Source organism: Cupressus sempervirens, chromosome 7 (genome assembly GCF_028749045.1).
Source record: "Cupressus sempervirens isolate cs-2001-9-10 chromosome 7, ASM2874904v1, whole genome shotgun sequence".
Classification (NCBI taxonomy): Eukaryota; Viridiplantae; Streptophyta; class Pinopsida; order Cupressales; family Cupressaceae; genus Cupressus; species Cupressus sempervirens.
The window spans coordinates 30,790,520-30,862,608 of NC_143124.1; the positions used below are offsets into that span (position 1 = coordinate 30,790,520).

Here is a 72,089-nt window from a genome sequence, read left to right on the forward strand (position 1 = left end):
AGAGGCAGTGCCTTGATGAGCTTGTTCAAGATTTTGAGAGGCAGTGCAGGATCAAGAAAGCAGCCAGAGAGAAAGCTAATATCGTCGGCATTTTTGGTATGGGCGGGGTTGGGAAGAGAACTCTATCCTTGGAGCTATTCAACAAAAATAAATCAAAATACACAAGGGCAAGTTTTCTTTATCATGTTCGGGAAGCCTATAAGAGGGATAATTTACCCATATTGCAACGTCAGCTCCTCAAAGATGTCTTTTTTGATAGTATACAAAATTTCTCAACTGATAAAGTAGGGACAAACCATCTAAGGGATATCTTCTGAAGAAGCAGTTCTTTGAGTTTCCGAATTGTTTTAGATGACGTTGATCACGTGGAACAGTTATATGCTCTGTTACCCATGAGCATTTTAAATGAACACAGTAATAATAATCATCTGATAATCATTACAACCCGAGATGTAGGGGTTCTTGCAAGTGCAGGGATTGACATTGCTTATAACCTAGGAGGACTGGATACAAAATATGGGAGGGAGTTGTTTTGCTGGAACGCTTTCAAACGACCCCAACCAGATAAAGGGTACGAGGATCTAGTTGAGGACTTCGTTAACATGTGTGGAAGCCTACCCCTCTCTCTTATAGTTCTAGGCCGGCATGTTTCTCGCAGATCCGACATGTTGTATTGGCAGGAGGAGTTGGAAAAACTCAGAAAGGCGCTGCCAGGAGATGTAAAGAAGAGACTGAAGATAAGCTTTGATTCATTAGAGAATGAAGAAAAACATATTTTCGTGGACATAGCTTGCTTCTTTGTTGGAAAGCCTATCACCAAAGCCATGTCCATATGGAGGGTATCTGGATGGACAGCTAGGCATTCTTTAGAAACATTGAAAGATAAATGTCTCGTCGAGGAGTTCGAAGTAGAGGATACAGATTGGTTAGACAAGTCTGCTTTCAAAATGCATGATCATCTTCGGGACTTGGGTAGAGAAATGGCCGAGGAAGTGAAACAACCTAGCTGTCGTGTTTGGCATCCTGAACACCTTAAATCTTTGGTATGTTTGTCTTTATATCATATATTCATCTCTTATTGATATTTACATTGTGAAATTTCTACTACTGCACAGATTGTAAGCTTCATTCTGTGTACGCAGGAATCAAAGGGTTTCCCAAACATCCTGGAACAAACCGAAGGGAGGTGTTTCCATTCCATTGTGGCCAAATCTATCGGTTCTCAAATTACGTACTTTTTAGAGGGACCTGATACTCCTTCTCTGATATGGCTTCAGATCGAATACCCGCGCTACCAGCCAGTTAACCGGAAACCAGATGAAAACTCAAACATTTTTTCCCGCATCCCTCTTCAAAGCTTGCAGTATTTAAAATCAGCAATGTGTGTTTCCAGAAATTGTGGCAGAGTGAAGTGCAGGTATGTTGCTTCTCTTCGTTAGTGCTATGCTAGATGCACTTTCTACATGACAGTAGTTTCCTCAATATTGTTCATACCTGAATATTTTAATTAAGTATTTTTTTGAAATGTCAGGCACCTCCCAATTTGAAAGAGCTACATATTACCAGCTGTAAAAATCTCACAAGATTGCAAGCAACACCTGATCTTTGCAAACTTGTACAATTAAAGATTAGTGAATGTTAGCAGCTTGAGGAGCTAAGGTTTGCACATATGAGTTGCTTGAAAAACATTTCTATTGAAAACTGTGATTGGTTGAAAAGTGTGTCAGGAATTAGCAAACTTGCAAGGCTTGTAGAGCTGAGAATTTCTGGTTGTACAATGCTCGAGTTTGAGAGCATATGTCTTAGTAATATGAAGCATCTGGAGAGGATCGCATTTGATGTATATGTGAAGATGACGTATTTTGAGTTGAATGGCTGTGTAGTTTTGAAAACGGTAGATTTTGATTTTAAAAGTGTTGTAAATCTAAGCATTCGTCATTGTGCGAAGCTTGAGCAGTTACCAGATTTAAGCGGCCCAAGTTGCTTGGAGAGGATTATAATTGATGGATGTGTGAATTTGAAATATCTTAGAGTGAATCGCCTTGAAAATTTGAAAAGTGTGTCAGGCAACTTGGAGCCTAAAGAGTTGCACATTATTCAGTGTCCTGAGCTTGAGGAGTTGCAATGTTTTGGTAAAGTGAGATGCTTGGGGCAAATTAAGATTGAATCTTGTGAAAAGCTACGAAACATTATGCTGCCAAAAACACTCGTGATGTTGGATGTACAAAGTTGCAGAGATTTGCAAAGAGTAGCTGTGGCCGGCGATCTAACAAAGATCGAGGAGCTGATTATTAGAAAGTGTCCTGCGCTTAAGGAGTTGCCAAATTTTGCCAGTGTGAATAACTTTAAAAATATTTTGATTGACGACTGTGAAAAGCTGCAGAACATCACGCTGCGAACAACCCTCATCAGTTTGGATGTACGATGTTGCCGAGATTTGCAAAGAATAGCTGGAGCTAATGACCTTACATCGATGACAATTAAACAGCGCCCTGCGCTTCAGGAGTTGCCAATTTTTGTCAGAGGGAGTTGCTTAGAGAATATTAAGATTCACACTTGTCAGAGCCTGAAGAACATTATGCTGCCAACAACACTTCTCAAGTTGGACGTACAAAGCTGCAGAGATTTACAGAGAATATAAGGAGGGAGTAATCTTACAAATGTTACACAGTTGTTTGTTAAACAGTGCCCTGAGCTTGAGGAGTTGCCCTGTTTTGACAAAGTGGGAAGCTTGGAGCAAATTAAGATTCACACTTGTGAAAAGCTACATAATATTATGCTTCCAACAACTCTTATCAAGTTGGATATAAAAAGTTGCAGGGGTTTGCAAAGAATAGCGGGTGCCAGAGATTTTACGAAGGTTACATGGATGACAATTGAACAGTGCCCTGCCCTTGAGGAGTTGCCAATTTTTGCCGGATTTTGGTGAGCAACTCAGAGAACATTAGGGTTCACTCTTGTGAGAAGCTACAAAACATTTCGCTGGCAACGAAAGTCTCCTATTTCGAAGTACAAAGGTGCAGAGATTTGCGAAGAATAGCAGGGGAGTATGCTCCTACAAGTTTGTCTGTTAAACAGTGCCCTGAGATTGAGGAGTTGCCATGTTTTGGCAGAATGGCGTGCCTGGAGGAAATTGAGATTCACTTTTGTGATAAGCTAAGGAAAATGAAGTTGCCAACAACTCTCTTCAAGCTAGATGTACAAAATTGCAGAGATTTGCAAAGGATAGCAGTGGCCGGCGATCTTACAAACCTCTGGAGGCTGGTTATTAGAGAGTGCCCTGCGCTGGAGCATTTGCCCAGTCTTGCCAGATTGACCAACTTGAAGTCCGTTACAATTACACATTGCCAGAAGATAACGGGTATTGAAGATTTGCATTCATTAAACCGTCTGAACTGGCTAGAAATTTGTTATTGCACCAATGCAGTAATACGGAATTTCATTCATAAGTTCAAGGTAATGATTTCAATATTCTTTCTAAACTGGCAATCATAAATTGAGCTATTAACGCAAAAAAAAAAAAAAATCCTTATTGACTACTGTTCTCACAAAGTCGATATTTTCGTAGTAATGTTTTGAAGTGAACTGTAAATCAAAAGGATTTAACGTGGATGAATTGAGAGGATCTTGTATGTTGTTTCAGTGTGCATCGTGGGATTCCATCTTTTTGATCGGAAAAGCAGTGGACGGAGCGGAGTCAGGTTTAAATGAAACTCTGTTTTCTGACGCTCATGTTGGCGTTGCTGAGGCCACTGAAATTAATCCCTCGTGGGAACGGCGTCACGGATTGAGTGCAATGATTGTATGCTTCGTGGTTGTGGTCCATAGCTCTACTTCGGGAGATGATATAAATGAACTTTCAAAATCTGGTGTTGAACTGCAGGAAGGAGAATGGATAGTTACAATGGCAGAAAGATATCTTCTAAGAGCGACGAATTTTGAACAACATTTGATGAAAAATAGAATAGTGAAGAAAGGGCTCCGGGTACACGTGAAAGAAGGTGAAGAATAGAAAACTGAGGGCATCATAGGTAAAATCGTTGATATGTTATATTGTTTTTTAATAGAATTTGCAGTTCTCATATTTGAAAAATATTAGATGTACCCCGTATACTTGTGGTTTGATTTTGTAGGATCAAAAGAAGTTGGGGTCATTTATAAATGTTTTTTTTGGAGTAGAATAAGTATATAGAAATCATTATTCTGTAAGAGTAAATATAATTTATGTATTTCAAAAATAAAATGTTTTCTTTTTAATGAGGGGATTTTTAAATTTTTTTTAATAGAAATGATATGAAGGTTTATGTATTTCAAAAATAAAATGTTTGATTTATGTTATGATAATAGATAAATCTATTTTCAAATTTAAGTTAAATATTTTTTAATTAATGAAAAGTTTTACAACATTCAAAATTATTTAGAGAAAAAATTGTAATTAAGAAATGGCTTGATAAATTCTAACATAAAAGTCTTATCGTGTATGTATGTATGTGTGTGTATGTGTATGCATACATGTATATCTGTGTATATATATACATAGATATACATATGTATATCTGTGTGTGTACATTCATGCATGTGCTTTCTACCAAAGTAATTAGTTCATGATCAATGATTAGATCTACAATACTAGCAAATTCAATTAAGAAATATTGTGAAGAAAGGAAAAAAATTCAAATTAACATTGGTGATTATTGTAGAACATTCTACATCCTAGGTTTTTGTGAATTTGAAGTCTTCATCATTTACAATTCACTTAGGGTCCGTTTGGTTCTTGGAAGATGATAGGAATTGGCTTTTTTGAAAATTTGGTTTTGAAATTTCTTTTGTTTGTTTCAAAATTGGCAAAATGGAATTAGCATACCAAACTTCCAATTTTGCCTCAAAACTAGGTTTTCCAACTTCCTAGTAGCAAGTAGGAATTGAAAATCAAAACTTGGTTATGTTTTCTTGTGAGTGTAAAGACAATAGATTGGACTACTTTTTGAAATTTTCCTTCAACTCCAAGCTTACACATAAAAATGTGTCTTCACACGCATTTTCTGAGTGAAACAAATTGTTCAAGTAAAATTCCAAAAATTAGAATTAAGATTTACAAAACCTTGATTTGGCTAAACCAAGGATTGTAGAATTTTGAGTTTTTAAAATTCCACTAACCAAATGGACCCTTATCATTTATGGATCCAAGCGGTATATAATGTAATTTATTCTTTATTTAAAACATATTTGCATCTTTATCCGAATGTTTGGAAATTTAATATTATATTTCTTTCTATTAATTAGTCTATATTAATTATACTTGGTTATATGCATTTTGTTGGGTAGTCTATTTTGATTACATTGTTTAATTTTTATACTCACCCTACACATCATATTGTTTTCCTTGATTTAATTAGTCTAACACATTTTGAATCTAATCATGCATCTATATTTAGAGCTACAATAATTTAGAAAATCACTCTTTGTGTTACTTAATACATCAAATTAGTCACACACTCTTAATTTTGTCATTCAATACCAAGCACCTCAAGATTAATCTTGAGTTTCACAAGATTCGGGCTAGGAAAGTGTTTGCAATATTGCTATAAGTCAATGAATGAACATTTTTATTCTTGTGAGGAGGTTGGGGTGATGACAAGAATCAAGTCATTCAAATTCAAATTTCAAATGTTTATGTTTATTATGATGTGGAATTACAATTTGATATGGGTTGTAGAATTATCAATAATGTTTATCAACATACGAGTTAAGTCTAATATGAATGGTATGAATCACCTCAAATCGCACAAATATGACATTGTTGTGCTTGCCACTAATCTTATTAAGATTTGTTGTGATAGCAATGCTTTACAAATATTTATTTTAAAAGATGGTTATTTTGGCGATGTCTTTTCACATGCATGAGGAAAATTATTATGGTCACTTTTTTTTGTCCTTGTCATTGCCAAGTGCATCTACATAATTATTACTCTTGTAAGGATTCATTATCGCCCTATTCAATTTCTACCCTACAAAATTCTTAGGGTTGATAGTGTGGGGAAAAAAGCTACGAGAGGTTCTTTGAAACAATTCGAGCTAAAGAATTGTGAAAGGTTAAGACAAAAAACATATAGTGGGAATGATTCTATTTTTCTCAGTATGAAAGGTTACAATAAGTCACTTTAAACAAAATTTTGTAATTTATAGCTGCATGGCTTGATCTCTAGTGGTACATCAACTTTAAAATTACTCTTGAGCTCATACAAGAGGTTGCTAGTCTTAAATGCAAGGGATTGAAGTTTAAAAGGAAAAGTTGAGGCAACTTGAAGGAGTTTATCATAAAGCTCTTCAAAAAGGGAAAAGGGTTGACAATGATTCAAAATGCTTATGATAGATCAGTGGACCACTTTGTTGAAAACAGATTGATACAAGTATGAAAGTGTGTTTCAATCATTGTTTTGTTAGTGATGTCAAACCAATATTTGTTGGTAAGACAATTGCTTAGATGATTAGAGTACTATCATTTGTTTGATTGATGAAGATGATTTGATCAAATGAGATAACAAGAGAACCTAGAGGAAAGGTTGAGTTACGGTAAAGAAAAGAAGTACAAATATTAGTTAAAATAATGATACTATAGTGCATTGAATATCTACTTAAGGTTGCAAAGGTTGGATACATTGACCAAGTCTAGAAGAAAAAGAAAGAAGAATCAAGTCTACCAAGCTTGACCAGGTGGATAGTAGCTACCAAGCAAAGTTAGTGCAAGCTAAGTAGAAAATTAGTTGGAGCCTAGAAAAGTTAAATTTCAATGTTTGCTGAGTGAAATCATGTATGCTAAGTAAAGTTTTGTTGATGCCGAGCACTAGTAAACTTTAGTTGATGTCGAGTTATCTAGTGTGTAACGAGTGAAAGAAAAATATGAAAGTTGAGTGACAACATTATGATGTCGAGTGCCAGTATTCATTCTAAATTGAAGATTTGATGAATTTGAGCCAACTATTTTATTTTCTTGAATTTTGTGAAGCATGTGGAATATAGTAATAGAATTCATGGTAAAACATTTTGAGGCATATTGAAAGTGAATTCAAAAGGAAGTTTCTAGAGGACTAAAATAAAAAGGAGGGTAGATTCATTGTATCCTATCTAACCCTAAAATGGATGATGGAGGATGAACAACAAAACATCTAAATTTTCTTTATAAAGGGATACAAGGCATGAAACAATAGTTGGCATACAGAAGAACCCAAGAAAGACAAGGAGTCTAGGGTGTTGTTTCATATTGTGGCCAAACTATAGAGTCTACAATTGGCATGCAAAGGAAGAAGACTTAAGAAGATGAATGCTTGAAGGGTGAACAAGCTATTAGAGCTTAAGTGAATGAAGCCAAATAGAATGGAGGACTAAATAGAGATCTATAATTTGCAAAGTGAGTTGTATTTTTTGTTATCAGATCAAGCCTTACTACTACTTTCTAATAATTGTATTAGTTTAGGTAAATCCTTTAGATTAAGGTTGACCTAATAGTCATTTGTAAATCCTTTAACCGGGTGACATTCCAAGTGAATGATCTAAAGTCCTCTAACAAGGCTCACTCCTAGCAAGGTGATTGAAATCCTTTAACTAGGTCACATTTAATAGTGTGCATTGTAACCTTTAACAAGGTTGCCACTTCAGAATAGTGAGAAATAGTAGCATGTTATTGATGGTTTTTCGAAAATTGGGTTTGCACGTAAAATCATTATGTCAAATGTGTTGTTTTAGATTAAGGTAAAAGCAGGTTTTGAAGGGGCCCCGAAATTGTTTACATCAAAAAGAAAGGTAAACCATTAAGCACAACCAGGTTTTAAAAGGACCTGAAACTAGCTAAACAACTAAACTAGGTTTTACAAGGATGTGAGACCAACATATGTGACCAAAAAAATTAACCATAAAAAGATTGGAACCTGGAAAGACAACAAACTAGAGCAAAGCAACCTAAAAAGCCTCCCAAACAAGTATCCAACAAACCAGTAATGCAACTAGTTCACCAACATAGAAAAACTAGTTAACATAAGGGAACATAAGATTTTCCTTTTGATTTGAAGTTTCCCTTACGCAACCAAAGGGTCATATCTAAAGGGGGAGTGGAAGACTTAGTCTTCTTCCTTTTAACCGCAATCCAACCATCCTCAATCTTCACTGCCTTAGCCACCCAAGCCTTAGAGGACAAAGACTAGTGAAACTTAGGGGATGCAGAAGCCATAACAAACTCCCTGTGAGAATTAGATGACGTCTGGCCCTTAGGAGGATCATACGAAGCAAGGGAAGAGACCAAAGCATCCTCTTTGACCACCAGCTCAGAATGATCACTATCCTCAGCCATAAAATCCACAAGAGCATCCAAGGAATGATTCACCAAAGCAACCTCCGCAACCACCGGCTCAGAATGATCACTAGCCTCAACCTTAGAATTCGTAAGAGTTTCCAAGGATTGTTTCACCGTGTATTGCTCAGAGGAGGCCCCTAACCACCAAGAAGGTGAGCGCCTAGATTTGGATTTCCTAGCAACACAATGAGGTGCAATGTGACCAGGCAAGTGGCATTTCCTGCAACAAAAAGGGATACCCTCGAAATCCAACATTTGTGTCCAAGAACCCCTTGGGGAATCCAAGAAAATTGCCTCAGGAGGGCCCTTAGAAACATCCAAGTCAACAAGGAAGCATGCACAGGTCGAGTGGAGAATATCCAAAGTGTTAGCATCCACATATAAGAAATCCCCAATAGCATTCCCAATAGTTTCAAAAATTGAATCATGCCAAAGATGTATTAGAAGATTAGGGAGCCGGACCCAGATAGGGAACTTATTAAAGGATTCCGAGAGTGGATTAAAATCCATATGTCATGGTTTGGCCATAAGTGGATATTTGCCCTGCCAAGAGAAATTATTATGACATGAAATAATCTTCTTGTCATTAGTACTTTGAAACTTAGCTATAAAAAAACCTTTTGCACACGGGAAGATGTGGACATTATTTTCTATCAATGGCATCCAATTCTTGGAGATCTAGTCATGTAGATCAGCAAGAGAGGGCCAATAGCCACAGAAGCAAAAAATTGCAGTAAAAGAAGAAAGATCTTCTACCATATGGAAAATGTCTTCAACTGATTCTAGATCAAGAGAAACCCTAATAGGCTTTAAAGCACTTTTAGGAAAAACTTGAGAGGGCCTAGATAAGATGGCTTGAGGGAAAGTACCATGTAACCTGGCTTCAAAGGTAGCCACATCAGCAAAAGTTCTTCCCCTGGAACCAAGAGAGCCTAATATAGGAGCAAGAGATCTAGAAGCCGAACGAGGGGTAGATGGAACCCTACCCCCACCTACAGTAGAAGATGAGTGAGGGTCAGATAGAACCCTACCCCCACTTGTAGATGGAGCCGAGAGAACGGGAGCATCTCCAGAAGCCACCAGATGAATGCTAGAACATGAAGGAAAATGGGGAGATGCAAAAGAACCATTGTAGGTGCCTTCCACCATGGTCATAGATGCAAACAACACATTTTGAAAATGTGCCTGGGCAGGAGAGCGGGCATAAGCCATCAAAAAATTAAAGATGTTACATTATGTCAAATGTGTTGTTGAATCTATTATGTTTCATATTTACATTTCTGCAAAGTTGATTTGATAGTAACCTATAAGTTTTAGAGTTGCATGATCTAATATCAATGCATGCACAATTAATATGTTTTATAGATAAGGGTTGACTAAGTTGTGAAAAATGAACTTGCATAACTAATTCACTAGGGTAGGTATCATGCCCCTACTATCTATAGGGGCCGGCCAGATTGGTTCTATCCTTCCTGTTGATCAAGTCGTGATGCAGCCGGAAGGAATGTAAACTTCACCAACTGGGATGCTAACCGGATTCTGCCTTGCCTTGCCTTAAAATAGTTATTCTAATGAATTCCAACAATTGGTATCAGAGCCATCTACCTAAGAAAACTAGTTTGAGGGTACAAGAAGCAAAAAGATCAAGATGTCAAAGAGAGAGGTACCTAAGCTCAACAAGGACAACTTCTCTGCATGGAAAATTTTGATAAGCTACATTTAGGATGTCTTGGAGACCATGCCCAATCTACCATCACCATTGAAAATTTTGATCCTACTAGAGTCCTAACTATTGAAGATCTAAAAAAGAAGAAAGAACGCAATTAGGCAATGTGGGAGATTATCTCTACCCTAAGCTATGTCAATTTTGATGACATCAAGAGTTGTGACACTACAAAGAGGATGTGGGATTCTCTTCACACCATTTATGGAGGAGATACAAATGTGTTAAGAGCCAAATCTAAAAGTCTCAGAGGTAAGTTTCATGATATGAGAATGCAAGAAGGTGATAATATTGCTCTAGGATAAAAGATGTTGTAAATGCTATAAGAGGAGCCAATGGAAAGATACATGATGATACCATGCTAAGAAAAATATTGAGAATATTGTTGTCCATTTATGCTATTAGAGTTTCTACCATACAAGAACTAAGATGTATACCAAATTCCAATTTGACTCTTGAAGGTCTAGTAGGTAGAATCACTGCTTTTGAGTTATCAAATTTTGACAACTTCAAATCTAATAATGTGGAATCTACTTTTAAAGCTAATCTATCATTGAAGGAATCTAATGAGAAGAAGAAGTAAAAGGTAAAATATGTTTCCAGTGACAGTAATATAGATGAAGAAGATGTAGAACATCTTGAAGCACTACTTGCAAGGAGATTTCACAGTAGTAAAGGATAATTCAAAGGTAAGCTACCCATTATGTGTTTTAATTGCAATGAGGTTGGTCATATTGCTACTAGATGTCTAGAGAAGAAGAACTATAAAAGTGGAGACACATACAGAAGTAAGAGAGATGAGGATAATAAAGATTACAAAGGCAAAGGCAAGAAGTCTTGCTACATTGCAAAAGAAGAAACCAAAGATGGATTAGATGAACATGATGATGAAGTGGTATATGTTGCAATGAAGGATGAATCTGATGAGGATGAGGCAAATGGACTAGCATCTTGTGTGAAAAAAATTATAGATGGATCATTGACAGTGGGTGTTTAGATCACATAATTGGTGACAAAGGTAAGTTCATTACCTTGAATTATTATGATGGAAATAGTGTAAGGTTTGGTAATGATGCACCATGTATGATAAAAGGAAAGGGTTCTATCAAACTCATGAAAAAGATTTCATGTGACAATGCTTATTATGTTGAAGGACTTAACTATAATTTTTTAAGTGTATCACAATTGAATAGTCTAGGCTGCAAGGTTGAATCTGAAAACAAGATTGGTAAGATATATGAAACTGATGGAAAGATAATTGGGAAAGGTGATCAAACTAGAGGTAATCTATTCTATCTTGATATGAATGATGCTACTTATCTAATTGTTGAATATGATGATGTGTGGCTATGACACAAGAGGTTATGTCATGTGTTAATTTTGATAACTTGTGGCTATGGCACAAGAGGTTATGTCATGTGTTAATTTTAAAAACTTGGTTAGTATCAGTAACATGAAAAGAGTGAGAGGTTTGCCTAAGTTAAATAAATCTAACAATATAACTTGCAAACAATGTTAGTTAGGTAAAATGACAAAATCTAATTTTAACAATAAGACTCACACATCTAAAAGAATTTTGGAGATTGTTCATACTAACTTATGTGGACCAATTTAAGTGTAGAGCTATAAAGGTGATAATTATATTATGGTATTTGTTGATGATTATTATAGGATGATGACTATCACATTTTTGAAACAAAAATGTGATGCATTTCAAATGTTCAAGTGGTACTTGGCAAGAGTTGAGAAAGAAACAAGTAGAAGTCTAAAATGTTTGAGATCAGACAGAGGAGGAAAATTTACATCAAATGGGTTTGAAATGTTTTGTAATGATAGAGGAATAAAAAAAAAAATCTACACCTAGGACCCCTCCACAAAATGGAATTTTTGAAAGGAGGAATAGATATGTAATGGACTATGCTAGGACACTCATAATGGAGAAGAATGTTGCTTTGAAATAATAGAAAGAAGTTGTAAGTGCAGATATCTATACCTTGAATTGTGTGCAAGTCAAGAAAGGTACTCATTCAATACCTTTTGAACTATGGTATGGATAGGAGTTCACCCAATGTAAAATATTTTAAGATTTTTGGAAGCAAATGCTATATTCTGAAAGATTGTAGGAATGGAAAATTTGATGCAAAAAGTGAAGAAGGTATATTCCTTGGCTATTCCTTAAGAAGTAAAGCTTATAAGTATTTAAATACTAACACTAACAAAATTGTGGAAAGTGCAAATGTGAAATTTGATGAATATATAGATGTACATGAGGTTGAACCTATGAAGGAACCAAAGGAATACAAATCTTTTGTATACTTTTATAAAGGCATACTTGCTGATGAAGATGTTGTAAATCAAATTGCAAATCAATAGCAAGTTTCAGTAACTACGAGTCAAATACTATGAATGTTGAGTTTCATTTAGGAACTAAGATACAATCAAGTGTCAAGTTGTAGAATGAAGCTAATGCACATTCTGATTCTGAGATTTATGTACATGAAATAGATACTAAACTACCTAAAAATGAATTACATAGTGACTCATAAGTTGATAGACTAGATGAAGAAAGTAGAGTTGCACCAAGATTGTCAAAGCATGTCAAGAGACATCACCCTACAGAATAAAATATTGGAGACAAAAATGCCTAACCTATGGCAAGAAATAAGTTGAGAAGTGATACATGTTTGCTCAGCATGCATGAACCAAAGATAGTAAAAGATGCCTTAGAGAATGGGGATTAGAGTAAAGCCATTAAAGAAGATATTAGATTGTCAAAGTATGTCAAGAGACATCACCCTATAGAACCAATTATTGGAGATAGAAATGTTAAACCTATGACAAGAAACAAGTTGAAAAGTGATATAGGTTTGCTTAGATGCATGAACCAAAGACAGTAAAATATGCCTTAGAGAACGAGGACTAGAGTAAAGCCATGGAAGAAGAGATTGACTAGATTGAGAAGAATAAGACATGGACTCTAATTCCTAGACTAGAAGACAAAAATTTGTTTGGCATTAAGTGGGTTTTCAAAAATAAGCTAAATGAAAATGGTGAAGTCATAATGAATAAAGAAAAATTAGTTTGCAAATGATATGCACAAGAAGAAGGGATAGACTATGGTGAAATATTTTCCCCTATTGCAACATTAGAAGGAGTAAGAACACTACTTGCTTACTCTATATACAAAGGTTTTGAAGTTTATCAAATGGATGTCAATTCACATTCCTGAATGGTATATTAGAAGAAGAGGTTTACATAGAAGAACCAGGAGGATTTGTTGATCTTGACAACAAGAACATGATATGTAGACTACACAAAGATTTATATGGATTAAAGAAAGCACCAAAAGCATGGTATGAGAGGCTTCACAATTATCTTGTAAAAATTGGATTTGAAAGGATTGATGATAACAACAATTTGTATTTGAAGACAAAACAAGTCAAAGGTATTTTATTATCTAAAATTATTGTTGATGATAATATTTGGAGGTCAAGATGCTTTATGTAAAGCTTTTGAAAATGAAATGAATAAATAATTTGAGATGTCTATGTTTGGAGAGATCAAGTTCTTTGTGGGATTGTAAGTACATCAAATGAAATATGATATATACATTACTCAGTCTAAATATGTGAAAGAGATATTGAAAACTTTTGGATTGGAAAATTCTAAGCCACTAAGTACACCTATGGTGATAGGACATAAATTATCAAAAAATATGACTCAGCTAAGGTGAATCAAACATTGTACATGTCTATGATTGACAAATTGCAATATGTAGTGTAGATCAAACCTGATATTGCATTATCTATTGGGATAGTTGTAAGATTCTCTATTGATTACTATTAAAAGGATAGTGAGATATCTAAAAGGAAAAGAGGATTATGGTCTATACTACAATAAAAATGAGAAGTTTGAATTGAAAGCCTACACTAATGTTGATTGGATTGGAAAAATTGATGATAGAAAGAGCACTAGTGGAGGATCATTTTTCTTAAGAAAAGGTTAGTTACTTGGACCAACAAGAAACAAAACTATATATCTCAATCTACTACTAAAGCTGAATATGTTGTTATTGCAATAAATTGTACAAACATTGTGTGGATCAAATAGCTACTCAAAGGTATGAAAGAGGAAATCACTAAACCTGTGATACTTTATTGTGATAATACAAGTGCTATCAATATATCAAAGAACCCTATGATACATAAAAAGACTAAGCATATTGCAATCAAGTATCATTACTTGAGAGAGTTAGTTCAAGACAAAGAGGTGAAGATGGAATATGTCAATACAAATGAGAAAATTGTTGATATCTTCATGAAAGCATTACCTAAGGATTGTCATGAGTATCTAAGAGATAAACTAGGGGTGGTACCCCTATCCAAAGCTAATTAAGAAGCATTAGAAGTGCCCTACAGAAAATGGAGTTGAATGTTGTATCTTACAACTTGATGTAATGGATCCTACTTTAGTAGCTTTGTAAAGCAATCAAAGAGCTGAAACAGTAAATCAGTCACAAGCTAGATGATAGAGGAAGTAACTATAAATTTTTTATATCTGCATATTAAGATGCCAAGTCTTTGGCACTATTGTCAAAGAGGGAGAATTAAAGATACCAAATAGAGGAAGTATATTGAGACTTATAACACTAAGGGAGATGAAAAAGAAAGAGAATTGGATATCTACTTAGAGGGAGAATTAGAGGATACCATAAGGAGGACTATTATGTATACCTAATGTTTACAAAGGGAGAAAACACTAGAAGTTATATCTACCTAGTAAGAGAGAGATAGTGTTGAGGGAAATATAAGACCAGAGTGATCAACACTACCAGAAAACTACAAGATGATGATTGATGCAGGGATTCATAAGGAAAAATTAATTGTTTGATGATTAGAACAAAGTTTTTTAACCTATACAAAAGTTGATGATAGAAGGAGAGATTCAATACAATAAATTATTTTCATTTTGGTATTGTTGTTGGTATGATTTACCATAAATGTGAAAGAGGGAGATTGTTGAAAGCAGATTGATACAAGTATGAAAGTGTGTTTCAATCATTGTTCTGTCACTGATGTCAAACAAATTTTCATTGGTAAGATAGTTTCTTAAATGATTAGAGTACTATCATTTTCTTGATTGATGAAGAGGATTTGATCAAATGAGATAACAAGAGCACCTAGAGGGAAGGTTGAGTTATGGTAAAGAAAAGAAGTACAAAGATCAATTAAGATAGTGAAACTATAATGCATTGAACAACTACTTACGGTGGCAAAGGTTGGATACACTAACCAAGTCTAGAAGAACAAGAAATAAGAATTAAGTCTACCAAGCTTGATTGAGTGGATAGTAGGTGTCAAGAAAAGTTAGTGCAAGCCAAGCATAAAATTAGTTGGAATTGAGAAAAGCTAAATTTTAGTATATGTCAAGTGAAATAGTGTACGTCGAGTTATCCAATGGATGATGAGTGGAAGAACAATATTGAAGTCGAGTGACAATATTTTGATGTTAAGTGCTAGTATTCATTCTAAATTGAAGATTTGATGAATCTGAGTTGACTATTTTGTTTTCTTGAATTTTGTGAAGCATGTAGAATATAACTATGATTAGTTGCTGGCACAAATTTCATGGTAAACCTTTTTGAGGTGAAGTCAACATGAATTCAAGGGACTAAAATGAAAAGCACAATGGATTTATTGAATTCTACCTAATCCTACCTAACCCTAAAATGGACAATGGAGGATGAAAGATAAAAGATCTAATTTCTCTTTATAAGGGGATGTTAGAAACAATAGTCCACCAAGATAACTAAGAGGGGGGGGGGGGGGGGGGGGGGTAGGGTAAATCAATTATCCAAAAATTAAAACATATATCTTCTTTAACCAAACTTAACCATTCAACCAAAGTAAACAAAAACCATAATAAAATGCACATAGATAATTACACCAGATATGTTAACTAGGAAAACCTTTGATCAGAGGGAAAACTACAATGGGAATGATGCCCATAAGATGATGTATTAATATAAATATTCCTTGTTAGATGAAGGACCCTATTAGGAGTCTATTACATTATTTAGTACAGTAAGTTCCTGTTAGGAGACTTTCAATCCCTACTAGGAGATTCCAACCTTGTTAGGAGTTCTAGTACAATGTATGCAAAGAAGAGCCCATTGTGCACACATGCAATTTCAACTACAAGAAGAGTTCATAGCTCAAACATGCAATTTACTATTATGTTCTCCTTTCCTCTCTTTTTTTCACCTAAACCAATCACTATCACACCTTGTAGACTAGATCATGAACCTTAGATCCAAATATCAACCATTGGATCACTCAACAAAATCTCGGCAATGAAGTTTCCTTCACTTCTGCATTGCTATGTTGAACTTTGCATTCTGTTGTACATTCATACATCCATACATCTTCTCTATTTTTGCATATATTATGATAAAGGAAAATGTCCTTCCTTTATACTAAGTCCATAAAATAATTCCCTAATTCGGTTGTTAGACCTTTTGAATTAATCATTATTGGACCACATTAACAACACATTACACTTAGCCATAACATTAATCTTCCATCTTGCAACTTGAATATCTTTCTATACATGTGATATTATGATGAGTGAGCTTAACCATGCCATCATCAACATGTATTCTACATATCCTAAACCTTGATGCTCAGAATAACAATCCTACTAAGAGATATAACAAGTTTACCAAAACATGCCTCTGTAAACTCTATCTCAGAACAAACATCACCAAAATTTACATAACTTCTTCCAGACTTATCATTTCTTCATCCAACATTAGCTATATCTCTCATAACTTTAGATAGTGTAAATACTCAACTAGCCATCCATACCAACTTGATCTTTCTATTTTTCTTGTGTCAGATGTCACAAAAAACTGCTATGTTGACACCAATGATAAACTTAGTTATGAATGTAACATATCATCATAGTAACATATCTACAATACTCCCCCATAGGAATATCATTAGCTTGCATGCTTGCAAAAATCTTCCAACAATCTTCACCTTTGGCATTGATGGCAACATAGATGAAAAATATCTAGTGCCAAGAATAGCAGCAAAAGACTGTTCATCATTCTTTTCAAATCCTCTTCATCAATCATTCTTCTCCATTGATTCATACTCTCCCCCATTGGTATACCTCAATGTGCTCTATCAAACTATCATTACATGTTGTACTTGTTCCTCATGATCTTCTCATGATGTTTTTCATGCCAAAATTCTCCCCCATTGACATCAATGTCAAAGGTTTTAGTAACCAACATTTCTCCATCAAACTCTTCAACAACTGATTCTTACTAACTCAAGTGTCCAAAGACATTGTTTCAAAAACAACATCCAACAAGAGTCCTAGATGACTTTGTCCATCATAGATACTCCCCCATATAGGGAGCATCAACATTCAGTCAAGACAAATAATGGTGCTCTATTGCACTGGACTGATGTATCCTTGCATCTTCCACTCTAATGTAGGGAGGGGCATAACCCCTAGCATACCTCACAAATACTCAAAAGTTTCTTTGGGAAGAGACTTAGTGAATATATCTATAATCTGGGTATGTGCATGATCATGGTGTACCAAAAAGTGGCAATCTAAAAAATATGTAGTTTTGAAATGCTTCAAACCATTTCAAAATCTATTCTAGCTTTTTTCCCACCCACCCTGATACTAAATGAAAACAATAACTATCTTTATAAGGTCTACTATATCTTTTGATACCAACCCTATATGGTCAACTTAAAAAAAATCCTTAAAATGTGTTTTTGGCCTATTTTTATGTGATTTTTACTTCACAGATGTAGCTGACAACTTTTTTTTCACCAAAATTTGATGAAATGAAAAGTGTTTCTTAAGAATGGTCTTATCTTTCCATAAATGTAAGATTTGTCAAATTATGAGTTTAGTAAGTAATTATTACTTATTTTCTAATGGAGTTACATATAAATGATAACTGACACACTACCTAAAAGCCAACTATAACTTTCAAATGGTAAAACATTTTCTAAATCTGAAAGATGCATCACATTCTATGTTTCTTCCACTATAAGGAAAAGAAAAATGAAAAATTAAATTTTGCAAAGTTTTGAATTAGTTAAGGTGGTCAAACACGAGATTTTTTAATTCCAAAAATATTAAAGTCAAAAATTGATTATTAATTATTTATTTAGAATAAAAATACTCAAAAATATGTTTCACATCTATGCATGAGTCTGCTACTTATATATAGAATATTATTAAAAAATATTATCATTTGATTTTGATTAAGGTGGTTAGACATATGTCTACTTATTTTTGTTCTGAAATTTTGGTAATAATGCATTAAAATTCAAATTTTTGACCAATCAATTTTTATTTTTTTGAGATAAGTCCTAGTTGTTTAGAAACTAGATTCAATTTTCTAGAAGTTCTTTTCTCTCAACTTTTTGATATAAAATTAATAACAAGTAGAAAATTGCACTTCAAGTTGACATAACCCTAATTTTTTTATTTTTTATTGCCACTTAAGAGCATAGTTTGGTTGACCATGATCTTGAACATACCCATCTACTCTTTTGTACTTACATACTGCAATCTGATTTCCTTTTCTACAACTTTCTCTCTAAACATGTGATACTTGATAGAAATGTGCTAGTCTTTGAATGAAACATTGGATTCTTAGACATATTTACTATGCTTGTGTTGTCACAATGTATGACAATAGACTCACTAATTTCTATCCTTAAATCCTTCAGCATCTACTTCATCTAAACAACTTGATTGCAATTTTTTGATGTTGTTACATATTCTACTTCTACTATACTTTGAGATGTACAATCTTGTTTCTTTCTCATCCAAGAAACTAATCTTCCTCCAAGAATGAAGGCTCCACCATTGGTGCTTTTTATGTCATCCATATTGCCTGCCCAATCAATATTAGTATAAGCACTTAGAGTAAAATCATTAGATCTATTGTACCATAATCTAAACTCGGATGTTTCTTTTAGATATTTAAATATCCTTTTACTACTACATAATGTGCTTCTTTGGGATCAGTGTGGAATCTTGCAACAATTCCAACTACATTTTCTATATCTAGCCTTGTGTGAATTAGATATTGCAAACCTCTAATCTTTTTTTACTAAATAGTAGGTGTCTCATCCTTGATAGATAACTTATGTCAAGTTACCATAAGTGTTCCAATGGGTTTACATGTTTCCAAACCAACCCTTTTCAGTAAATCCTTCAAGTACTTAGTCTGACACATAAAGATTCCTTCTTTATTCTATACAAATTGCAATCTTAGAATATATTTCATTTCTCCTATCATACTCATTTCAAATTCTCTCTTCATTTCTTTTGAAAAATTCTCACTTTCCTCATCATTTCCTCCAAATATGATATCATCAACAAATATTATCAAAATCATCAAATCATCATCAATTTCTTTCCAATATAGATTATTGTCCGCCATACCTTTGCTATATCCAAAATTTATCAAATGCTTGTCCAACCTTACATAACAGGTTTTAGGTACTTGCTTCAAGCCATACAATGCTTTCTTTAATCTGCATACTATGTCCTTATCATCTGTTAAAGGAAAACCTTGAGGCTATTCAATGTATACCTCTTCTTCAAGTTCTCCATTTATAAATTTTGACTTGACATCCATCTAATATACTTTGAATTTCTTTTGTGCTAAATAGGCTAAGAATAACCTTACTACTTCTATTCTAGCCACTGGAGCATAGGTCTCATCATAGTCTATTCCTTCTTGTTGCGAGTAACCTTTACATACCAATCTTGCCTTGTTCCATATAACTTCTCCTTGTTCATTCATCTTATTCCTAAATAACCATTTATTTTGTATCACATTCTTATCTGCTAGTCTAGGAACCAATTCCCATGTCTCATTTTTTACTATCTGATCGAATTCCTCTTTCATATCTTGTTTCCAATAATCATCTATGCATGCTTCATCTACATTCTTAGGTTCAACTTGAGATATCAAACATAGTTATTTATTGAGTCTGCATCTTGTCATCTCACCTTTATCCTTGCTTCTAATGATCTTCTCAGATAGGTTATTCTTTATCATACTCTTTCCTAAAGTAGGAGTTGCTACCTCAAATCTTGGCTCTAATAAAGGTTCTGAGCTTTGTTCCTAACTTAAATCTCCTTCATTCTACAAATCATTATTAGTATCAAGAAATAATTCATCATTCCTTGGTTTAGTAACAACATCATCATCTAAGTTGTAATCAACTATTCTCTCTTATATTCTGAATTTCTTCTCATTTATCACATTTACACTTTCCATAATAGTCTCAGTTCTTAGATTATAACATCTATAAGCCTTTATTTTCAATGAATAACCAAGAAGCATACCTTCTTCACTTCTAGCATCAAACTTACCAATATCATCATCTCTTTTGATATAACACTTACTACCAAAAATTTTGTAATACTTAATTATAGGTGAGTGACCAAACCACAATTCAGAAGGGGTCTTGTTTGTGTCTTTCTTGACTAGCACTCTGTTCATAGTGTAGATTGTTGTATTCACAACTTCTCTCCAAAACATCTTAGATACATCATTCTTAGCTAACATAGCTCTTTCTACTTCTATTACTGACCAATTGCTTCTCTCTGCAATGTCATTCTGTTTAGGGGTTCTCAAAGCTAATAACTATCTTTTAATATTTATACAAAATTTATTCTCAACTCTATTCTTGAATGTCTTGAACTTATCAAATGCCTCAAATTTCTCATTAAGAAATGAAACCCACATCATTCTAGAAAAGTCATCAACTAGAATCATAAAATATCTTTTACCATAGAATCCTTTAGTCTTCATAGGACTGCTAAGATCTATGTGTACAATCTCCAATTTTGTTGTAGTAGTAAACTTCTTCTAGGGAAAAGAAGTTTGGTTATGCTTTGCTAACACATACTCCTTGCAAATTATGTTAGTAGGTTTTACAATCTTAGGCAAATCTCTAACTGTAAACATACTATTAGTCTTCACAATACTATTAAAGTTTATATGAAAAAAATTCTTATGTCATAACCAACTGTCATCTACCTTTGCAACCAAACATGTCATTTCAGTAGAATTCAACTGAAATACATTACCTCTAGATTTGGTTCCTATTCCAATTACCTTTCCATCTTTTTCTCTAATCATGCATGTCTTATCTGTGAACTATAACTAATAACCTTTGTCCACTAGTTGTCCAACACTTAAAATATTGTGCTTCAAAGCATCAACAAAATATACATCCTTAGTGTTAGTTTTACCATCAAGAGTTATAGATCCAATACCTTTAACTTGGCATGCTACATTGTTTCCAACTTTGGCAATGCCTCCATCCTAAATTTTGAAGTCAAAAAACTTGTTCATATCACCAGTCATATGATGTGAACAACCATTGTTAATTGTCCAATTAGATTTCTTTTCAACCTATGACACCAAAGCTACTTTCTTTGGACTTTTTTCTTTAATTTCCACAAATCCTATCTCATCATCACTAGCACTTACTTCTTGTTCATCAGAATAATTTTCTTCATTTGCATACAAGCACTCTGTATCTCTTCTATGTTTGTAATTTCCTTTATACTTTTTCTCTCTTTTAGGACACTTAGATGCATAATAACAATATTCATTACAAGTCCAACATTTAAATATTTTCTTATCATCTTTTCCTCTTCTTACTAGAAGGGATGCTCCTCCTTCAATCTTTCTATCCTCATTAGATCTACTGCTACTAGCAAAATCTCCTCTAGCACTTGTGCTCCTTGATAAAATAGGTTGAATGTTTAAGGCACTAAAAGATATTTCAGTTTTGGTCAATTCTCCAGACTATCTAAGCTCATTCTCAACTTCTTCAAGTCTTCCAAGCAATGTGTTCTTTGTGAAATCTTTGGTACAAGATATCAAAAACTCTATCATTTGAACTGCTGACTTAAATAGTGGTGTTAAAGTCTTCAATATCTTCTATATAACTTCATCATATTCTTTGGTTCCTCCTTGAGATTGAATACCTATGGTAATTTCTGATATTGTACCTATATATGTTCTTAGAGATTCATGTTCCATCATTTTACCATCTTGAAATGTACAAATCCAACTTTGCAACCTTAACTTCTTAGAATGTGCATCACCTTCAAAACTATTTTCCAAAGCTTTCCAAGTCAAACTTGAAGTAATAAGTGATTTTACCTAATTGTATTCAATTTCAGGAAGTGTAGTAAATAGAGCTTCTCTAGCTCTCATGTCACACATAAAAAGATCTCTTTCATCCTTGGTATAATTTTCTAATTCCTTTTTAGCAATGGTTGTCTTCATTGATTTTGTCAAGATCCAATATCCTTGACCCATACACAACAGATATGTCTTCATCTTTTCCTTCCAGTTGTCATAATTTGTTCCATAAAACTTTAGACTATCTTTCCTAAACATGCTTGCCAATGATCTCCCAAAGTTGTTAAACTTTTCTTCAAGGACCTAACACTCTGATACCAATTGCTAGAAACAATAGTCCACCAAGATAACTGAGAGGGGGGTGGGGTGAATAAGTTATCCAAAAATTAAAACATATATCTTTTTTAACCAAACTTAACCATTGAACCAAAGTAAACAACCATAATAAGATGCACATAGACAATTACACTAGATATGCTAACTAGGGAAACCTTAGATTGGAGAGAAAACCCTAGTGGGAATGATGCCCATAAGATGATGTATTAATATAAATATTCTTTGTTAGAGGATGGACCTTATTAGGAGTCTATTACAACATTAGGTACACTGAATCCCTATTAGGAGACTTTGAATCTCTATTAGGAGATTCCAATCCTATTAGGAGTTGTGCCAACCCTGTTAGGAGTTGTAGTAAAATGTTTGCAAGAAGAGCCCACTACTCAAATATGCAATTTCAACTACAAGAAGAGCTCACTACTCAAACATGCAATTTACTATTATGTTCTCCTTTCCTTTGTTCTATCAACCAAAAAAATCACTATTAGACCTTCTAGACTAGGTCACAAACCTTGGATCCAAATATCGAACCTCGGATCACTCAACAAAACCTTGGCAATGAAGTTTCCTTCACTTTTGCACTGCTTTGCTCAACTTTGCATTCTACACTGCATTTATACATTTGTACATCTTCTCTTGCTCCACATATATTATGATAGAGACAAATGCCCTTCCTTTATACTGAGTCTATAAAACAATTCGCTAAGTTAGGTGTTAGACCTTCTCAATTAATCATTATAGGACCACATTAAGAACATGTTACACTTAGTTATAACATTAATCTTCCATCTTGCAACTTGAATATCTTTGCATACACAAGATATCATGACAAGAAAGCTTAACCATGTCATCATCAACATGTCTTCTACACATCCTCAACCTTGATTCTCAAAATAACAATTCTACTAAGAGATATAATAAGTTTACTAGAACATGCCTCTGTAAACTCTATCTTAGAAAAAACATCACCAAAAATTACACAACTTCTTCTAGACTTATTATTTCTTCACCTGGCATTAGCTGCATATACTAGACACTCATAAGTATCTCCCATAACTTCAAATAGTATAAATACTCAACTAATGATCTGTACCAACTTGATGTTTCTATTGTTCTTCTATTAGGTACCATAGGAAACTGCTACGTTGACATCAATGACAAGGAGTCTAAGGTTTTGGTTCATATGGTGGCTAAACTATAGAATCTAAAATTGGCATGCAAAGTAAGAAGATTTAAGAGGATGAATTCTTGAAGGGTAAACAATCTATCAAAGTTGAAGTGAATGAAGCCAACTAGAATGGTGGATTGAACAAAGAGTTGTAATCTGCAAAGTGAGTTGTATTTTTTGTTATCAGATCAAGCCTTAATATTACTCATTAATAATTGGATCAATTTAGGTAAATCCTTTGGATTAAGGTTGACTTAATAGTTATTTGTAAATCCTTTAACCAGGTGACATTCCAAGTGAATGATCTAAAGTCCTCCAATAATGCTCACTCCTAACAAGGTGATTGAAATCCTTTATCCAGGTCACATTTGACAGTGTGCATTGTAACCTTTAACAAGGTTGGTCTTTCACAGGGCATCACTTTATTAGAGTTAGAATTAGTAGCATGTTACTGGTGGTTTTTCCCAAATTGGGTTTCCATGTAAAATCATTGTGTCAAATGTGTTGTATAATGTATTATGTTTCATACTTACATTTTTACAAAGTTGATTTGACAGCAACCTTCAAGTTTTAGAGTTGTATGATCTAATATGGACGCATGCACAATGAAGATGTTTTATGGATATGGATTTAGTATGTTGTGAAAAAAATTATTTGTACATCTGGACCTTGCATAACTGATTCACCCTCCCACCCCCTCTTAGTATTCTAAAGAATTCTAACACACTCCCCCTTATCTTGCAATAAGCCTTTATGTGATTAAAAAAAATGTCACTTGAGGGTTATTACACTATGATACATGGGAATTACTTTCCCATTTTGAATTATTTTGACCACATGACAAAAAAAAACCTTTTGTCTTCTTGTTTTTCTCCTTGAGCACTAGTATTAAGCAAGGGGCCTCCCGTTGTAGACACCCAAAACTGGATAGATTTGAGAGTTTACATTTAACGTACTTTTTATTCTTCTATTAATTAATGGTTCTAAATCATTAATTAATCATCTTATTTCCTCTATAATCAAATCTTTTCATTAGTTAATCATTCTCTAATGTTAATTAAATAATTAAGTTTATTTAACTATTTAACCTTTAATTAATTAATCATTATCAATCAATTAAATTAAATTTCTCATAATTTGAATACTTATTATTAATTATTTAAATTAACTAATTTATTCTTCTTTATTAAATGAAAATAAATTTCATCTTCATTTCATATCAATTTCAATTTTGATTAGTGTCCATTTAATTTCAGCTAATTTCATCTTTCAAATTTAATTCAATTAAATATTCTAAAATCTAAAAAATTATTTATATGAGGAAATATAAAATTGAAAAATTAGAATATCTTCATAAACTTAAAGATCAATTTTTTGAAAATCCAAAATCAATAATTATTTTAATGTTTTCATTTTCAATTTTTGGAAACTTTATCTCTCCAAGAATTGAAAATGTCTCAGATTTTATCCTCTATCTTTTTTGGTTTAAAATTGGAAACTTTCCAATTATTCCTCCTATCTTTTTCATCCTTGTCTATTGATCATGATTTTCCCAAATTGATCTCAACCATTTATAGATTTCCAAAATATCTATATAAGCAACCCTCCTATCTCATAATTTCATTACTAACTTTCACATCGAACCTTTATCAATTTTCTATCATTTTGCTATCATTTGAAATCACATCTTTTTATCATATTTCTTGGAGCTTGGAGTCTAAGTGTTGCCAAAATCATAGCTCATTTGAAACTCATGTGATGTAAATTCTCCTCCTCTATCAGATCTCAAACATTTCAAACTTTTACCTTTTTCCTTCTCAACTCTTCCTTAGTAGAAAGCATTAGATTTCTATTTCAAAACCATAATGGTCAGCATTCTAGAATAATCATCAACAAACAACATAATGTACTTATCTCCTTTGTAGCTTTGTACTTCAATTGGTCCACACAAGTTAGTACGAACAATCTCTAGCATTTCTTTAGAGGTATAATTTTTACTCTTAAAACTTGACTTTGTCATATTTCCTAATTGACATTGTTTGCACATTATTTTATCAAGTTTCTTCAACTTAGGCAAACCTCTAACTTTATTTATGTTACTAATACTAACCAAGTTATCAAAATTAACATGACGTAACCTTTTGTGCCATAGCCACACATCATCAAATTTTACAACTAGACAAGTAGCATCCTCTATATCAAGATAAAATAGATTACTCCTAGTATGATCACTCGTTTCAATCAGATTTCCGCCAGTATCATATATCTTAAGAATTTTTTTTTAAAACTCAACCTTACATATTGAATTATTTAACTATGACACACTTAAGATATTATAGTTAAGTCCTTCAACATAGTAAGCATTGCCACATAAAATCTTATCTATGAGTTTGATAGAACTATTCTCTTTTATCAAATATGGTGCATCATTACCAAATCTTACATTATTTCCATCATAACAATTCAAGGTAATGCACTTATTTTGTCTCTATTCATATGATGTGAACACCCACTATCAATGATCCATCTATTATTTTTGTTCACACAAGTCACAAGTGTAGTTGCCTCATCTTCATCAGATTTATCCTTCATTGCAACATACACCACTTCATCAGATTCATCTTTTGTTCCCTCTTCAACAATGCAACATGACTTATTGCCTTTATCTTTGTAGTCCTTGCTATCATCATCTCTTCTACTTTTGTAGTTATCACCACCTCTGTAGTTCTTTTGTGGACATCTAGTAGCAATATGACCAACCTCATTACAATTAAAACAAATGATAGGTAATTTACCTTTGAAATTTCCTTTACCTCTATGGAATCTTCTTATGAGTAGTGCTTCAAGTTGTTCTACATCCTCCTCATTTGTATCACTATCACTAGACACATACTTTATCTTTTTCTTCTTTTTCTCATCAGGTTCCTTCAATGATACCTTAGCTTTGAAAGTAGATTCAATATTTTCAGGTTTGTAATTATCAAAGTTAGATACGTCAAAAGTAGTGAGCCTAACTACAAGACCTTCAAGTGATAGATTATTCCTTGGTATACATCTTAGTTCTTGAATTGCAGAAACTCTAATAGCATATATGGGTTGAAGTGTTCTTAAAAAATTTCTTAGTACAATATCATCATCTATTGCGCCAATAGCTCCTCTTATTGCATTAACAACTTTTTTTATTCTTGCAACATATTAAACAATATTTTCACCTACTTCCATTCTCATATCATCAAACATAGCTCTAAGACTTTCTATTAGTTTGCAGTGACTGATTAAGAAAGTACTATACATACTTCATAAAATAATGATAGCTACATTATTTAATGTTTATATGTTTGTGATATGCTTGTAGCTAGGTCTAACATGGATTAGATTAAGGGGCTGAAATGTCAGTTAGCACATGCATTTGCTATGAAGAATTTGGGGGCAGCAATCTTTGGTATGAGGGTTTGCAAAGATAGGAAGAACATGAAATTGATGGTATCTCAGGCTGATTATGTTGAGAAGGTGTTGCAACGTTTCTCTATCGAGAATGTTAAAGTAGTCAGCACACCTTTACTTGGTCATTTGAAGTTGAATAAGAAGATGTGTCCCAAGACACAAGAAGAGGAGGATAAGATGTTTAGCATAACCTATGCTTTCATTGTAGGAAGCTTGATGTATGCTATGGTATGTACAAGGCCAGATATTGCACATGCAGTGGGAATTGAGCTTTGGAATTCAGTCAAATGGATTCTCAAATATTTGAGATGAACATCCAATAAGTATTTACACTTTGGGGGCTCTACTACTGATTCACAAAGCTATGTGACTCAGATTTGGCAGGGGATATTGATACCAGGTGGAGTACTATAGGTTATGTCTTTACTATTGGTGGGGCAACTGTGAGCTAGGTTTCTAGGTTACAGAACGTTAATGCTTTATCCACTATAAAGGTAGAGTATGTTGCTGCTACAAAGGTAGCTAAGAAGATGATATGGATTTAGTTCTTCTTGGAAGAATTGGGACACCCTCAAAAGGATAATTATTTGTTTACACATAGTCAAAGTGCCACTCATCTTGCAAAGAATTCAGCTCTGAATTCAAAGACAAAACACATATAGTTGCAGTACCATTTCATTTAGTTAGTTTTGGAGGATGGACAGTTAAATCTAGACAAGATATATATAGATGACAATCTAATAGATACATTTACAAAGATAGTAACAAGGGAGAAGCTAAAATCCTCTTTAGCTTTGGTTGTTCTTCTAGATTACACATGAATAAAAGAACAACAATGTCTAGGGTGGTTTGATCTAGTGAGAGCCTAATGTTTTAGTGGTATTGCTACAAGATTAGTCTCCAAGTGGGAGATTGTTTTCTAGTGTGGAGTCTAATCAGTTCCCAAGTGGGAGATTGTTAGTTTTTGGTGACTGATCAAGAAAGTATTTTACATACTTCATAAATTTTTTGGGGCTTGGGGCATTGCCTCAAAAAGAATTTTTTGGGCTACTATTTGCCATTCGCCAATGGCACAAAATGTTGGGCTACTATTTTCCAATTGGTTATTGTTAATATTTGCCAATATATGGCCAATATGTTGTAACTAATTTTAACCCTAAAGTGGAAAAAATACTTGTATAGAAGGGCTTAGGGTTAGGGATTCTCTCATTGTTGTGATGCAAAAATTGGTTCTTGTGGCGATATTGAGTTGTAAGGGATTATGGATTGTAATCAGGTTGTAATCACTGGATCGCAATAATATCAGCCTTGCTATTTGGTGGACATAGCCTAGGGATTGGGTGAACCACATTAAATCTTGGTGTCTTGTGTTCTTTTCTATGTGATCTATTATTTTCTAATATTGGTTATATTTTCATGTAATTTTTAATTTTTGTCTGTAGTTTAATCATAACACTTTCAACTTTGGCTCTTAGAACATTAGTGTCTCCTCCATAGATGGTGTGAAAATAATCCCACATTTTCTTTACACTGTTAAGGCCTTTGATATCATCAAATTTGGTATAGCTTATGGTAGAGGCAATCTCCAACATTGCTTGATTGTGTTCTTTCTTACTTTTCACATCTTCGGTAGTTAGGGCTCTAGTAGGATCAACATGCTCAATAGTAATGGTAGACTATGCATGATCTCCAAGTCGTCCAAGGTGTAGCTTCAAAAAAAATTTCCATGTAGGAAAGTTATCTCTATTAATCTTGGGTACATCTCTTTTTGACATCTTGATCTTTGTGCTTCTAGTACCTTCAAACTAGTCCTCTTAAGCAAATGGCTTTGATACCAATTGTTGGAATTCTTTAGAATAATTTTAAGGGGGGTTGAATTAGTTATCCTAGGTCTAGATGCATAAATAAAACTTTTCATAGCTTAGTGAATCCATAAAACATTTTTTATTATGCATGCATCCAAAAGATTATGCAATCACTTAAAACTTTGTAAGTTACTATCAAATAAATTTGTAGAAATGTAAACATGAAACATAAAAGTTTTAGCAACACATTTGACACAATGATTTATGTGGAAACCCAATTTGGAAAAAAATGCTAGTAACAGGCTACTCTTTTCACTCTTTTGAAGTGATGCCCTATGAAAGACCAACCCTATTAAAGGTTACAATACACATTGTTAAATGTGACTCTATTAAAGGATTTCAATGACCCTATTAAGAGTGAGCCTTGTTAAAGGACTTTAGACCATTCACCTAGAATTTCACTCAATTAAAGGATTTACAAATAACTATTAGGTCAACCTTAATCCAAAGGATTCACCCTACATTGATACAATTATTAGAAAGTAACAGCAAGGCTTGATCTAATAACAACTTACAACTCCATTTGCAGATTATAGATCTTTGTTTTAGTCCTCAACTCTACTTTTCCTTCATACATTTCAACTCTGATAGCTTGTTCACCCTTCAAGCATTCATACCCTTAAGCCTTCTCACTTAACATGCCAATGCAGACTCTTCTCTTAGATCACTTGATGAAGCAAAACCCTTGACTCCTTATCTTCCTTAGGTTCTTGCACATGACAACCTTTTCTTCTAGTTAACCATTGCTATAAATAGGAAATTAAGATCTTTTCCTACTCATTCTCCATCATCCAATTTAGGGTTAGGATAGATTAGGTAGGATGCAATCAATCTACCCCTCATTCTATATCACTTTTAGAAACTTTTCCTTTAATCCTATTTGAATTCACCTCAAAATGGTTTACCTTGAATTCTATACCAATAGCTCATTAACCTTATCTTCCACCTAGTTCATACAATCTAAGAAAAAGAACTTGTCAGCTCAAATCCATCAAATTCAGGATCTTTCAAATAATGCAGCAACTCAACATTAACTTGCTTCTGATGTTTAGCACATATTTCATTTCTTGGCATCTACAATAAAATCACTTAGCACAAACTAAAGTTTGCTAGTGCTCAGCATCAACTAAAATTTACTTGGCATCCACTATTTTGCTTGGCATACACTAGAATAGACTTTTACTTAGCTCCAACTATTTTTCTACTCAGCTTGCAGTAACTTTTCTCAGCACCTACTATCCACTTAGTCAAGCTTGGAAAAGACATTTTGTTTAACTTTTTCTTCTATACTTTCTTAGTGTAACCATCCTTCACAAACTTAAGTAGATTATCAATACATCATGTTATCACTATCTTAACTAATTCTCATACTCCTTTGCATAGCATAACTAGACCTTTCCTCTAGGTTCTATTGTTACATCTTTTGATCAAATCCTCTTCATCAATCAAATAAGAGATAGTACTTAAATCATATAAATAGTTGTCATACCAACAATTATTAGGTTTGACATTAATGATAAAACAATGATTGAATCATATTTGATCATATCAATTTGTTTTCCACAATCTCCTTCAATAATATTTCTCAATCTATTCTTAATAGGAACTAGCTATAACTCCCAAAAAATCTTAACAAGGCCTCTTGATTCCTTTAGGAATTTGATTCCTAATGACCTAAGTTTGAGTATTTTCTAGATCTTATGCTTCTATGGTGTCCTTATAGTATGATTCTAGTTTACTCCTTTTTTTAGGGTTTTATGGGTAACAATAATAAAACTATTCCAAAATTCTCTAAGGCTTACTTCAAACCTTCTCCTCTAGTCCATGGACCCCTAAAAATCTACTCTACCATTTCCCATTCAATTTTTGTATGTGTCAATCCACCTTTCTCATTAGAATTCAATTACGAGCCTTCATTGCACCTTTCTAAGCCTTCCTTGCTTTCCTAGGGATCACTTGTAAAAATAGATCTTTGATTTCCAAAAACTCCAAAATCATTATTTACATAATATAAAAGGGCTATTACTTGATTCCAAAAGGGCATAGTTATTTGATCACGAAAACTCAAGTTATTGCCATTTGAATGTTGGTTACCCCAAGTTGGACATTAGGATTGCAAAAACTAGATAATTTTGAAAACCTATTGAAATGACAACTTAAGATCTAAACAACCTTGCATAGAATCAATATATAAATCCAATAAACTATTCCATTCAAAATAGTAATTTTTTCAATTAGGTCTCCTTGCTCAATCCTTCAAAACTACATTTAAAAAAAAAAATAGAATGTACCACATACAAATGTTGTTCATACAATTGCATAACCAACCCTTAGAAATGAGTTGCAAGGTATTTAAATAGGTTCCCTCATCCATCTTGGCCTTTGGTTTAAACCATAACTACCTATTTTTATCCTTCCTCAAAAAGTACAAAAATTGTCAATTACAATTTTGCAAAAATTATAAAGTTGTTAATGAGCAATTTTGATAATGTTTGCAATTTTGCAATTCAAGCCACCAAACTTCACCAGTTATTTTTAAACCATTATAAAATGAACCTAAAGTACCTATGGACCTCCTTTCAACAATTCTTTCCCTCTTTTAGACATTTTTTCAATTTTTTCCTTATAGAGCAACTTTGAGCAATTTTTGCCTATGAAGACCTAATTGGTCAAAAACTTGATTCAGTCTCAAAAATTACCTAGTCACACCTCCTAAACTTATCTTGGGACTTTATATTTAGTCTTTATTTACTAAATTATTGGTTACAACATTTATAAACCAAAAATTGAGATAGGGTTTTACCTTACCCTAGGTGCTCCTACACCATTCTCCTCCTACAAGAAGAAGCCTAAGGTACTGTTGGAGAGAGGAACTCCTTGTTGATACCATGCTTCTTGAAATCACTCTTAGCGATCCATGTTTCTTTGGCTTTAGGTTTATCTAACCATTTCACTAGATGTTGTTTATAAACCTTGTTCCTTGTACTCTTTTTCACTCTAGAATCCAATATCCTCTCCACCTATGGTTGCTTCCTTTCAAGTACTTGAGGGTCTAAGATATCCTTTCCTAACTCTTCCTGATATGCTACTTCATCCACCTTTGGACCTTTTGTAAGGTATCAATTCTTTGACATTGAATATGGGATAGATAGCCATTTCTTTGGGTAAGTCTACTTTGTAGGCATTAGATCCATACTTCTCTAGTACCTTGCATGGCCCAATCCTCTTCTTCAACAACTTACTAGGGATGTCCATTTGTAACTTGGATTTGATCAAGTAGACCATCACCAAATATCCCTCTTGAAATATTAGTTCTCTTCTCCCCTCATCCTTCTTCTCCTTCAATTTCTGATTTTCCTCCATCAAGGTCTTTTTAATGTGGTCATGCACCTCTTTCATAGATTGAATAAAATCATCAGCATGCCTACTGATGTTGTCATTTTTAGTGTAGTTTTTTAATTTTCCTATTTTGCTAGGTTTTTCCTACACTTTTAATAATCTCGCTTAGGTTAATAAAGCATGTCTTATTAGGTGAATGGTTGTGAGGTGTCACCTTCCTACATGTGAGCATCCATTAGCTATCTTGGGAAGATACTTTGCTATCTTTAGTCCGATAGATGGTTGCTCCTCATTGGTTGGTGTTGCCATCTCCTCCCTCTTCCTAGCCTATATAAGCATACTACCTGGCTTGTATTTGTATCTCTTGTTTTTGCATCCTCTTAATGCTATTTTTCTTCCAGCATTTGCATTACTCTCTTGGAGACTAACTCTATGATGCTATTTTGATTTTGTATCATTTGCATTCATAGTTTAGATATTTACTCTTTGCACTAGTTTTCTGGGTTATTAATCTTTTCATATTCTAACATGGTATCAGAGCTTTTCTATGTGCAAGATTAGATTTTAGTTTCCTTATTTGAGAGATTCGGGGGGGGGGGAAATAAACTTTATTGTAGTTTTTTGAAAAATGAAGTATGCTCTTCTCTTGCATATTTGGATGATCCTAAGAATCAGAAAAGTTTTGACAAAAAACACTTTTTGGGTTTTGTTCGCAGCCCCGAAAAACCATCTGGGTATCTTTTAGATTTTGCATGCAAGCTGTATATTTTTCAGAATCGAGCATGCAAAGCTACAACCATACTCCTCTCCGTTGGCAGTTACAGATTTGAATGCAATTTTTCTTCAAATCAGGGGGTTAGCAAATTTTTGGAGCACTTTCAGCCCAAATGGACATCACCATTGGATCCGGAAGGCCGTTTGCAGTCAGGATTCATATAAAGCTTTTTGATTTTGGAGACAGAGCTCCGGGAGGCAAATTTTTTTTGGTTGCAAGGCTTCCGTACGGATCGTACGGACGATTTCGGCATCAAAAAAATTTAAAAAAAATATTTTCGGGCCGCACCACCACAGCAGCGCTCGTGCGCCACCGCGGGGCTGCCCGCGGTCCGCTCATCCAGTGGCGCCTCCTATTTTCTCCTCCCCGCCGGCCGCCACCGGCGGGCCACCCATCAGCCGCCGCGGCTGGGCGGCGCCTCCCTCTGCACGTCTCCTTCGCTGGTTACTCTTCTCCGTCCGCCGCCTCCACCTCCGGCCGCTCCGCTCGCCACCAGTCTGCACACTCAGCGCCGCGTCAGTAGTTGTGGGGGTGACATGTGGCCTGGGTGCCACGTGGCACTTTGCCATGTGGACCCTGCCACATCACCTGCCAGGTCATCTGTACTGCCACGTGGCGATGCCACGTGGCATCCTTTTTTGCAGCGATAGCCTAAAAACTGTCAAATTTAATCGATTCGATTGCTGACATTAGCATGACATCATCCTTGCATCATCCATCCTTGCATGCACCTCTTCTTGGGTCATTTTGAACCTACCTTTGGTTTTTTGGCCATAACGTTTGCATACGGAGGTATTTTTCCGATCCAAAAGAAGCGCCAAAAAGCTGATTCTGAGATGGAGATGTTGGTATAGGTATTTTTGAGTTTTGGTGTAGTTTGGTTGCCTGTTATGGCAGTCGAAGCTGGATGTTCTATTTTGCACTCTGGGAGGCGTATCTTGAGCTTTCGATCTCCGATTTTGGACTTCTTTATATTGCTGGAAAGCTCTTTCTGTGCTCTTTCTAGTGATGCTGGTTGTTGTTCCAGATTCTATTCCAAACACATCCTATTCAGTCTTTTGCATTTTAGCATTCTGGTGGATATTCTGTTTGTTTCAGGTCCGAAGATCAATTTTGTTGCTTCAGTTGCTTTGTTTTGGGCTTTACCTTCTATTGTTTCAGCCTTATATTTTTTTTGATCATATTTGATATTCATTGTAAGCATCTTTATGCAACACACTGAGATAAAGTGCCACTCTTGCATTTTGGGATCCTTTTCATCATTGTGATTCGTTGTACTCGCACTATTATATAAAGTGCCATGGGGGGGATAGTTGTTTGCCGCTTATAGGCTCTCTTTCTCTAATTCCTCATGCAGTGTCGACGACACATGCCTTTATTTGTGTTTGTACCTCACTCTCGATGAGTTTGGCTCCTGTGTTGTAGGAGATTTTTGGCCCATCTTTTCAGCTGCCTGTCACCTCACCTACCTTAAGGGGAGGTTATATTGTTGTTCTATACTTCTTTGGTTGATGGTTCGTGCCTTCTATTTCCATGGAGGTTCTACAGATCAGCATTTTGACAGAGTTTTGCGATTCTTCATGCTTCAGTGATGCTGCTTCTTCATGATCACTCCTTGTTCCTATTTTAGGGGACAATTTCCCTAGTAGGAGACTTCTTCAGTTCTTCACTAGGTTCTTACCTCTTTTTGGGGGAGGGTTTTTCCCATGTGGTTTTCTCTCTTTCCCCGCTTTCAGAGGTTGCATCTTCTTGCATTGTACTTGGGTACCTAACATGGCCTCATTATCGAGACCCATTTCTACATCCACCTAAGCTTCGCTTAGGGGGGGGTGTTAGTGTAGTTTTTTAATTTTCCTATTTTGCTAGGTTTTTCCTACACTTTTAATAATCTCGCTTAGGTTACTAAAGCATGTCTTATTAGGTGAATGGTTGTGAGGTGTCACCTTCCTACATGTGAGCATCCATTAGCTATCTTGGGAAGATACTTTGCTATCTTTAGTCCGATAGATGGTTGCTCCTCATTGGTTGGTGTTGCCATCTCCTCCCTCTTCCTAGCCTATATAAGCATGCTACCTGGCTTGTATTTGTATCTCTTGTTTTTGCATCCTCTTAATGCTATTTTGCTTCCAGCATTTGCATTACTCTCTTGGAGACTAACTCTATGATGCTATTTTGATTTTGTATCATTTGCATTCATAGTTTAGATATTTACTCTTTGCACTAGTTTTCTGGGTTATTAATCTTTTCAGATTCTAACAGTCATGTGCTAGTAGGTCCCTCAACTCCATTATTCCCCTTGGACGTGTGTCATACACTACTAGAAAAGGACTTAAGCTTGTTTTCCTATTTTTTCTATCAATGTAGGTAAATTCTCCTTGAGGTATGACTTTCTCCCAACTTTGTCTATACTCCTTCATAAGACACCTTAAAAGGTTGCCTAGGACCTTGTTGATGACCTTTGTCTTCCCATATATTTGGGGATGGTAGGAAGAACTATGAGCTAGGTTTGTTATCAACCTCTTCCATAAGGTCTTCCAAAAGTGCCCCATAAATCTTGCATCTCTATCTACAACTATGTTCCTTGGTAAACCATGTATTCTGACCACCTCCTTAAAGAATAGATTAGCTATATTTCTTTCATCATGTGTTGTTTTGCATGGGATGAAATAGCTCATCTTTATGAACCTATCTACCACCAAAAACACACTATCTAACCCTATTCTAGTCCTTGGCAATCCCACTATGAAATTCATGTTGATGCATTCCCAAGGCTTTTTAGGAATGGGTAGAGGTTGGTAGAGTCCTGCATTGGATGAAGTGTCCTTTGCCTTCTGACATATACTACACTATTCCACATACCTCCTTACATCCCTTTTCATCTTGGGCTAGTAGTAGAACCTTTCCACAAGGTCTAGGGTCTTATTAAGGCCAAAATACCCACTCATGCTTCCATTGTGCTTCTCTTGTATGAGGTTTTCCCTCATAGATCCCCTTGGGATGCACAACTGTTGACCCTTAAACAATAACCCATTTTGCAAAGTATATTTAGAAAAAGTCACTATGGAAATGATTTTCAAAGTTAGTAAATACCTTTTAGGCATCTAAAAAATCAATATCCTCACCATACATTTCCTTGAATGCTTCTAGTCCTATGCTTTACAACTTGACTTCCTTGAGTATCAACAATCTTTATGCTCAAAGCATCTACCATCTTTTTGTTTGTGGCATTCTTGTGTTTGATAGTGAAATTATAAGACTCCAAGAACTCCATCCATTTTATGTGCCTCAAGCTTAGCTTCTCATGTGAGTTGATAAAGCTTAATGCTTGGTTGTCAACGAAGACAAAAAATTCCTTAGGAAATAGATAATACCTCCAGTTCTTGAGAGCTTGAATAAGTGCATAAAGCTCCAAGTCATATGCTGAATACCTTATTTTGGCTTCATTAAGCCTCTCACTGAAAAATGCCACTAGCCTACCCTCTTGGTTTAAAAGTGCCCCAACTACTATTTTACTAGCATCACACTCTACCACAAATGGTTTCTCAAAACTAGGAAAAACTAACACTTGTTGAGTTTTCACTTCCTTCTTCAATCTCTCAAAACTTTCATCTTCAGCCTTGGTCCATGTGGACTTGGTCTTCATGCCTCCTTTGGTCGTGTCATTCATTGGTGCACAAATTTTACTAAATCTCCTCAAAAAATTCATATAGAACTTTGCTAGTCCATGCAAACTTCTGACCTTGATAGCAGATCTAGGAGTAGGCCAACTTAATATTTCCTGTACCTTTCTCTTGTCCACTTTTAGATTTCCTTGGAATAGTATAAAACCAAAATACACTAGCTCCTCCTTCATGAACTCACTCTTCTCAAGGTTCATTGTCAACTTTTCCTCTTGAAGCTTCTTCAACACCATTTCTAGGTGCTTCATATGCTCTTCATTTTTCTTACTGGAGATGAGCATGTCATCCAAATACACAACAACAAAAACTCCTATATAGTCTTTCAAGACCTCATTCATGACTTTCATTAAGGTTCTTGGTGCATTGGTAAGGCCAAATGGCATTATCAATCACTCATAGAGACCCTCAATAGTCTTAAATAGAGACTTCCATTCATTACCCTCTTTCATTCTAATCTAATAATAGCCACTCTTGAGATCAATTTTAGATAAGTATCTAGTTGCACCAAGATAGTCCATTAGATCTTCTATCCTAGGAATAGAATTTTTTTATCTAATTGTGATTCTATTGATTTCCCTAGAATTAGTATACACTCTCCACTTACCCCCCTTTTTGGGTGCTAGGACAACTAGTACTACACATGGATTGATGTTTTTCCTAATCAGCCCCTAATCAAGCAACTATTGAACTTGTCTTGCAATCTCTTTGTTCTGCTCTAGAGTCATCTTGTATTTAGTGGTCCTATCATGAAGTCAATTTGATGACCTATGGCTCTCTTTGGATGCAATGTTGGTGGTGCTCCATCACAAATTATTTGTTTGAACTGATCTAGTAGATCTTGCACTTCTGTAGGTATAAGTGTTTGTAAAATTGACTTCTCCTCCTTGTGCTTCACCATGATAGCATACCCTACTACTTCACCTTCATTCAAGTCTTTTAGGAACTCTTTCCCACTCATCATCAATGTCTTAGCAGTAACCTTTTCTACCTTGTCTTCTTCCACTATTGATTGTATCCTATAGGTGACTCCATCCTTCTTGAAAGAGCATTTGGTGTCCTTCCCATGATGCACTTGATTAGAATTGAGCATGCATGTTATTTTAAATCATATTATATTATTTATAATGAATTTTCAATTTGGAATTGTCCATTCAATTTCTAATGAAGATGTAGATAAAGTGACCTTTCAACTTCCATGAAGATATATAAAGAGGCCCAAGTCAAATTCAACAAAGGAGAATGATACAAGCATACATCTCATTTGTTGAGTTTGCCAATTTGTATTAGATCTTATATACAAAGTTCATGAGAAGACATCTCAACCATGGGATTGCCCAACTCCTATAGAGTTCATGGGCATACATCTCATTCAAGGGATAGCCCAACTTCTATGAGCTCAAACACACAACTCCTCCACGAGTTTGTCCAAATTTGATTGATTTGTAGGTATACATCTCACTTATGAGATTGTCCACAACTGTATGAGATTTTATTTAATATTAAAAATTAATATAAGTATGCATATGATTTATTATGTATTTATAATACTAATATTTATTCATTTGATATTGTCCTTTAAATTGACAAAATAATTCAAATTAGTGGTATCAAATACAAGGCTTCAATTGGGAATCATGGAAGAGCAATTCATGGTACACAATGCTTAAATCCATCACAAAGTCTCTAGCAAAGGTAGGGATAACAAATGTCTGGTTTCTTCCTCCAAGTCAATCTATCTCATTTGAAGGCTATCTACCAAGAAAGCTTTATGACCTAGACTACTCAATGGAATAATAGAGCAACTGAAGTAGGCAATATAGGAGTCTCACAACTATAGAGTATGGTATGTGTGTGACATAGTGATAAACCTTTCAACAAGGTCAAGGTAGGATGAAAGTGGATATTGGTGTATTTTTGAGGGTGATGTAGAGGACAGTTCCCTAGATTGAAGAGGATGGGCCATTTTGCCAAGAGATCAACCCTACCCATGCGAAACTAACAATTAAGACATAGGCAAGGACTATACACTAGCTCTACATGTGGATCAAGAAAACCCTAGAATTCATTCTGAGCTCTCGGACTAGATGAACTAGCTCAAATCCTACATTGGCTTTAACGACTAGTGATTCAAGTTTATTAAAGGCTATGCCAAAAATATATTTTGCCTCTACATGAAAAACACTGGCCCAACATTCTCTATGGGAGAATAGTGGGATATGCTTTATTTAGGGCAAGAGGATATTCATCAAAAGAGGCTTGTCAATTGGGTACACTTCATGGGCGATGCTTCTTCCACCTTTGATTTCACCACCAAGAGAATTCTTCAAGAATTTGTACACTATAACAAGCTTTGTCATATGAGGGAGTCTAATGGAAAACCCTCTAGCTTGGACCTTTCCTTCTGATAAATAGTTGTAGGGCTATGCTTACATTCTCACCCATCCTAGAGTGCCCAACATCTTTTATGATCATTTCAAGGATATGAACCTAAAGGATGACATTAAAATAATGATAGTCATTATTGACCAAAGGTAGACTTGTAGAGCTAAAAATAATGTGTTTACATACAGTTATAGAGCCATATGTGATTGGATAGGTTTTCAATGGTTATGGAAAGGAAGAATTAATATTCTCCATAATGCTTACTTTTAGGCTACATGGTAGAATCATTATTGAATATATATCCTAAAGAAGGTGATAAGATAATGGGGCCCATTTCCTCATAAGAGGGGAGGAATGATTAGAATTGAACATGCATTTTACTTTAAATCATATTATATTAATTATAATGACTTTTCAATTTGGAATTGTCCATTCAATTTCTAATGAAGATGTAGATAAAGTGACCTTTCAACTTCCATGAAGATGTATAAAGAGGCCCAAGTTGAATTCAACAAGGAAGAATGATATGGACTTACATCTCATTTGTTGAGTTTGCCAATTTGTATTAGATCTTATATATGAATTTCATGGGAAGACATCTCAACCATAGGATTACCCAACTCCTATAGAGTTCATGGGCATACATCTCATTCATGGGATAACCCAACTTTTATGAGCTCAGACACACAACTCCTCTACGAGTTTGTCCAAACTTGATTGATTTGTAGGCATACATCTCACTTACAAGATTCTCCACAATTGTATAAGATTTTATTTAATATTATGAATAAATAGAAGTCTTCATATAATCTATTATATATTTACAATACTAATATTTATTCTTTTGGTATTGTCCTCTGAATTGGAAAAACAATTTAGATCAGCACTACATCCCTATCATATTTTCAAGGTCTTCCTCACCAAAGGTCGAAAGCATCCATGGGGAGCACATCACATAGGATCTTATCTTGATACTTCCCAATAGTAATTTCTGCCCAAACTTGTTCATTCACTAGTATGTCATGCCCCTTGTTCAACCAAGTCACCCTATAAGGACACACATGGAGAATCTTTGTTAACCCATTCTTTTATACTACCTCCTCTGAAAATACATTGTTAGTAGACCTTAATTCTATAATTACTTTTCAAACCTTGCCAAGTATGTTTCATGTAGTCCTAAAATGTGCTTTTCTCTACTTGGGTTCCTCCTTTACTGGCTTCTTAACCAATACTCTCATCAACATGAGATTTTCACCCTTCTATATATCAAGGTCTACTTCTCCTACTTTCTGACTATCTTCCTCTTGTACATAAATGATCTTCTTCTCTCCATAATATGATTATTCCTTCTTTGGACATATATAGGCAAGATGCACCAACTTTCCATAGTTGTAACACTTCGTATTGTTGAAGTGTGAGCCTCTACTACTACTTCCATAACTGCCTCTACCACCATTATTGGATCCTCTTCCACTATTAGAGCCTCCCCTTTAACTAGACTCACTCATCTTTTCATTCCATTCAAGATCTCCATAGCCTTTTTATTCATTGGTCCTTCCACTAGAACCTCCTCTTAAGCCACCTCTGAAGTCTTTACATCTGCCTCTGCCTTTGGAACATGAGTTCCCTTTCTTCCTCAATTTATCTTCCACTTTCCTAGCCATTTGAAAACAACTCTATAATTTAGTGAGACTAAATAGGCTCAATTCATCGTAAATAGAACACTTAAGGCCATTTAGGTACCTTACCACCTTGATTATCTTTGCCTCTTGTACCCTTGAGCTTAGAGCCAACTTTTGAAACTCCTCAGTGTAGGTAGGTGCATCAAGATCCTTCTTCTTGAGATTCTACCTCTATTTATGAATCTGAATCTCATAGTCTACTAGCAAGTAGATTTCCCTTGTCTTAGCTACCATAGCTTTCCAATTGGCTATTCATTTCTTCCCTTAATTTTCTCTTTCTTCTTCCACAAACTTCCACTAAGTTAATATCTGTCCTTTTAATCTTGAATTTGCAAATCTCACTTTCTAAGCCTCTTTTGTCCCTTCACATTCAAATTAATTTTCAATACTCTCAATCCATTCTATGACCACCTCTACATCCATCTTTTCATGGAATAATGACACATTTTCAAGACTCTTTCCTCCAAATTCTTTGAGGGCTTGGAGGAATGGTTCTTGCTCACAAAGTGGAGGATTAAGTTTAGGTATTTCATCCTCTAAACTCACCTTCTCTTTACACTTACTAAATTCTTCATATTATTTAGCTTAGGCTACATCCTACATCTCCTTTAACTTATCTTTCATCTCTTCTATGGCCTCATCAAGAACCATGGTTTTCTCATCCATGAGCTTCTTCTTCTCAACTACCTCCTTATCCAATTCTATTACAAATGGAAAAAGAAATTTGTAAATAAGCAATACCAGGAAAGAATCTAAGTGAGTAAATGCATGAAAATATATTACCATAAAATAGGAGAGAGAAAGCTTCAAGCTCCAACACCATGAGACAAGATATTTGGAAAGGGGAAAGAAAAGAAAACACCTTGTGACATTATGAATTAGGCATGAAAAGCCTAAGAAGAAAAAGAGAGAGAGCAAGAGAGCAATGGCTCATACAATATTTGAGAAGAGGAAGAAACCTCATTGTAAATGAGAAAGGAGGGTCATCTCTTAAATAGAGATGATAGAGAGGAGTTAGAATGTAACTCCCATGTCTATGAATGCCACCATTCATAAGTGTGTGAGGCCAAGTGTGAGATTCCTCTTAAGGAGGAATAATCTAAAATTAGAAATTACAATAAATATTTGTCCTCACATATTCCACTAGAGGACAAAATAAGATGTAGTGGAAAAAGGACAAAAATAAATATATTAGGATACCTTGGCTTATATCCTAATATATTGCAACAATAAAGAAAGAAGGTCTAACCTTGGTTTATAAATACACCAAGGAAAGATTACAACTTCGAACAAATTCTATATTGGTAACCATCTTTGAAGATCCACTTGATTTAATAGAATAAATCATACCATACATGCCACAATCTTATGGCTCTGATACCACTTTGATGTGTTGCTTCTTCACTTTAGAGCTTTCTTTCTCTACTAATGCTACTCCTAGCCTACCTAGGTGATGAGGCATATTAATGTTTCAATTTTAATATAGTTGTATATAGTTTGAACTCACTCTTTGAACCATGTGATAAACATTTCCAAAATATTTGTTTTAAATACCTTTTGAACTTATGCCAAGTATGGTTGGAACCTATTAAACTTATGGATAATGGATATGACATACCTTGCCTACTATTATACATAATGTGCAATATTTTGTATAAATTTTTTAAGCTATGTTCTAATATTTGAGTAAGAGTAGGAATGTTGTTGTAAATCTATTTTAGATGTTCTAATTTTTAGGAAATGGAGAAGTGGCACAAAGAGTGGTGATGACCGATAGACTATTGATGGGCCAACACTGGGACAAATAATAATAAAGAATTAATGATTTATAATAAATTTTAGTTGGTCTATAATATGCTAAGAATTAATATGCGTAAGGTTGCGAAAGGCATCCAAGCAATATGCTAACAAGGGATGATAGTTGTGACCTCAATGTTTATGAATGCAACTACAACACACAAAATTGAATCTATAGGAAATAAAAATGGTTGCAGAGCCAGGAACTGTCACTTCCTGACGCTACAAAGATAAAAAAATAAAACTATCTTCCTAAAATAATAATGACAATAATCTATAGATAAAACAATAATGAAATTGTTTCTATATTATATTCTAATTACTACATTACTGATCTAAAAATTACAGACTAATACAAGCACTAAAATATACTGTGATGATAATCTAAGCAAGAAATATAAATTCATACAAAATAGAATAACACATTAATGAAATACATCACCATGTTTCACCATGGAGTGGGCCCTTGCTCTTGGCTTGCATGGTGGATAGAAAAAATGTTGTTTCTACATTGTGATCATGCAAAAAAAAATATTCTCATTTACTTCAAAATACTAATGTTTAGATCTGTGTTACACGGTCTTCTTCCTGCTCAAAACTATATTGTAATCTTCTTCCCACACCGTATCTTGTACTGCTTGTATATATGCAGCAGGCATAACAACTTATTAATAGCTTTGTTATTCATGCCATCTAAAGAATGGCTATTACATAGAACAATCTATAATAGAAATATGCAACTTGCAAAGAATAGATAACTTTGTTGTATCAGTTCAAAACAATATTATCTTCATTCACATTTTTGAGCCATGGTAGATTCAACTCCTAATGATAATGGTCAGTTACGAGCCAAGGTTGCTGCCACACATGAAGCCCTCCATCACCATACAAATAATGCCAAGAATAGGAAATTTTTTTGATCATTTCAAGAAAACTATATTATTTGTGGTTGCTGATTCATGGTAGAGTAGATTTTGGTGGAAATCCAAACCCGTAATAGAAAATCACGTTTTAAAAATAGTCTCTAACTTTTCCATCTTGCATATTTTGAAGATTTTTTCGTGAGGGATTGTAATTGGGCACATTGTGGACAATACCCGTGTCTCAAATTTTTGAGATTCGTCTATATCTGTTCACAAAAGGAAATGCAAAATTGACTATCCATATTTTTAGTAGGTAATTATTCCAGTTAAGTTCTTTCTCAACATACTTCTTGGTCAATACTCTTGTAAGGAATAATGGTTTAAATTTTTGAGGAAACAATGAATGCCAATAAGATATAGCAAGAAATACATTTCAAAGTGGATGAAACTTTGTATTTCTAAAATAGTTATAGGAAGATCTTTAGGCGACAGGAAGATTTGTTCTACAAATCAACATGCTACAATATTAAACATTAGTAAAACATAATCAACAATTATTTTTCCATGTTTTAATCCCAAAAAAATATTAAATACTAAATTATATTAAACTATATGCAACGTTATACTAGTAAAATGGAATGAAATGGGATAAAAATGGAGTGGAGAAGTATGTAGGAAAGTGTGTAAGATAGATTAAAATAGAGCATTAAATAGGTTATGATTAGCTCTCATCATTCCCCCCAACTTAGCTTAATGCACATCCTCATGCAATCATTATGATCATGAGGTCTTTAGTTTGAATTAAAAGCACTTAGATTTATGGATTTAGACGTTGTCTCCACCCTAAACCATGATAACTCATAGATGAACACAAATCCCTTTCTTTTCTTTACATGACAAGCTTTTTTATTATTATTTTTTCTTCAATAGGGATATCTCTTTCAACTTTTCATAAGTAATTGTTTCTCTTTTCTTTTTCTTTTTTTTCTCTCTCTTTTTTTTTTTTTTTTTTCTTTTTTCTTTGCTTTTCATTTTAAATAGCATCATGGTTCAAAAGGTTTCATACAGGAGAAATTTATTTTCATTTGCACAAGAGGAGTTTAAACAGGCAAAATAGGAGAGATGAGAGATAAAACAAAGGCTATTGTACGATGGACATAATGGATAGTATGATGGGTTTACTAAGGGTGATAGATGGAAGATTATAGGGTGACATTCCTCCCCCCAATTGAAAGGTTTACCATCCATGGAAAACAAGGAGAGGCTAGGAAGGGGTGTTGCACAATGATCAATATAATAAGTAATACAAATAAAGTTAAGAGATAAAATAAGGAAAAACAAAATCGAATGTTTTACCAAAATGCATGTGTAGAGAGGCCAAAGTTGGAAAATAGAGCATCACAGCAACTAGGACCACCAAAATGGATGAATCAACAAGAAGGAATGAAGAGAGGTATCCAAAACTGCAACACCACAGAAGATCACCATCTAACTAAAATCACTGAAGATCTTAGCACTGGAAGGAACCATAAGACTAAGACAAAGAGGGTAAGTTGAGGGACCACCATCACCAATTTAAGTATTGGAGATCATATAGTAGGTAGAAAATTCCACTAAAACACCTCAACAGATCATGCAACATGTACTAGGGGTGATCAAAGATTTGAGGACCACACTGAAGAGGGGTAGAGCTGCAGGAATGAGTGGCAGGAGGTGCCAAAAAGGAAGAACCACTGAAACCAATAAGTCTTCCTGAAAAGAATGATTAGCCAAAAAAAACTAGGAATACCAATTATTGCATTTTTTATTTTTATTTTTTTTGAATAAATTTTGATAATGACAAGTGACTGCTAGCAAGCCAATTTTCAATCACTCACAGCTTAATGGCACTGTAAGAACAGTTTTCACCACTAAGAATTTATTTTGCAGTTAACATTCACCAAAAACTAGTTTTCAGATATTATCTGGCCAACAACACCTGAAGGTTTTCATTGTTGGATCTTTTATTTATTTATTTTCAATTTTTTTTGTTCAATTTTTTAAATTTTCCAATAATTGCATAAAATGACCAAAGAAATGAAATCCTAGCATGGATGATGAAAAATGATACCATCGAAAGCTCGATTTTTGTCCATGACCTCACAAAATGCACTGTTGAAACTTGATTACATAATGAACTTCAAATGATCACCAAGAATAACCTCATCAAAACTGGAACCACAAACCACTACACTTGAAACATTTTTTATCTATGTATCTCTTCACCACTGAATCTAAAATCTACTTGGAGAACTTGGGAACATACTAGCACACTTGGATGAAAGAACTACTCATAAGGATGATGATTCTCATATTTCTCTATGCTGATTGAATAAGAAGACATCTCTTGAAGATATGAAACCCTGAAGCTTGTGAAATATCCATTGTAGGAAAATGTAAAGTTGCGAGTAGCACACCTTCATTACCAAATACATGAGTATGGAGTGAAAACCAATAGTAGTCACCAATGTGTCCATAGAACTCCAGAGAGACACAACTTAGGAAAGGAGTGTAGTAGCTGGCACTGTATTCAAAGTATTTTCAGAAGTGTTCTTGAATATTCATGAATCTCATAGACCATGCTGCATATTTTCCTCCAAGTGATAAATCACCAAAGACAAGAAATCTCATCTCAAGGTGCTAAACACTCTTATGCTAAAATCTACATGTGATCTTGAATAGTGAAGCACCAATGAAATGGATATGCACCATATAGCTAGCAATCCCACACAATGTGAACAAAGCCAATGTGGTGTGTTATGGAATTCTTGTGTAGAGAAGCATCATTAACTGGTATTGGTTTTAAGATCATCACACCACAACAAGGGACCTGTAACCATATTCTCAAAACCAAGCATATCAAGCATAGTAAATGAATATCATTCATTTAATAACTCTATCATTATGTAGGTTATTTAGTACTAAAAATGATAGATAGAGTTATGACTATGAATAGATACTTGATAGAATGGATAAATACAAATAGACTCTTGTGTTCATATAATAGCAATGCTAATTAACACAAGAACACATACCTTGAATTGTGGAGATGTCACATGTGGAGGTTTGTTAAAAGGCCCAATGAAACAACCAATGAAGCTTTATTGAAAATCATCCAAGAACCAAACAATTGAAGGGATTCCCCCCCCCCCCAAACTTAAATTCATGCTACAAGATCATGAGAACATTAGGATAACTAAAGAAATTAGGTAACCCAAAGAGAGTAACACATCGTTAGAACTTTTTGAGTCTTTTTGAATGATAGATAAATCAAATAATTCAATGGATGTACTCCCAAATTAATTCTAGGTCATAAAAGCATAGGGAATTTGAATTATCCAAGGAATCAAGAAATGGATTTAGTACTTGTTATTAATGAATGATTATTGTAAGATACAAGAACCAAGAATGAAGAATATGTGGATATTAATACCTTGATACTTGTTTAAATGAATCATCCATAGTTTATTTGGTCATCTTAGGACAATGAAAAGAATCAACAATAAGGAATAATGATCATCCAGTATTAATATTTTGGCCATTAATGCATAGAATCCTATATGACTGTGCTTAATCAATTATTGGTCCCAAATCAACAAGTATATGAGGGATGCACATTTTAACCATAGGCTTCCAAATATCAATATGTATAAGTACAAGAGTGATAAAATATAGATATTGGAGGATTTGGCAACATATTTGTGAAATATGGAACATATATGGTTTAATATTTCTTATTGAATGATTAACATTAACACACATAGTCATGAGTCCATTAATTAAAATTGATGTAGGCTGAAGTATGGGCTCATTTGTGCATATTTGGAATTCACTAAGTGGAAGAGAAGAACAAAGGTGATTATAATTCAATAAGTAATATTGTTCGTCTAATTTAATGAAACCAAAATCACATTCCTTAAGTGCATCAATATATTCCAATGTCAATTTATCAAATTCAAGCACATTATTAGATTGTACAGGGATTCTTGAAAGCTGAGTATTATATGTATTTCCAACCACCTTATTATGAAATGTTTTATGAAACAATATAGTTGTCTTTTGTGGATATGGTGGAGTGGGTAGAATATGATGTGAATGAGATAATGAATATGATAAGAAGTGTGAAAGAGATAAAGTAGATGGGATCAAGGAGGATGGGTGGAATGAAGATGGCAAAGAGGAATATTGTGGTTGTTGTGAGTTTTCTTGATTCCACTTATCATGCATATTACCCAAAGAAGTGTGTTTTGAAGAAATGTGTTGGCTTTGTAATGAAATGGAGTGATAATAAATGTTACAAACACAATTCATACCTTGATCTTCTTGAGTTGGTGGTTGAGATTGTTCATCCATTATAAGGAATACTTGGTCACTTCCTCCCTTATCTTGATAGGGATCACAAAAAAATTGCACCTCATTCACCACTTGCTCTTGATTGTTCAGGCATATGCATTGGTCATATTTCCTATAGCAAAGAGAACAACAAATGGTTAAATTAGCATCATCAAAACTACATTGCTCTAAGAATTCATCAATGATTTTCTCATGTTCAAACATAGAAAAAGAATTCGTGCATAACTGTGATGGTGGAAGATCAATCTCTTTTAAGATGCATTCATTAGATAGAGAGGGTAAAAGAACATCACCTTTGGTCAACGTCATTTCCCTACCAATTTCTTCATTTGTTTTTAAATTTGAAGGCAGGGGCCTGAGGGTGGTAGGCACCAATGGGGTCAAGGGGTAATGCCCCTTGTGGGGTCCTGGGGTAGTGCCCAAGGTGCGCTCACACATATTGCCTCTTGCATTCCCTTTAGATTTTGCATTTTTGAAACAATTTTCAACCAAAATTGATATACTTGAACAAAATTGAAAAGGCATCATTTTAAACATTTTTCTTCAAAATTTTCTTGTCTTTATTAATAACTCACAACAACTTATGATAATGTAAAATTTAACTAACTTCTAAAGAAAGTAATGAATCTAATTTCTAATGCCTACTTGCAAACTCTAAAACAAACTTCTAAATCAATGCATCTATATAATTTATGCAACACAAATTGAGATTAATTACTTAAGCAAGGCTAGCAGTTGCAAAATTGTTCATATCAATGCATTGTTCCTAACTCAAATCAACAAACTAATATGCCTTTGAAACCTTTCCCCAGAAAAAGCGCCAAAAAGATAAGCCAACACTGGGAGAAATAATAATAAAGAATCAATGATTTATAATAAAGTTTAGTTGGTCTATACGTGTCAATCCGAGAGCGTAAGCTTATGAAAGGCATTTGAGCAATATGCTACCAAGGGATGATAGTTGTGACTTAAGGGTTTATGAATACAATTACAACACACGAAATTGAATCTACAAGAAATCAAAATGGTTGTAGCGACAGGAACTATCACTTCCTGACGCTACAAAGATAAAAAACAAAACTATCTTCCTAAAATAATAATGACAATAATCTATAGATAAAACAATAATGAAATTATTTCTATATTATATTCTAATTACTAGATTACTGATCTAAAAATTATAAACTAATACAAACACTAAAATATACTGTGATGATAATCTAAGCAAGAAATATAAATTCATATGAAATAGAATAACACATTAATGAAATACATTACCGTGTTTCACCATGGAGTGGGCCCTTGCTCCTGGCTTGCACGGTGGATAGAGAAAATGTTGTTTCTACATTATGATCATGCAAAAACAAATATTCTCATTTACTTCAAAATACTGATGTTCAGATCTGTGTTACACGGTCTTCTTCCTGCTGAAAACTATATTGTAATTTGCTTCCCACACCATATCTTGTACTGCTTATATATATGCAGTAGGCTTAACAACTTATTAATAGCTCTATTATTCATGCCATCTAAAGAATGTCTATTACATAGAACAATCTATAATAGAAATATGCAACTTGCAAAGAATAGATAACTTTGTTGTATCAGTTCAAAACAATATTATCTTCATTCACTATTTTTGAGCCATGGTAGGTTTAACTCCTAATGATAATGGTCAGTTACAAGCCAAGGTTGCTTCCACGTATGAAGTCCTCCATCACCATACAAATAATGCCAAGAATAGGAAATTTTTTTGATCGTTCTAACAAAATTGTATTATCTGTGGTTGTTGATTCATGGTAGAGAAGATTCTGGTCAAAATCCAAACTCATAATAGAAAAATCATGTTTTAAAAATAGTCTCTAACTTTTCCATCTTGCACATTCTAAATATTTTGCTGCGCGAGATTGTAATTGGGCACATTTTGGACAATACCCATGTCTCAAATTTTTGAGATTCATCTATATCTGTTCACAAAAGGAAATGCAAAACTGACTATCCATATTTTTAGTAGTTAATTATTCTGGTTAAGTTCTTTCTCAACATACTCCTTGGTCAATACTCTTGGAAGGAATAATGGTTTAAATTGTTGAGGAAACAATGAATGTCAATAAGATATAGCAAGAAATACATTTCAAAGTGGATGAAACTTTGTATTTATGAAATAGCTACAGGAAGATCTATAGGCGACAGGAAGATTTGTGCTACAAATCAACATGATGCAATATTAAAGATTAGTAAAACATAATCAACAATGATTTTTCCATGTTTTAATCCCAAAACAATATTAAATACTGCTTAATTATATTAAACAATATGCAACGTTATAATGGTAAAATGGAATGAAATGGGATAAAAATCGAATGGAGAAGTATGTAGGAAAGTGTGTAAGATAGATTAATATAGAGCATTAAATAGGTTATGATTAGCTCTCATCAACTATATTGAAGGAAGGAGTAATGAAGAGCAATCATTGCACAAAAAGTGCAGATTAGTTCAGGATGATGAGCCGTGTTTGTAAGGAGAGTAATGAGAGAAATTGACGAAGACTTTAATTTCTATCTTTCCTATGAACTATTATTTTGTTGCTCAATCAATGTTTTATATCATGGTTGACATTCTTTCTTCTTTTCTAATGATGTTTGTTCATAGCTTTCATGTTATGTTTGTAATTTGTACCCAATTCTCTATATAATGGATTTGGGGAGGATCATTTGAGATATAGATAGATATAGATAGATATAGATGGATATAGAATGATACAATGTTAGTTTGAGATTCAAAGTTATCTTCTTCATGTTGTTGTTCATACATTATTTAGTCATGTAATCAAATAAGAATTTCAATGAGAAAGTGATTTTGGAATACTTGTGTTCTTAGTTAGTTGAAGCCAACCAAGGGGGGCCACTTGGGAGGTGGAATAGATTTAGGTAGAGTAGATTTATTTCATGCAATTTACTATATTAGTTCTTGTAGCATTGTTACTGGGAAAGTTCCTACAACACTTGTGGAAAATAGTCATAGTGGATGTTTGAATTGTTAGCTAGCTTAGAATTCCTCTTTTGAAGTTCTCTACAATTATCTATTGTTAATCCTAGCATATTTACTATTATGTATCCATAGTATAGTTTCCTTTCATGTATTTTACTTTCTTGCAGCATAGGTGTTAAGACTCTTTAAGGAACTTAGTGCACATACTGTGCTGACCTATTTCAAGTCCTATGTCTCTGGGTACATTTCAAATGTATTTCATGATGGAATAGATCATTTTCAGTATAGACATAGTATCCTTGAGAGGAATAACAATGTGATTATCTTCATCTATTATGGAACCCCTACATTTTTTGGTATTGTTGTCAGGGATGGTGTCAAACTAGGAACCTTCATGAGTCCTCTATCTTTAGATAGTGTGTTAGAAACCACAAGATTGTGCGCTTGATTAACAAGTCACCAATTCAATTGCATGTATCGAAGAAGATGACAATGAGATGAATATTGGAAATTTCTTCCATGGGAGTCTATGAATCTAAACAAATAAATAGAATAAGAAGCTGAGTTTCATTTTGACAATGCAAGCCCTATTTTCGCTACAGAATCATCCTCAAGAGTAGAACCTCTAGATACAAGTGGTCTTCAACCTTTTGCTGAAATTTTGGCTAGTTTCCTTAATAGTATTGCTCCAAATCCACCAGTTGTTAACAATTCAGCACCAAATGTTCCTTTTTAGCAGCAACCTCATAATCTAATACCTCCATTAATGGTATAACCTACTTTTCCATTTCCTCTTCTGAGCCTCATTAGTAATGCTAATCTCAAAAATATGCCCTCAGCTGCTCTTCCAAAGTTCTATGGGCTTGCAACTAAAGACCTTGATACTTTCTTGTTTGAGTTTGACATACTCTGTCGTAGCTTTGACTATAACACTAATACCCATAAACTCAAGTTGTTCCTAGCAACACTGAAAGAATCAGCTCTATGATGGTTCATGGGCTTAGGAGCTAATGCAGCAGGTACTTGGGATGAAATGAAAACTCTATTTTTGGACAAATACAAATAGTATTGTAAAAATAATGATTCAAGAGGAGATGATATCTTTAGAATATCACAAAAGGAGGAAGAAACATTGGAAGACTATGTTTCACATTTCTTGTATACACTACAAAAGAACCCTTAGCATGTGTTGTCTAAGGATTCAAAAAAGCTAGTCTTCTTGAGAGGGGTGCATGATAAGTTTCTAGAAACACTAGACCTAATGGCTAGTGGTGATGTATATCAATCTTCCTAGGACGACCTCAAGAAAATCTATCAAAACTATTCAAAGTCAACTATGAAGAAAGGTAGAGGAAATCATTCTACAGTCACTAAAGGAATCAATCATGGTATTTCAAAGCTTGAGATATCTAATCTTCTCTCAAATTTCAAGCAGGACATCATAAATGATGTCACTATACATCTTGACAGAATGACTACAAAGAAGAAGCATGTAGAAGCTAAGGTACAATTAGCTGAATTCTATCCACATTGCTAGAAGCAAAAGAAAGATTGCTAATGCAAATTGGTCACTAGCATGGAAAACTAGTATTTCCAACTGAATACATCAAGACAAATGGAGAGGATGAGAAAGTATTCTTTGTTGCTCAATGTCAGCCATGGGCCCAACAACAAGGTATACCTCAAGACCCTTTGCAAAATTCAAATTTTTATGGTAATCAATGGCAAAACCATAGTACCTAAGGTCCTCCACAATATAGTCAACCTAGTTGGAATAATGCTTGGTAAGCTAATCTACAAAAGCATCAATAGCCTCAAAATTCCCAACCTTCCTCGCCAAAGTAGCAAAACAATCAATGGCGGAATCGATAGAACCAATGGAAACCACCCCAAGGGAATTGGCAGTCCATAAACCAATGCAAAGGACCTCAACAATGGTGTACAATTACCATCTCTTGTCCAACAACCTACCCTAATGCCACCGCCTGCAAGATTTGGACCTCAAAAGTAGATTCAATTACCTACACAACCTCAACCAAATCCAAATAACCAATAGCCACAACAACCCATGTATTTTGTTGATACTCAGTAATACCCTACTTATGCTCTAAATGTTGTAGATATACACTTAAGTTCTGGTACAACCCTATCAGTTCCTAAACTACCTCTTATAACTAAAATACCATATAGCCCTACAACGTTAGAACCCTTAGTTTCTAAAGAGGTTGACCCAAGTAATGCCACTAGCTTAGCTCAAGCTCAACTAGTAGTTGAACCTCCTTTTCTAGAAAATCTTATACAAAATAAACTTGCACAAATAGAGGAACAATCGTTTGACATCATTGATCAACTAAAGAACATGCATGTCCAAATTCCTTTATTCCAAGCCATTAAAGATGTTCCTATTTATGAGGAAGCCATTAGAGAAGCTTGGGAGGAAGAAAAAGGATCTAACTACAATCCATGTTGTAGGACAATTAGTTGATATTATGTTAGGAAAATTGGTCATTCCTAAATATTATGATCTAGGAAGTCCAATTGACAATGCGATTATAAATCGTCAGTCTATTAAAAATGCTTTGATTGATCTTGGTGATACTATAATTATTATGACTAAGGATAGTATGAAAAACTAAGTATAGAAGGGTTAAGAGCTACCCCAAAAATTTTGCAACTTGCAAATAGTTATATTGTCACTCTTGATGGGATGATAGAGGACATAGTAGTAACCCTAGACTCTCTAGGGTACCTTGCAGATTTCATGATTCTGTCACCAAAAGTTAATTTATCTAGTTACCCTATCATTTTAGGAAAACCATGGTTAGTTACAACTAATGAAAATATAAGTTGTAGGTCAGGGAATATGACCATATCTAATGGTCAAACAATAAATAAATTTGATCTATATCCTCCAGCACAACCACAACTAGATCTACAAAGTACATTTGTATGGCCAAATTTAGGGGATGGAGAAGAAGAGTTAAACTCTATAGCCTAGCTTATGATGTTACATAGATAGTCTTTTCTGAAGCTACAAGAAGAAGATTTAGTAATTTAGAGTATTCTTCATAATACTTTTGTGGTACAAAAAGATTAATCGAACAGTTCTATGTTAGAATTAACTACATATGAGGAATGTAATGAGAGTTGTTCTCTACTCAAAGATCTAGACATTATCCATTAGCTTTTACCATGTGAGTTAGATATAAGTCCAATATTTGAAACTACTATAGTTGATCTCACAACTACTGTTGAGTTGTCAAAATGTCACAATGTCCATGTCAATCCCAAATTATCCTCCACACAAATGACATAGTTAACAAAGCTTCTCCAAAAACATGAAAAGGCTTTTGCATGAGACTATGGGGATTTGAAAGGGTTGAGTCCTACATTATGCACTCATAGAATATACATTAATGAAGAATGTTTTCCACTTCATCAACCCCAAAGAAGGATTAATCTAGTGTTAGGATAAATCACAGACAGAAATAAAAACTACATGCAAATATAAGCAATAATAGAAAATAATAGATCACACAGAAATGAACACAAGGCACCAAGATTTAACATGGTTCACCCAATCCCTGGGCTACGTCCACCAAAATAGCAAGTCCAATCTTATTAAAATCTAGTGAAATGGAGGGAAATGGTGGTGTAGATTACAAAGAATTGAATAAAGCCACCAAAAAGGATCACTTTTCTCTACCATTCATTGATCAAGTTCTGGACACTCTACTTGGTAAGAAATATTTTTCTTTCCTAGATGGGTATAGTGGTTATAATTAGATAAGTATAGCTCTTGAAGATCTAGATAAAACCATATTTACATGCCCATGGGGTACCTTTGTATAGTTTATCTTGCCATTTAGCCTGTGTAATGCCCCAAAAACCTTTTGAAGAGTTGTTATCAATATTTTTGTCAATATATCCCATGATTGCATGGAAATATACATGGATGATTTCACAACATTTGGAGTCACCTTTGAGGAAGCCTTGATGAATCTTGAAAAGGTTCTTTTATGATGCAAAGAACATAATATATCCCTCAATAGTTAGAAATGTTTCATGCTCATGCAAGAAGTTGTCGTGCTTGGTCATTTTATATCAGCTATAGGAATACAATTGGACCCAACTAAGATAGAGGTAATTCTAACATTGCCCATACCTACAAAATCAAACGATGTAAGATCTTTTTTAGGTCGTGCCGGCTATTATAGGCATTTCATAAAAGATTTTAGTAAAATAGCTAGTCTTTGTATACACTATTGACTAAGGAAGCTTAATTCATTTGGACACCTAAATGTAATGAAGCCTTCCTATAGCTTAAGAAACTCCTTACTATGGCCTCAATTTTAAAGGGACTTGATTGGTCAATACCATTTCATATCCATACTAATGCATTAGGCCATGTTGTTAGTGTTGTATTAGGACAAAAGCCTGCTAATCTTGAAAATGCCATATACTATATTAGTAAAAGCTTTCATTGACTTGAATTGAATTACATAGTGTGTAAAAAAGAACTTTTAATTATCATCTATGCATTGAAAAAATTCAGGCATTATGTAACTAGATATCCTATTTTTGTTCATACTAATGACTCAACTACAAGGTACTTAATGAGAAAACATTTTGTAACTGGTAGATTGGCAAGATGGCTCTTGTTGTTACAGGAGTTTGATATTACCATCATTGACAAGCCAAGAAAATCCAATGTAGTTGCCAACTATTTGTCTAGATTGCACATTCTTGATGAAGATCCAACACCAATTGAAGATACTTTTCCAGACGAGAACTTGTTCCACATAGCAACTCATACTCCATGGTATGCAGACATAGAAAATTACCTTACTACAAATAGAATGCCCCCACAGTTCTCTCATAAAGAAAGGAGGAAGTTAGCAGAGAAATTTTTTCATTATTCCTAGATAGATAGCAATCTCTTCTATGTTAGACCAGACTAGGTCATGAGGAGATGTGTCAGGGAGGATGAGATATATGACATATTACATGCCTGTCATGATGAACCATGTAGAGGCCATTTTGCAGGAAAAAGAACAACACTAGAGATACTTACAACTAGATATTATTGGCCAATCTTACATAAGGATGCAGTGGCTTATACAACCAATTGTGACAAATGCCAAAGGATGGGCCAACTAACCAAAACTAATGAGATGTCACTCACTCCATAGATTGTAGTACCACCTTTTGACAAGTGGGTATGGACTTCATAGATCCAATTGACACACCATCAAATGCAAAATCCTACATCTTAGTATGTATGGATTATGTAACCAAATGGGTGGAAGTTAGAGCAATGAAAAATGCCAGAGATGAGAAAGTAGCTAAATTCCTATATCAATAAATATTCACCCATTATGGAGTTCCTAGAGGACTTGTCACAAATCAAGGGGCCTATTTCACATCAAACTTGATCACTGAGGTGATGACAGAATATAGTATAAGGCACCATAAATCTAGTACCTATCACCCTCAAGCAAATTGGTAAGCAAAGGTCGCTAATAGAGAAATTAAAACCATTCTAACTAAGATAGTTCACATACACAAGAAGGATTGGCCTAGTAGATTAACTAAAGTTGTTTGGGCATATAGGACCACATGGAAAACAACAACTAGATTCACTTCATTTGAATTTGTCTATGGTAAAGCAGTAATATTACCTATTGAATTTGAGCATAAAAAACTATGCACTACTTTGGAGTTGAACATAAGTCTTCCTCTAGCACAAGAAGAGAGACTTATCCACTTACATTCCCTAGATGAGATAAGGAAAATAGCTTTAAAAAGAATAGAAATCATTCAACAATAGAAAAAGAAGTGGCATGATGCACATATCTATAATAAACATTTCAAAGTAGGAGACTGGGCTCTATTATACAAATCTTGCTTCAAAGAGAATCCATGGACGTTATAGACTCAATGGTTAGGACCTTATGAAATTCAACATGTATTTGACAATGGAATCCTACAACTCACAACAATTAATCCTATCTAGTTCAAGTTACTAGTAAATGGCTACAGATTGTGCCTCTATCATAAACCACAGACAAAGGATGAGTTCTTGCAGTAGTTTCAATCATCCAATTTACTAGCTCCTACAAACATAGTTCTTGTAGTAGAGGGTGAAAACCTTCTTCCTGTAGCCACATCGTAATAGACCTTTCACAAGCCATCATAATAAAACCTCATTTGATATGGGGTCCATTCTATCATTCACTTTTCTCATTCTTTATATCAACCTATCTCACTTCTCTATCTACCATCCACTCACACTCCACAACCATACACTCTATTTTATTGCTTTCAGTAAATCATTCTGTCAACACTTTCTGCAATCACTAGACTTTGACACATCATTAATCTTCATGTAGCTGTGCACTCTCAAATTTTGAGGTATAACAATTTCTTTACTCTTTATTCATTTTTCACACATAGGTTTTGATATTTATATTAATCTTGCATTATATGTATCATATAAAGCCTTAAGTCAGTTTCTCATTCCTATTCAAATTTTTTTAAAGTGTCAACACTTGTCAAATTTTAGTGGAGTGTTGAGAAAGTGTATTAATTCCGAAATGTCATCTCCACATTATCCTCAATCATGTCCATGTCATAGGATGTCCTTTGGAGGTAGTCTAATATCTTTCATTAATTTTATATCTGTTGTACCTTTTCATTACAATTTTGGGAAAAGATCACCTATACTTGGCATGATTGAAAGGACTAAGAGTTATTGTGAGACCACCTTTAGATTAATACTTGATGTCCTTTACAATTAATGCATTATTAGTTTACATGTTGAGCACAATGGAGTCTTGATTAAGGGAAATGGTAATGACATTGCTCAGAAAGATTAGTTTGAAATTCAGAGAAGAGGGTATTTGTAGAGGGAAAAAAGTGGAAAAATTTCCTAGAGTGGTGAGAGTAGAGGAAATAAAAGCTAGATATTTTGAGATGGGGAGAAAGTTAAAGAGGTATGAGCCAATCATTCATGATATTTTGCTCATGGATGTTGAAGTAGTTTGGCAATTTCATGCTTGTGGATGGCTTGGCTATTTCTTACAATTAACCAAGTATAATGAAGAAGTGGCATTGGAATTTATGACTACATTTGATGAAGGGGAAGCCACAGTATGGGGACTAAGAGTGATTGCTACTAAGGAAAGGATAGAAGAAGTAATGGGATTACCAATAATTGGGGAACATTATCCAAATGAATCTGATGCCAATTCTTCAAGGGCACATTTCACTCAACTAGGTGACCCTCAAATGGACATTACAAAGCAAGGGTGCAAACAAATTTCTCTTCGAGCTCCATACTCAGAACTAGCAACCCACATTATCAAGTATTTGACCTATGAAGGTAGGTTCTCAAACTTACATGCTCATCATTTCAAATTGCTTAGTTGCATAAGACATAACATGAAAGTCAATGTTCCTAATTTTCTTTACAGCATGTTGTGTATTAGTGCTAAGGAAACTCAAAAAGGAAAGCCAAATTCTATTTCCCATCATGCCCTCATTAAACTCCTAGTTGAGAGATATCTTAGGGATTCTTCTCCTATTTCATGGGAAAAATTTGTTGAATTTAAGACTTTAAAGCCACAAGCCAATCCTGTTCCTTAGAATTTAGAAAATGAGGAAGAAATCATAGAGCCAAGTCAAAATCTAGCTATAATGGAAAAAGAACCCTCTCCTGATAAGCCCATTCAATATATTTCAAAGGATGTTATACTAGTTTCTTCTATAGATAAGGATAAGAGGTTAGTTCCTATAGAAAATACTCTAGTCATGCCTAGACCAAAGTGAGCCTATAAAACAACTGAAGCCACAAAGGTACCTATATGTAGAAGCCCTTGAATACGAGGTAGAGTATCTCCAGTTTATATCAAAAACCCAAATGCCCCAATTTCAATGTCTCACACAGAATCAGTAGTTGAAAATATCCCTAGTGATTCTCTTGTGCAATTAGAATCTCAAAATGAGGGAATACATGAGAATGAACCTATCAATGAGATGTTGCAAGAGAATCAGGAAACATGTCAATTAAACCCTACTGCTGATCCAAAAAAAGCCCCTAGCAATGATCAACCCACCATGCTACTAGTCCTTGAATATTCCAATGTTTCTCTTATACTTTATAAATCCTCTTGGTACACACAACATTTCCAACAAGTTGCCAAAGAATAAAAGAGGATAACTCAGACTCAAGAATTTATATCATCTACAATTCATTTGATATTGTTTGGTCTATACAATCATTTTATTTTTCAAAAAGCCTTGTGGAAGTAGGACAAAGATTAAATGCAGAAGGCAATCTTTGATAGAGGTGAGGAAATTGAATCATTTAAGGAACAACTTGAGAAACCGAAATAGCAGATGAACAAAGCTTTAAAGCTAGTTGATTAGGTAATGGCCTGTAGACCACCCCCAAGGGTGTATGCTATTTGTTTGAAGGAACAACTTTTGTTATTTTAGTTGATGATGACAATGAAAGATATTGATTATGAATTCAAAAGTGCTCAAAATTTTTATAATGTCTATCAGACTTTACTATCATGGCAAAAGAATTTTTTATGGGAGCTCTGCTTGCATAATTTTATAATAGCATAGGAGACAGAGTGGAATCCCCTACTTTACATAGGTGATGTTCACTTAAGAGCTTTCATGTCATGGATGCATAATGAAACAAATTATGATAGGAATTTTGATACTTATAGGGATCTTGAGAAGTCTAAACCATTACCACTCTAGGTTGAATCCCATAAGCCTTATGACCTTTTGCGAGATTGGTTTAGATTAACTTGTGGGAGACCAAAGCCAAAAATTAGTGTGAAAGTGTTTGAAGAAAGGTAAAAGGTTTATAAAGACTACCAAAAACTTCCAAATTTCACATAGTAGAGAGCAATTGTAGGGCTGAGAAATACATGGAGTTGACTGCTAGAAGCTTCTAGGAAGGTTGAACCACACAACCCTATTAATTTTGAGGCAACAGTGAATACAATGGCTAAATATATGCAATTGGGAAGTCAAATTAGGAAAGAACTATGGATGCCACTAACTTTTCAGCCTCATACCCTTTTCTGGCACCTGTATGAAAATAATGTTACCAGGCTAGATCCATTAGTAGAGGAAAACTTGGTGAGCATTAGAGATGAACTAGAGGATATTTCTACACCTTCAGAGGTGGGAAATAGGGGAAGACTATAGTGGGATATTTCAAAGCAATGACAAAGAAGTACAATGCTTGAGGATAAGCATTTGCATAGTGGGGGTAGATGATGAGGCATATTAATGTCTCAATTTTGATATAGTTTTATATAGTTTGAACTCACTCTTTGAGCCATGTGATAAACATTTCCAACATATTTGTTTTAAATACCTTGTTAACTTATGCCAAGTATGGTTAGAACCTATTAAACTTATGGATAATGGATATGACATACATTGCTTACTATTATAAATAATGTGTAGTATTTCATATAAATATTTTAAGCTATGTTCTAATATTTGAGTAAGAGTAGGAATGTTGTTGTGCATATGTTTTGGATGTTCTAATTTTTAGGAAATGGAGAAGTGGTGCAAAGAGTGGTGATGATCAAAAAACCATACTAAAGGAAGGAGTAATCAAGAGCGATCATGGTAGAAGGAGCATAGATCAATTCTAGATGATGAGTCATGTCTACAAGGAGAGTAATGAGAGATACTATGAAGACTTTAATTTCTATCATTCTTGTGAACCATTATTTATGTTTCTTAATCAATGTTTTATATCATGGTTGACATTCTACCTTCTTTTCTGGCAATGTGTGTTTGTAGCTTTCATGTTATATTTGTAGTAAGTACCTAATCCTCTATATAAAGGATTTGGGGAGGATCATTTGAGATATAGATAGATATAGATAGATATAGATGGATATAGAATGATACAATGTTAGTTTGAGATTCAAAGTTATCTTCTTGTTGTTTTTGTTCGTGCATTATTCAATTATGTAATCAAAGAAGAATTTGAATGAGAAAGTGATTTTAGAATACTTGTTGTGTTCTTAGTTAGCTAAAGCCAAAAAAGGGGGCTCACTTGGGAGGTGGAATAGATTTAGGTATAATAGATTTATTTCTTGAAATTTACTGTATTAGTTCCTGCAACATTGTTACTATGAAAGTTCCCACAACACTTGTGGAAAACAATCATAGTGGATGTTTGAATTGTTAGCTAGCTTAGAATTCCTCTTTTGAAGTTCTCTACAATTATCTTTTGTTAATCCTAGCATATTTACTATTCTATATCTATAGTATAGTTTCCTTTCATGCATTTTACTTTCTTGAAGCATTGGTGTTAAGAATCTTTAAGGAACTTAGTGCACATACTATGCTGACCCATTTCAAGTCCTACGTCCCTAAGTTGACAATTCAAATGTATTTCATGATGAAATAGATAATCTTTAGTATAGACATAGTATCCTTGAGAGGAATAATGGTGTTATTATCTTCATCTATTGTGGAACCTGTACACTAGGGTCAATATTCCAAACCCTGACCTAGAGGACTCCTCGCCAATCCCCTTTCACTAAGAAACCCTCTAATCAATTCAAATTTCTGTTAAATCATGAACTATGCATCTTTTTACCTAGTGAGCCAAAACTCCACCAAGTGCACTCAAAGGGCCAAAATAAATCCTAACCATCTTCTTATGGTTCTTTTTTCTTTTCCTTTCATTCTACATATTTTGGGTAAGTCTACCATACCCACAATTCTAATTTTCCCTATTTGCCCTTGTAGCCCTAAGAGTCGCTATTAACCCTCCTAAAAATAAGGAATTAGCTATAAATCCCAAAAAATTCAACTTGATTCCTTCATGAATTTTATTCCTAATGACCTAAGCTTGAATATTTTCTAGGTCTTAGGCCTCTATGGTGTTTGTACAATACGATTCTAGTTTACCCCTTTTTTGAGGGTTTTATTGGCAATGACAACAAAACTATTCCCAAATGCTCTAATTCTTACTCCAAAACTTCTCCTCTAGTCTATGGACCCCTAACGCTCTACTCTACCATTTCCCATTCAATATTGACACATCTCAATCCACCTTGCTAATTAGAATTCAATTACAAGCCTTCATTGCGCCTTGCCAAGCCTTTCTTGCTTGCCTAAGGCTCACTTATAGAAATAGATCTTTGACTTCCATAAACTCCAAAATCATTATTTACATAATATAGAAGTTATATTACTTTATTCCTAAAGGCCATAGTGATTTGACCTTGGAAACTCAAGCTATAGCCATTTGAATGTTGGTTACTCCAAACTAGACAACAGGAATGCAAAAACTAGATAATTTTCAAACCCTACTGAAATGACAACTTAAGATATTAAAAACCTTGAAAATAAAGAATAAATAAATCCAAGAAACTATTCCATTCAAAATAGTAAGTTTTTCAATCAGGTTTCCTTGCTCAATCCTTCAAAACTACATTTTTTTTCATATAGGTGTTGTCCATACAATTGCATAACCAACATTTAAAAATGAGTTGGAGAGTATTTAAATAGGTTCCCTCATCCATATTGGCCTTTGGGTCAAGCCATAACTACCTATTTTTCTTCTTCCAGAAAACTACAAAAATTGTCTATTGCAATTTTGCAAAAATCGTGAAGTTGTCAATTAGCAATTTTGACAACTTTTGCAATTTTGCAATTCAAGCCACCAAACTTGACCAATTTTTTTTAGACTATCATAAAATGAACCTAAAACACCTATGGACCTTCTTTGAACACTTATTTCCTCTTTTTAGGATATTTTCGAAGTTTTTCCTTATAGAGCAACTTTAGGCAATTTCTACCTATCATAACCTAATTGGTCAAAAACTTGACTCACTCTCAACACTTACCTAAGAACACCTCCTAAACCTATCTTGGGACTTTATGTTTAGTCCTTATTTACTCAATGTTTAGTTAGAACATTTACAAACCAAAACTTGAGTTAGGGTTTTACCTTACCCTAGGTGCTCCTTCAACAGAAAGCATAGTTGTTATTCCAAGAAGGAATCGACAAAATCTTGGTCACATCCAAGGTCAAGTAAAAAATAATTAATAAGGTGGATAATAAGAGGTACCTTCCCTAAAATGAAGGTTGGTGACTCTATTTAGAAGATTGAATATTGGTGATACTTTTTGAAAAATTGAATATTGGCGACTCTATTTGAGGCTCAAGTTTAAAACATGATTCAGTACAAAGGGAAAGTGAAAAGTTATAATGACAGTAACAGTGATGAGGAATGTTTTTGAAATCCAAAGAAGCAGGTTCATAATGAGCCTACATAGCATAAATTCTTAAAGAATTTCTATGGCAGTAGGAGACTAGATCCTAGAATTGTTCATCCTCACTTGCTACAAATTTTCCAAAAGATTGAAGAAGATGATTAAAAAGATTATGGGTTTATTTCTCATGATCACGAGTCTTTATTTGAAAAAGGTTCACCATATAAAGATAAAGAAGGTCTTTTCAAAAAAATATTAAATATAAATTTGTGTTGAAGGATAATAAAAAAGTTTTTCATCCACCTATGTCTAAATAAAATGAGATTCTAGTTGATCTTGGACTACTGAGCTTCTTAAAGAGTTTCTATGGTGGCTAAAATTTAAATCAAGAAAAGATTCATCCTATACTTCTTTAAACATTTAGAAATATTGAAGCAAGAGATGAAGGAAAGAACCAATTCTTTTTAGATGATCATGATGATGTTCTCTCTACCACATCTTTGGTTCAAGAAAATCAAGGTACTAAAGAAGATGGTTTCATATATTCACACAATAATGTACCTAATCAAAAGATCAAGAAGAATTAGTCAAAATAGAAGAAGAAATTTCTATTGAGCCTAGTCATAAACATTACAAAGATCTTCAAAATGAAAAAGAAATCATCCACCAATCTAAAAATAAAGAGCTTCAAGAAGAAAAATATTTCTATAGATTCTCATAGCCACAGATGCAAGGGAATGAGGAGGGGGTATTAGAAGATGAACCTCACATGGTCATAATTCCAACTTGGTGTTTGGATACCGCAGATGATGACTTCCTATGTGGAGGAGATCTTCCTATTCATCCTTCCGTGATCATTCAAGATGACGAATCTATTAACAAAATCAATACTCTACATGTTATGGAACAATCTGAAACCACTAGAATTGATGGAAATAAAGTTACCAATGAATCTCTATAAATATCCACTTTCCTTGTGGAAATGGAGAGCTTTTCATTTGATAACTTTGATGAGTTGTTGATTAAATGACTAGTTGATGAAAAAGCTAAAAATAAAATTCAACAAAAAGAAGATGAATTATCTAATTTTTATTCATTATCATTCATGCTACCCAAATCTCAACCTTTCATGTTTCATAAAGAGAAATCATCCATCCAAAATAACATAGATATCATTAAACATATTGAAAATGAAAGCTCTAAATGGATTTGACAAAAAGTGCCTCTAATCTAATGGATGCAAAATTAGTGTCCTAAAAATCATTCAAAGTTCAAGGAAATCCTCTTTTTGAATCTTTCCATCAAATAGGAAATCCTATGTCAAAGAAATTCTATGAGAAGAATAACCATGATAAAAGGAGTAATGAGTTAGCAGGGGATCTTATGGAGGAATCTAATGAAGGAAACTCTTATGATGTTTTTACCCCAAATTTATACTTAAAACTTTTGACTCATAGTTTACTCTATAAATAAAGTGTTTATTTTAATCCTTTGTTTTTAGAGGAAGGCATTTCTATTGATGATTCTCAAGTTGGTATTCAAAGACAAGGATCAGTGACTATAACTCTGTAAGTTGTTTTACATCACAAATTATATAATGGAAATATTGAGATGACATCTCCCACTACAAAAGAATCATGTCGTGGAAAAATGTATTATGATCAATGGATTAATTCTGATCATGATACTCTTTTAGAAGCATTTCCTTCACATGAATATCAATTGATGATCAATTCTTCAGATCAAATGTACTTATTAGAGGATGTACACATCATGATAGAAAGAGTGATTGTTTCTTCCTATAAAGAGGATCAAATGGGTGATCTAATAGGAGAGGAAGAAGAAATTCATCATGAGAAGATTCAATCTAATAGGGATGTGCATCTAGGTTGGAATGATTTTATAGAGGGTTCAACCATGATCATACCAATGGAAAAGAAAGAGTATCTTGTGTTGAAAATAAGTTCAAGAATTCATGATGGCCAATCACTAGAAATTAAAGTAGAATGCCTGCCAAGTATAGGAGAAGATCATAAGTGCATTCAAAAACTTTTATACTTCAACTCTCTCAAAATGAATTCATCAAATCGATGTGACAAGAAGTAGAGTTGATTATGAAGTTAGGTATTTTTTATGAGACATGGTTATTTGGATACATTCCTTTATCCAAAGATGTGGAGAATGCTAGGAATCTTTGAATTGGTATTCAAGGAGTGAACTCATATTTGAGTCCAACTGAACTTGAGATTTCCCACATGTTAATAGGCCATGGTATTTATTTTCCTTAACCAATGGATGGATTTGCATGATTGACTTGTTGGAGGTAAGGACACTTGCCTTTTTCTAATCTAGTTAGGAGTTTTTTGTGTGCCCCACTTTTTATCTTGTCAGATGCTCTAGTTGGTACTCTTTGTTGTTTCCTTTTGGGGTGACTATATAGCCCTTAGATAACACACTTCCTTTTCCTACCTCTGGGTTCATTCTACATGCCTCATGGTCCTTATCCCCAGTTAGAGCCAGTCGTTTCTCTAGTATTTACAATATACAAATTTTGAAATATTCATCCAATATGTGCAAAGGGACATCTAAGTTCATGGTTTGAATTGGTCATAAGCATATATAGTTTTTGGTGGTCTCTTGATTCTAAACTCTTTGGCTCATCACCATATCCACTCAGCACTTTGAATTTCCAAAATTTGGCACCTGAGTCCCAAATTACTATAAGTTAATTAAATTTTCCAAAACACATATTTTGGTTGCAACATTAACCTTTAAAACTTTAAGAGGTTAAGCTATGAGGTGTATATGCAGAATGTGTCCTTACGCTTCACACACACACTTCAACATAGTCTTTATATGAGGATTCATCCCGAAATGAACATTGGATTGTCCATCCGAAAATCATCCAACAAGCTGACCTGTTGCCTTCTATCTAGAAGGATTTTGCCTATTAGTATCCTAAAAATCGAGGTGCAGGCAACTAGATCCTCTAAGAATGAAGGATTTAAATGCAACTATATGATTATGCAGATTAATCTATATGTTATGCAAGCATTAATCTAAGAATAGATAAAATAAACTAGATTATATGTATGCACATTAAATCTAAATGAGAGAGAATGATATTAAGCTATGACAATAATAAGCAAATGAGTATGCGATTTAGCAGCAATTCGATAGCATAAGAATTCAACCCCTGTAATGAGGAAATGAGGGTCTCTTAAATGGAATTTTTTGGAATCCATCAACGGTTGAGATCGATTTCAATCAACGGTCAAGATTGAAGATGAGGTTCAGTTAAGGTGGAAGATTCCCAAATTAGAGGGAGTTAACTAGCTTAGATCTGAGTGTAAGAGTTAGTCAACTCAGATAGACTTCAGTGTGAGAGCAAGTGATCTGGGCCACTTCTAATTTGATCAGCAGTGAACTAGGAATTTCCATTCTTGAACTGAATAGAAAATTAGGAGAGATGTTTAATTTAATAAAATGAGATATGCTCTCATAAATACCTTTTCTATTTAATTAAATTATTCTATTTAATTAATTAGAGACACCTGTCTCATTTAATTAAATAACTTCATTTAATTAATTAGGAATAACTTCCCATTTAATTAAATAATTTTTTTTAATTAATTAGAAGTAGCTTCTCCATTTAATTAAATAATTTTGTTTAATTAATTAAAATAGGCATATTTATTAAATTTAATTCCATAGTACATTAGCCTTAGGAGATAATTTAATTTAATAAAGTATGAATACTTTAGATTAGATTAAATTGAAATCAAATAGGTTTAATGTGGCTAATATGAGTGCATACTATAGGGATTAAATAATGAGCATGATGAATGCAGATTAAGGTTTTTTGCATCTGACAATTAAGTCAAGTAGCAAGTAGCAGAATGAGAATTGCCTATTAGAATAGGTCTTAAAATTGATCAGAAATAGACCAAAATTGGTATCATGGCAATGAGCCAATTTTTGAGTATTACACGAGGTTCAAAATATGTGTTTCCATTCAAAATCTTAACCTCTAATCCCAAAAAGAGTTAAGTAAAATATTACAAGCATGTATTCTAAACCTCAAACCTTAACCTCCAAAACTGCAAAGGTTAAGCATAAGGCCCAAAATGCATGTTTTAAAAACAAATATTAACCTCTTTTCTAAATGCTAGAGGTTAAAAATTAAGAGGTTGATGAAACTCAATAGAAGTCTATTATTTTTGCAGTAGATGTGAATGAAAATTATATAGTTAGGTGAAACAACCAAACACACCATGAATCATAGGTTTGATTTAGACCATTATCCAACATAAATTGTTTAACTAGCTAAAGACATGTTTCAAGCCAAACATTGCAATTAGTGACCTTGGTTAGTTAGGGCTAATTTCATGAAGGATCTAGATAGAACGTCTAGATAATTGAGATTGATAAGAATTTAAAAGACTATCTCCAAAATGAAGCATAATCTTTAAGGATCTAGATAGAACATCTAGATGCCTGAGATTGATAAGAATTTAAAAGATTATCTCTAGAACAGAGCTTAACCTTTAAGGATCCAGATAGAACACCTAGATACCTAAGATTTGAAAGCATTTAAAAGATCATCTCCAAAATGAAGCTTAACCTTTAAGAATCCAAATAAAACATCTAGATACCTGAGATTGATAAGCATTTAAAAGATTATCTCTAGAATAGAGCTTAACCTTTAAGGATCTAGATAGAACACTTAGATACTTGAGATTGAAAGCATTTAAAAGATTATCTCTGAAAAAGACCTTAATCTTTAAGGATCCAGATAGAACACCTAGATACCTGAGATTGAAAGCATTTAAAAGATTATCTCTAGAATGGAGCTTAATCTTTAAGGATCCAGATAGAACACCTAGATACCTGAGATCAATAAGCATTTAGAAGATTATCTCCAGAATGAAGCTTAACCTTCAAGGATCCAGATAGAGCACCTAGATAACTAAGATTGATAAAAGTTAACAAGGTCCAATCACGAGTCATAGAATCATCCCCAAAATGAGGCTTGATCCTTAGGAGTCAGGGTTTAGACTGTCCCAATACCTGTCCATCGAACTCTAAGAAAAGTTATAAGATTGATCAGTTGATGAAAAGATAAGATATATAGCAAAGATGCTAGACAAAAGGGAGAAAGATGTCCTAAGTGATGATATTCCCCAAGTGACGAGGACATAAGATAGGAACGAGATGCCCTGAGTAATAAGTATTCAATGATGTAATCATCCTACCCCCTTGGGAGCAAGATCGAAAGATGATACACCAGAAATATGATGTAAAGTAGTATACAAAGAAATATAGAAGAAATTTGAGATGTAGTAGAGTGTAGAAAGGATTAGAATGATTAGTAGAAAATATGAAGAGATCAAAATGATCTAAAGAAATATAGAAAAGATCAAAACGATCTAAAGAATATAGAAGAGATCAGAATGATTAGAAGAAATATAAAGAGATCAGAATGATCTGAAGAAATATGAAGAGATTAGAATAATTTGAAGAAATATAAAGATATTAGAATAATCTAAATAAATTTGGAAGTTGATCTGAAGTGATTGTGAGGTCCAAAAGACCAATTTTGAGTTGAAAAGAATCCAAGAATTGCAAAGTATCAGAAAAATTTGGATTGCACAAGCATTCAATCACACGGGTCCCAAAATTTTGAAATGCATTTTTGAGCCACTTAGGTGTGTTAGATTTTGAATTTGATCTCGAAAATGGATTCAGAATCGCCAAAGTAACCAAGAGGGTGATTAATTGATCATTTGTGCAGTTGTGAAGAAACATGATGCTTTGAAGAGATCCATAATCCCCATCACAAAGGATGAAATAGAGTTGTAATTGAATCACATGCTTATGCAAGTGAAGTATGCAATGCAAGACTATATGTTAAATGCAACCCTAGGCTAGATGCAACCTTAAACTAGATGCAACCCTAGGTCTGGCTACCAAGCCTCAACAATTTATCATCACTGGATATAGAAAAAAGCTCGTATGTTATACAATTCCCACTGACATTGCAGTCATGGGAATATGAATAGAACATACGTTATAGGTTTGTCAGGATTAAATGTAAGCATTTGAGGCACAAGAAGCTAGAATGACCAGAACATTTTTCCCTTTTAATATAGCAAGTTAACATAAGCATCAAAGCATAAATGCCAAGATGACCAAAATGTTGCTTGCATGATAGACACACCAAACATAGGGGAGATCCATCTTATGCTAAGTATTCAATATTTATCCTATCTGCAGTGACCCTTGCATTCGTAACCTAAGACAAAAGTGTGCTAGATATAGGCACAGTGACCTGTATGTTCACTTAGCAGGACAAGTATCAGTATTTACTATAGCATAAAGAGTTCACTCCTACAAACAAGGAGAAGAAACAACATTATCAACATATTAGTATAAAAGGAGTCGAGGTAAACATGGCCATCCAATATGAGATGGAGGCTCTTATAGTGGATACCCCTCTTATAGGAATATGTCAACTTATTGGAACTAAACTATAGACAAAAAACAAAGAAAAGATCATGCCCCCAGTCATTACTTCTTTAGTCAAAGATGACATCATCAAGTTGCTCGAGGAGACATGATAAAACAAAATGAAGCAAAACAAAGAAAATGCTCAGCATATCAAATAATTATGTCAATTTTGAGTTCAATTTTTTTGGGATTGATGTCGAGTGTCAATGTCCAAAACATGTTTGAAAGAAATCTCTTCAGTAGGGTGACAATAGTAGGTAGAGGCAGTTAGAACAACTGGTGACTGAGGTCAAAGAGGAAACTTCAAGATGAAGAACATAAAGAAGGACTAAGCAATAATAGATAGATAGCCAAGATGAATAGTGGCTGACACTAAAGAGATCTTCCATAAAGGAATCTAGAGACATGACCCAGGCAACAGTAGGCAGACATAGCTGAAACAACTAGTGACTATCGCTAAGGAAATTCTATGAGGAGAATCTTGAAAATAGTGACACTAGGGATAGTAGGCAGACACAGTGAGGACCACTGGTGACTATAAAATAGGAGATTCTATGAGGAGAATCTTGAAAGTAGTGACACTAGCGACAGTAGGAAAACACAGTGAGGACCACTGGTGACTATCACGAAAGAGATTCTATGAAGAGAATCTCAAAACTAGTGACACTAGTGATAGTAGGTAGACGCAGTGAGGACCACTGGTGATTGTCACGAAGGAGATTCTATGAGGATAATCTTGAAAGTGTGACACTAAAGGGGGAATGTGCCTGAGCCATGAGAAGACTCAATCCATGGATACATGAGTAGAAAGAAAGAAAAGAAGGAAAGCAAAAGCATGAAAGAAACTGTACAGAATAGCTAGAAGATGCGCTACAAGATGGAACATTGGGAACAAGAGGTGATTGTTTACCAAGTTTTCACCTTCTTGGCAGAATTTTTCTTTTTTGCTACCATGATACCTGTTTCCATCTTTTCATCAATGGTACTTTTTTTGTTTTTCAATTTTTTTGTATTTTTTTATTTTTTTTTTAGTTTTTTGTATTTTGTAGATTTTTCACTTTTTTTTTGGTGTTACCAAGGTGCCTATTGCTAGGTTTTCACTAGGTAAAATTTTTTTCAGGACTTTTTCTAATTTTTAAATTTTTTTCAGAGATTACTAGCTCTCAAGAAGGATTACCTTGATTTTGTTCTAGTGTCTAGCAAGGTGTAGGATGAGATGTAGTAGCAAGCGAGTGGATAAATAGAGATGGAAAGGCAAGGAGTATGAAGCAATGAATGTTACCCTCAAGGAAAGCCTTCACAAGATTACCCAAGCTAGGGAAAATGATATAACAAATAAGCTCATGGTGTAATGAAGGGCATCATGTAAGTAATCCAAGAAAATGACCATGTCAAGAGATTGCTAAGAATTGATTTTTCTTCTTTCTTTCGTTGATCAAGACCAAAGGGTTAACTAAATAGGATAACAAAGTTTTTTATGGAGGTTATGAGTGAATGACTTGAGATGAGGACATCTAAAGGATGAGCAAGATCATGATAGGATGTCATGGATGGAAGAATTACGCATGATGCATGTTTACCAGGTTTTCATCATGGTATTTATCCAAGGTGCCACAAGAAGTGGTTTTCACCATAGGACGAATTTATTTTTCTTTACTTTTGCTACCAAGGCACCTGTTTCCAAGTTTTCACCAAGGCAATTTTTATTTTTTATTCATTTCTGGATTTTTAGAGTTTTTGGAAAGAATTCAAGCCTTTCTCAAGTTATATAGCATTCCTATAAGAAACATAAGTTATGATAAGCCAAAGCCATAGCAAGGTACACTCAAAGATGCTGATAAGATAATGGAAGGGAGATAGTAGAAAAGATGTATGGAGGATAAGGTTTTAGGCTATGTATGAGATAAATGGGATGGAAGGATAAAAGGTGGAGGATAGAAGGTGGAGTTGATAGGGTATTGAAAGGGATGTGCAAGGGTAGAACAAAAAGTGGGCAAGATCAACATTGACACACACCTTGAAGGGTGATGGAATAATGGGGAAATCATGGATGAAATAGCTTGAGGCTTAGATATATGAGGTGGCAGAGCCATTTTGGAGAGAGGTGGAGTAGAAGGTTTTGAAACCTTTTTAGGAAGATGTTGTGAAGAAAATGGAGTAGAATCCTTTGGAAGCTTGAATGCCAACTTTAATTTGTTTTCAATATTCATGTCCTTCAAAAGAGACTTGGGAATCCATATAGCTTTTTATTTTTCATTAGATGCTTTGGAACACATTTCTTCAATAATAGATTTAAGAACCCACA

The 72,089-nt window shown here is 34.1% G+C and overlaps 2 pseudogenes; both read left to right on the top strand.

Moving 5' to 3' along the window:
* The window catches only part of LOC149545274 (disease resistance protein L6-like), a 15,564-nt pseudogene extending 11,552 nt beyond the window's left edge, over positions 1–4,012 (top strand).
* A 30,038-nt stretch (positions 4,013–34,050) lies between these two features.
* LOC149545275 (alpha-amylase pseudogene) lies at positions 34,051–39,429 on the top strand (annotated as a pseudogene).
* Positions 39,430–72,089: the final 32,660 nt, after the last annotated feature.